The sequence below is a fragment of the Coregonus clupeaformis genome, unplaced genomic scaffold (assembly GCF_020615455.1).
Source record: "Coregonus clupeaformis isolate EN_2021a unplaced genomic scaffold, ASM2061545v1 scaf0414, whole genome shotgun sequence".
Classification (NCBI taxonomy): domain Eukaryota; kingdom Metazoa; phylum Chordata; class Actinopteri; order Salmoniformes; family Salmonidae; genus Coregonus; species Coregonus clupeaformis.
This window is the reverse complement of record NW_025533869.1, coordinates 44,226-116,314: the sequence shown is the minus strand read 5'-3', so window position 1 is coordinate 116,314 and position 72,089 is coordinate 44,226. Positions and strand designations below refer to the sequence as shown.

Sequence of the window (72,089 nt, the reverse complement as noted above, 5' to 3'; positions counted from 1 at the left end):
ACTTTAAGAAGTTGTGAAAATGTTCAAATTGTTGAATCGTTGAAAACGTACTTTCCTGTGATAGTTTGTGTGTAGCCGAAATAGCTGTCAAACAAGTGCCCAACAAACACAATGTGTGGCTGTTAAGAATCTATAACAAGGAAATATAGTTATTACATGCTTATTACAAATCAATAAGATGTTATAAACCCATTTCAGCATCATAGATTCACATGCATCTAACAGGCCAGGCATTCTACATCACTAGATCATTACTGCTAACATCCAATAAGCTATTTTAAAGTGTAGCTTAGTTACCAGGAAGAGCCACAGCATCACTCAAAATAGAACTGGTAGCAGTGTGATCTCTACATGACGAAGACAATGACTCATCTGTTTAAATGTAGTTTTTTTTTTATTGAGTTCCAGGTCGTAGCTGCATAATTAACGGACACAACCTTTTTATTCACGTCATCTCTCCTCTGTAATGTGTTGTATTCTTTTAGTTGTGTTGATAGCAAGACCCACCCCCACACAGTGAACAAGTTCACAGATACTCTGCAGTCTTCTGTAAGCCCGAGATAAGGCCATATCTATGCTTTGGTCTTCTGGCCTGCTGGCTTTGTGCACACAGGACCTCCTACCTGCTCTCTGTGTCTCTGTGTCTCTATGTGGTTTTCAGAAGGATGTCTATGTGGTGTCACTGTTGTTCTCACTATCTATGTGGTCCTCTGTAGCTCAGCTGGTAGAGCACGGCGCTTGTAACGCCAAGGTAGTGGGTTCGATCCCCGGGACCACCCATACACAAAAAATGTATGCACGCACGACTGTATGTCGCTTTGGATAAAAGCGTCTGCTAAATGGCTTATTATTATTATTTATCTTTACTTGTTGTTCATGTTGCCCCTGACATCTTACAGCCACAGCAAAACAGTTATTTATTCAACTGACTGCAATGTACTGTATATGTAGTTATCTGAAATCAGTTACAAACCACAAATGACTGCTAATGAACCCTCTTTCAACCCTCTGAGTTAAGCATCTCATGTGTGATGCAACACCATCTAGTCTAAGTTGTGGTCCAGGGGGAGGGGCCATTTTGTGATGATGTGATGGGAGAACTTTCAGTACATTCTCAAACAGACATGCCTTGTGAAACACAAAGACTACTGCAGGATGCTCTGTGAGAAGGAGACCAATAGAGGAGGATCCTCCTTCTGCTAGATTGCTTCCTTTCAGAACCACACTAACCACAGAGTAAAACAGACTAGATAAAGTGTGTCACATTAGCTGGTTCGCTGTGGTGTCCAATCATGTATGCACTCTCAGGTGTTACACTTAGTGAATGTTTCTGTGAATGATATACAAGGAATAAGACTGACATAACATGTACTTGTTTCATTCTGTAGGTGTTTACCCCACCTATGTTCACCCTTGTACATATGTTCTATGGAAAACAGTCCTCCTATGTCATCTGGAGTACTGTAGCTAACTGTTCAATGCTGGTCCAAATAGTATTTGTTAATTTAGGTACACATGGTTAAGCATGACTGGTCCATCAATTGCAACTAAAGTAAGTGTGTGAGGAAACAAGAAATAGCTCAATAGAAATAGAAAATACTATTTCACACAGGTCTGTCCAGAGAGAATGAATGTGAGAAAATCACAAACCACAATTTCTTGCAAGACCAATCAATAGCAGCTCCTGTCTGAGTCATGGTACAATACAAGACCAATGGTTGTTTGAATGAGGCATCAACAAAAATGATGCGGTCCAGTTGAACCAATCACCTTTTACCCCATTGTTAAAGTGTAGTCTACAGTTGCGATTTTAGCATGTCAATCTTGGCGGGGTCAAACTGATGCATGGCTGCAAAGCCACAACACAACACTAAACAATACATGAATTGGACTATAATGGTGACAAACAGTGCCCACTAACTGTTAGGGCCTACATAAAGCTGTCCAGACAGCAGAGTCCCAACAGCAGTCCCAACATCTTACCAATGTTACACCTGGCTATCAGCGGAGACTTGTCTGGCAGCGAAACAGTTCATTCAGCCTCATTTACTGTCTTTTAAAAAAACATAGCTGATATGGCTGACTTGCTTAAACAAGTGTGGTTTCTACTGACAATTGAGATGTACAAACTATGGCATGAGGGGACGACGAGCGGATAAGAGGCAATCCGTAATTTCGATGAAGACATTAATGGGCGACCTTGGATGTATAACTATTATTTCAGCACTTTTGAAATGTACAGCGACAGAATTCAGAACATGGGCCAAGTCAGAACCGAAGGATAAATAAAGGGGGCATATAAGCAGACAATGAAAGCTCATACAATATTAAAATATTACATTTCTCTAAAACAGGCTATAGGCTACATGTGCACCACCAAGTCAGAACAGTAGGCTAAGTTATGAGGGGGAAAGGGACCAAATTATTAATGTGAGGCACATGGGCTACTAACAGCTTACTACACAACATAAACATAGTATTACTTTCTTAGCTACTGTAAACATATCTCACTGGCATATTACATAATTTATGCAGCTGCATACAATACATTTTTGGACTCACCTTGCTGTGCTCATTCGAACAGGAAGATTGCGCGGCGGTCCTTGTTGCTGGCAAATGTTGTCATCTAACTTTGTCATCAAAGTCTGGCATTCCCTGGATTTATGGTGCTTTCAATACAACTGGGAACTCAGAAAACATAAAGGTCGAATAATGACGCCAGTGATCTTCAGGTCAGAGCTCTAGAAAGAGGCCCAAGTTCCCGACTTGGAATTCCGAGTTGGATGGTCGTTCAAAACGTATTTTCCCAGTCGGAGCTAGTTTTTTTCCAAGATTTCCCAGTTCCGAGTATCCAGTTGTTTTGAAAGCGGCATAAATCATGCTGGATTAACAGCATGGCCAATGTTGAATGTTTATCCTTTTAAGGTTGGAAAAGAGACCCTTAAACCCAGACTTGGACCACACATACACAACATTGTTGAATTTGCGATTTCCAACTTGTTGTGTAATGTTTATATCCAATGGCCAATGAGCACTGATACGTTTGATCTATAATTTCTCCTCATAATTTCTCTTCATATGAAAAGGATTTGCCAGTAGATTGTCGACTTGATGATTCATGATGATGACTGCTAGCTTGCTGGCTAAGATTTTGAAAGTATGATGTTGACATGATCAGTCCAATCAAAGCTACTGTAGATATAACGTGATTTGATGTAATTTTATCAAAAACACGGCCAAGGCAACAAAGGAGTGGCTCAAGAAGAAGCACATTAAGGTCCTGGAGTGGCCTAGCCAGTCTCCAGACCTTAATCCCATAGAAAATCTGTGGAGGGAGCTGAAGGTTCGAGTTGCCAAACGTCAGCCTTGAAACCTTAATGACTTGGAGAAGATCTGCAAAGAGGAGTGGGACAAAATCCCTCCTGAGATGTGTGCAAACCTGGTGGCCAACTACAAGAAACTTCTGACCTCTGTGATTGCCAACAAGGGTTTTGCCACCAAGTACTAAGTCATGTTTTGCAGAGGGGTCAAATACTTATTTCCCTCATTAAAATGCAAATCAATTTATAACATCTTTGACATGCGTTTTTCTGGATTTTTTTGTTGTTATTCTGTCTCTCACTGTTCAAATAAACCTACCATTAAAATTATAGACTGATCATGTCTTTGTCAGTGGGCAAACGTACAAAATCAGCAGGGGATCAAATACTTTTTTCCCTCACTGTAAGGGACATGTACAGTGCAGTGGCACTACTGATGTTAATTAGAGGATATTGGCTGACATAAAAAAGGGCAAGAAAATAGCTATGCTGTGTTTAAAAATGGCATTGGTAACCAAAAAAGGTCTTAAATTATTAGGCCATTCCATTGCCAAAACTAATATTTCTATTTCATGTTGGAGGCCAAAGATGAAAACCAAGAGCCAATAATGCAGGTTGTGTGCTGTGGGGGAGAAACTTACTACACTATGAACTATTTTAACCTCAGGGCTAGGCTGGGTTGGGTTCAGTATCAGAGGCACTAGAGAGGGGAATTTGATCCTTCACTGTTGGTCCAAACATCAAAAGAGAAATGATCTTAATAAGTTTAATTTCCCAAACAAATAAGCAGTGTATCAAGCCAATATTTAATAAGCTTGATCTAATAACTCTGACTTGATTGTCTTCTTTAAAAGTCTGTTCATGCTGCTCAAACTACTGTAAACAGACTTGCTAGACTGTAGCTTTTATTCCTGTTCAGACAGCCAATAGAGTCTCTCAGTTCAGTGTGCCCTCCTACGCTGTATAAAGGCTACATGTAAAGTTTCATCATAAAAGAGGTGCCCTGTTGTCAGACCCTCACACTATGACTATACAGTGCAGAAAGGATTGACATTACAATGATGATTAGACATTGGACAATGTTTTTGTTTTACGCCAACTTCGGTAAGTAAGAATTTTAAATATGGATGCTTTTTCAAATCATTTCATGCCATAGTGTTTTGAATCCATTTAAATTAATTGTAGTATGAATATGAAATGTATAATGAGATGTACTGTCTCTTTAATGGGTAGAAATGATTTTTGATCCGTTTTATGTTGATCTTTTTACAGTTTGTGCATTGGCTATGGACATTGTTCAACCAGACCCTGGGATTTGTACTGGGATTGGAGGTAGTGTGTCTCTCCCTTGCTTTTGTCCATCTGATATGGTGACCTATGTTGCTTGGTTCAAGCAGATTTTGGATTTTCATTTTGCACCATAAACTTTAGAATCTGCCGATAAAAAAATATAGCAGGAAAATACAATTTACACACCATGATCTTACTCTGTAACTCTCTTCAGCAGCCTGTGTCGGAGTCTGTCCAGCCAAGAGACTCTGTGATTGAACTGTACATACAGACTGAGACCGTTTCAGGAGAACATAGCATTCGAAAAGTATTCAGACCCCTTGACTTTTTGTTAAAATTTTGTTACGTTACAGCCTTTTTCTAAAGTTGATTAAATTGTTTTTTTCACACATCAATCTACACACAATACCCCATAATGACAAAGAAAAAACAGGTTTCTAGAAATAAAAATCGGAAATATCACGTTTAAGTATTCAGACCCTTTACTCAGTACTTTCTTGAAGCACCTTTGGCAGCGATTACAGCCTCGAGTCTTCTTGGGTATGATGTTAGATCAACTTTAAGTCCGGGCTATGTCTGGGCCACTCAAGGACCTTAAGAGACTTGTCCCGAAGCCACTCCTGCATTGTCTTGGCTGTGTGCTTAGGGTCGTTGTCCTGTTGGAAGGCAAGCCTTCACCCCAGTCTGAGGTGCTGAGCGCTCTGGAGAAGATTTTAATCAAGGATCTCTCTGTACTTTGCTCCGTTCATCTTTCCCTCGATTCTGACTATTCTTTTAGTCCAAGTCGCTGAAAAACATCCCCACAGCATGATGCTGCCACCACCATGCTTCACCGTAGGGATGGTATTGGCCAGGTGATGAGCGGTGCCTGGTTTCCTCCAGATGTGATGCTTGGCATTCAGGCCAAAGAGTTCAATCTTGGTTTTATCAGACCAGAGAATCTTGTTTCTCATGGTCTGAGAGTCCTTTAGGTGCCTTTTTGCAAACTCCAAACGGGCTGTCATGTGCCTTTTACTGAGGAGTGGCTTCTGTCTGTCCACTCTACCATAAAGGCCTGATTGGTGGAGTGCTGCAGAGATGGTTGTCCTTCTGGAAGGTTCTCCAATCTCCACAGAGGAACTCTGGAGCTCTGTCAGAGTGACCATCGGTTTCTTGGTCACCTCCCTGACCAAGGCCCTTCTTCCCCGGTTGCTCAGTTTGGCCGAGCGGCCAGCTCAAGGAAGTGTATTGTTGCTTCCAAACTTCTTCAATTTAAGAATGATGGAGGCCACTGTGTTCTTGGGGACCTTCAATGCTGCAGACATTTTTTGGTAGCCTTCCCCAGATCTGTGCCTTGACACAATCCTGTCTCGGAGCTCTATGGAAATGTCCTTCTACCTCATGGCTTGGTTTTTGCTCTGACATGCACGGTCAACTGTGGGACCTTATAGACAGGTGTGTTCCTTTGCAAATTCAGTCCAATCAATTGAATTTACCACAGGTGGACTCAAATCAAGTTGTAGAAACATCTCAAGGATGATCAATGGAAACAGGATGATCCAGAGCTCAATTTCGAGTCTCATAGCAAGTCTCATGCAAAAAAATCTAAAAACCTGTTTTCGCTTTGTCATTATGGGGTATTGTGTGAAGATCAATGAGGGAAAAAAATAATTGAATCTATTTTAGAATAAGGCTGTAACGTAACAAAATGTGGAAAAAGGGAAGGGGTCTGAATACTTTCCTAATGCACTGTAGAGCTTCGTCACTTTATATAACTTTGAAGCGAACAACTCCAGTCTATGTGTAAAAGTGTTTGAGAATAAATAATACAAAATCATTTAAAAGTGTATTTGTTTTTTAAGTTTCAGACCTGTTGGGTGATCAGATTAAGCTTATTTTTGTCATCATTCTATCTTGCCTGACAACTGCTGTGATTCTGAGTGTGGTTGTCAACGTTTTCCTCTTTGTGAGAATGAAGAGGTCACGATGTGAACACTGTGCAGGTAGAGTAAAAGTCTTCATGCTAATAGTAATAGTAATAATAGTTATAGATCATAAAGAAGGGTGAAGGCTAGCTCTCCTTTTACCACTTCCCTCTCTGGACATTGTTTTCATTTCACAAGCCTAATTCATTTTGAAACAGAAAATATGACATACATAGTATGTTTCCAGTGTTTTGAATCTTTTATCTTTTATCTATTAGTGGGGACCCCTTCTCAGCAGAGCCAGTATGGGAAGCTTCATGCCAACACATCTGACCAACAGGTTAGCAGAATTGCTGTATCAAGAGTGAGACTGGATAAGCGTATTAAAGCAAAAGACTACAGCATTAGATTTGACCTGGAGTTTGAATTAAGTGAGTCTGAGTTTCATCCTCATAGCTCCACAGTGACGATGATGGCCTGAACTACTCTGCCCTGAAGTTCACTGACAAGAACAGTACCAAGCCCAGGAGACAGAGGAGAGAACAGAGAGAGGAAGAAACCATCTACTCTGATGTGTCATATACACAGGATGTGGCAGTCCTTCAATCAGTATCACAGGCGGTCAGTGACACCTTAATTATGGAGAACGGGCTCATAGCAATGGCTAGAACGGAATAAATTGAATGTTATTGAACACATCAAAAACATGGATACCATTCCATTCACTCCATTCCAGCCATTTTTATGAGCCGTCCTCCCCTAAGCAGCCTCCTGTGATCAGCATCATTCTAAGTTAAGCCCAACCCCTCCTCTGAACTCCACTTTGAGCTTGACTGTGTCCTTTTGACCTGGCTATTTTGTACAATTCTCATTTACTGTAGGATGCCATTGCGGGGGCCTAGCTTTGCCTAATATACACTACCGGTCGAGTTTTAGAACACCTACTCATTCAAGGGTTTTTCTTTATTTTTAATATTTTCTACATTGTAGAATAATAGTTAAGACATCAGTACTATGAAATAACACATGGAATCATGTAGTAACCAAAAAAGTGTTAAAAAAATCAAAATATGTTTTATAATTGAGATTATTCAAATAGCCACCCTTTGCCTTGATGACAGCTTTGCACACTCTTGGCATTCTCTCAACCAGCTTCATGAGGTAGTTACCTGGAATGCATTTCAATTAACAGGTGTGCCTTCTTAAAAGTTAATTTGTGGAATTTCTTTCCTTCTTAATGTGTTTGAGCCCATCAGTTGTGTTGTGACAAGGTAGGGGGGTATACAGAAGATAGCCCTATTTGGTAAAATACCATGTCCACATTATGTCAAGAACAGCTCAAATAAGCAAAGAGAAATGACAGTCCATAATTACTTTAAGTCATGAAGGTCAGTCAATATGGAACATTTCAAGAACTTTGAAAGTTTCTTCAAGTGCAGTCGCAAAAACCATCAAGCACTATGATGAAACTGGCTCTCATGAGGACCACCACAGGAATGGAAGATCCAGAGTCACCTCTGCTACAGAGGATAAGTTCATTAGAGTTACCAGCCTCAGAAATTGCAGCCCAAATAAATGCTTCACAGAATTCAAGTAACAGACACATCTCAACATCAACTGTTCAGAATAAACTGTGTGAATCAGGCCTTCATGGTCAAATTGCTGCAAAGAAACCACTACTAAAGGACACCAATAATAAGAAGAGAATTGCTTTGGCCAAGAAACACAAGTAATGGACATTAGACCGATGGAAATTTGTCCTTTGGTATGGAGTCCAAATTTGAGATTTTTTGGTTCCAATCTCCTCATGTGTATTTCCCACCGTAAAGCATGGAGGAGGAGGTGTTATGGTGTGGGGGTGCTTTGCTGGTGACACTGTCTGTGATTTATTTAGAATTCAAGGCACACTTAACCAGCATGGCTACCACAGCATTCTGCAGCAATACGCCATCCCATCTGGTTTAGGCTCAGTGGGACTATCATTTGTTTTTCAACAGGACAATGACCCAACACACCTCCAGGCTGTGTAAGGGCTATTTGACCAAGAAGGAGAGTGATTGAGTGCTGCATCAGATGACCTGGCCTCCACAATCCCCCCACCTCTACCAAATTGAGATGGTTTGGGATGAGTCGGACCACAGAGTGAAGGAAAAGCAGCCAACAACTGCTCAGCATTTGTGGGAACTCCTTCAAGACTGTTTGAAAATCATTCCAGGAGAAGCTGGTTGAGAGAATGCCAAGAGTGTGCAAAGCTGTCACCAAGGCAAAGGGTGGCTATTTGAAGAATCTCAAATATAAAATATATTTTGATTTGTTTAACACTTCTTTGGTTACTACATGATTCCATATGTGTTATTTCATAGTTTTGATGTCTTCACTATTACTCTACAATGTAGAAAAGAGTAAAAAATAAAGAAAAACCCTTGAATGAGTAGGTGTTCTAAAACTTTTGACCGGTAGTCTACATGTACAATAACTCAGGTGCAGAGCATAATTTTCCCCAAAGTGTGAAAGCTGATACTAGGATGGTTTCAGAAGTCTCAAATCCTCACCAATATTATGATTTTGCAAATGTCTGAACTCTTCCTTTTGATGATAATAGTTGTAACATGGAACTCTGTAACCTGCCCTTATGCTTGTGTAATATTTCAATAAACATGTTTTTAATTCCTACATATTAATGGCTTGCCCAATTCTTACCACTTATTTGCACCAGGTATCAAATGATCACATCTTTATTTTGTCAAAAAGGTGCGAACCTCACCAGTGTTCACTTCCTCCTGAGAGCTTGAACTGCCTCCTACAGACATGAAGTGAGAAATACAATGTAAACCCCCTGTGTATGTCAAAGAGGACATATGTACCACTAGTCTCAGCCACCGACCCAAATGATGAAAAAATACGAACCAGTAACTCTGACTTTATAGTATTTTAAGGCATGTGTGCCAGTAGTCTGCCACCAACCCAAATGTAAAGAAATACAACCAATAGCTTTAACTTATATTATTTTAAGCAGGGGTTGGAACAGATTTTTTTTCTCCAAAGGAACGGTTTATATTGTTCCCCTCTGTTCCTCTTTAAACATCTGCAATCATAACGTTTTTACATTTAGCTCCACATGAATTAATTACTTCCGTGTGGATAGAGCAGCTTGCTATGGAGCGGGCAAAGTATTTACATGCATTGGACAGACAAGTGTAGGGCGCGAGATGCGACTGGAATTTTGCGGATGGGGAGAGAAAGAGAGAGGATGGAGGAGGAGGCTTGGCTTGAAGCGCTGGGCATCTTGTTGTTATGACATGCATTATCTGAATTAGGCCCACAGAATTATACCTATGGAAGACCGGCTTCTATGAAGGAACTTTTAATGTCTTTGAACTTCAGAGAGTTGGCTTAACATTGGACCAAAACTAGAAAGAAATACAAAACAATAGCGCTAACATTTTAGTATTTTAAGACAGAAAGCAAACCTTTTTGATAGCATAAGGATTTTAGAGAGAAAATCATGAATGATTAATCAATGAATGCACATCTGCATTTAAGGTGAGACATTTTCTCAATCTCACTTTCTCTTCAAACAACCAATGGAGCCAACCTAAAAGTTGTGCCTCCTGTGTTACATGTAGATACAAATTTCCGCTGATGCTGTCACTTCACTTTGTCTCTTGACCCTCATCTCAGTTGTTCTGTTACACCAGACGAGACCAGAGAGAAGAAGCTGAAGGATGTTCAGGTTGTTTCTAGACCTGGAAGTTCATCTCATCATATGATCTATGTTATGGCACTTTAATCGTTTAAAATACTAATGGGTAATCTAAGGAATGCCATCTTTTTCAAACACAAGAAACAACATTGTTGGGAACCAAAATGCACTGCAACCAGGATTTATCAAGGATTGACATCGGTCATCCAAGTCCTCTTCTGTACGCTCGTCTTGGAGACAATGTGACTCTGCAATGATTCTATCCAGACAGAAGTTCTTGTACAGTACCAGTCAAAAGTTTGGACACATCTACTCATTAAAGGGTTATTCTTTATTTTTTACTGTTTTCTACATTGTAGAATAATAGTGAAGACATCAAAACTATGAAATAGCACATATGGAATCATGTAGTAACCAAAAAAGTGTTAAAAAAATCAAAATATATTTTAGATTTTTGATTCTTCAAAGTAGCCACCCTTTGTATTGATGACAGCTTTGCACATTCCTGGAATTTTCTCAATTGGGTTGAGGTCAGGTGATTGTGGAGGCCAGAACATCTGATGCAGCACGCCATCACTCTCCTTCTTGGTCAAATAACCCTTACACAGCCTGGAGATGTGTTGGGTAGTTGTCCTGTTGAAAAAAAAATGATAGTCCCACAAAGCGCACACCAGATGGGATGGAGTATTGCTGCAGAATGCTGTAGTAGCCATGCTGGTTAAGTGTGCCTTGAATTCTAAATAGATCACAGACAGTGTCACCCGCAAAGCACCCCCACACAATCACACCTCCTCCTCCATGCTTCACGGTGGGAACCACACATGCGGAGATCATCCGTTCACCTACTCTGCGTCTCAAAAAGACATTGCGGTTGGAACTAGAAATCTCATATTTGGACTAATCAAACCAAAATACATATTTCCACCGGTCTAATGTCCATTGCTCGTGTTTCTTGGCCCAAGCAAGTCTCTTCTTCTTATTGTAGTCCTTTAGTAGTGATTTCTTTGCAGTAATTCGACCATGAAGGCCTGATTCACGCAGTGTCCTCTGAACAGTTGATGTTCAGATGTGTCTGTTACTTGAATACTGTGAAGCAATTTCTGCAATTTCTGAGGCTGGTAACTCTAATGAACTTATCCTCTGCAGCAGAGGTAACTCTGGGTCTTCCTTTGCTGTGGCGGTCCTAATGAGAGCCAGTTTGATCATAGCACTTGAATGGTTTTTGCGACTGCAAAGGCTGGGTTTCTGTACAGCACTTCGAGATATTAGCTGATGTAAGAAGGGCTATATAAAATAAAATTGATTGATTGATTGACTTGAATAAACTTTAAAAGTTCTTGAAATGTTCCAGATTGATTGACTTTCATGTCTTAAAGTAATGATGGACTGTCATTTCTCTTTGCTTATTGGAGCTGTTCTTGCCATAATATGTACTTGGTCTTTTACCAAATAGGGCTATCCTCTGTATACCCCCTTACCTTGTCACAACACAACTGATTGGCTCAAACGCATTAAGAAGGAAATAAATTCCACAAATTAACTTTTAAGAAGGCACACCTGTTAATTGAAATGCATTCCAGGTGACTACCTCATGAAGCTGGTTGAGAGAATGCCAAGTGTGTGCAAAGCTCTCATCAAGGCAAAGGGTGGCTACTTTGAAGAATGTCACATTTGTTTAACACTTTTTTGGTTACTACATGATTCCATATGTGTTATTTCATAGTTTTGATGTCTTCACTATAATTCTACAATGTAGAAAATAATAAAAATAAAGAAAAACCCTGTTCAAACTTTTGACTGGTACTGTATCTCATGGTACAAACAAACTGCAGGACAGAAGCCTCAACTTTGGCAACAATTTACAAATATGCTAGTAGTGCACCATTTCAAAATGAGTTCAAGGATAACCCTTGGTTCACAGTACAAAGTGGGAAAGGAGTGTACTATTTAAGCATCTCAAACACCCATCTTTCTGACTCAGCCACATATTACTGTGGGGGAATCCATGTAAATGTGATGGAATTTGCAATCGTAATATTTCTCATTCTGAAAGGTAGGCTACAGTTTGTATTCAGTACTGTAAAATGTAGCTCAAAGTTTGTTGTAATTTATTTACAATCTAAAGTTACGGTAGTTCATACCTGCATTTACTTTTTTTGCCATCAGGATCCATCAAGTTTATTGTACAGCAGTCTGTGTCTTAGTCAATCCAGCCAGGAGACTCTGTGACTCTGAACTGTGCAGGAGAGCACAGTGTCTATTGTTTCAGACATTGCTCAGGAGAATCCCATCCAGGAATCATTTACACCCAAGGAGACAGGAGTGATCAGTGTGAGAAGAGCCCTGAGGCTGGGTCTCCTATACAGAGCTGTGGCTACAACCTCCCCAAGAGGAACCTCAGCCTCTCTGATGCTGGGACTTACTACTGTGCTGTGGCCTCATGTGGGGAGACACTATTTGGGAATGGGACCAAGCTGGACATTGACCGTAAGTGATATTTCACATTGCTGTGAATAAATTGTATCCCTGGTTGAACAAAATGTCCTGAATTTCCTCTATCACTGTCTGTATTTCTACAGATGGTTGTAAGGAGGACCATGTTCTCTTGGTGTACTGTCTGGGTGTAGTGTTGGCTCTTTGTGTCATCCTCATCATTGTCCTTGGTTGTGTTTTGTATAAGATGACCAAGAAAACTTCTCTGCTGTGTAGAGGTAAGTGTTATCATTGCCACAATATATGGTTAAACTGTTGGTGCAGTATACAGTACATGTTTTAGTCATGAAACCAGGTTAATTCATTGTATGATGATGATAATGATGATGATTCTACCATGTGTTTGTCTACAGGAAGGCACCCTCAGTCAACTACTTCATCAGTCCCCAGTTCTCATAACCAGGTAGACAGACCTAACACTGGTCCAACTGTTGTTGATTCAATATATTTTTTATTCATTCAAAATATGAAAATATAAATGTACCTAAAGATGTGGTTTCACTATAAATATCTTTGTCTAATACCAAATATTTGGATGTTATATTTGTTATTCCTCTCAGGATCAAGATGCTGACACACTCCATTACGCCGCTTTGAACGTCATCCACAAGAAAGTAAAGGCTGGGAGACAGAGGAGTGCCATGGAGAGAGACACTGTGTACTCGGTGAGTCGCCAAAACATGGACTGAAACTTCAACTTTTACTCTTTAATAACTTGCATCGATTTTGTGTTTTCTACACTCTATATACAGTGGGGAAAAAAAGTATTTAGTCAGCCACCAATTGTGCACGTTCTCCCACTTAAAAAGATGAGAGAGGCCTGTAATTTTCATCATAGGTACACGTCAACTATGACAGACAAAATGAGAAAAAAATATCCAGAAAATCACATTGTAGGATTTTTAATGGATTTATTTGCAAATTATGGTGCAAAATAAGTATTTGGTCAATAACCAAAGTTTCTCAATACTTTGTTATATACCCTTTGTTGGCAATGACACAGGTTAAATGTTTTCTGTAAGTCTTCACAAGGTTTTCACACACTGTTGCTGGTATTTTGGCCCATTCCTCCATGCAGATCTCCTCTAGAGCAGTGATGTTTTGGGGCTGTCGCTGGGCAACACAGACTTTCAACTCCCTCCAAAGATTTTCTATGGGGTTGAGATCTGGAGACTGGCTAGGCCACTCCAGGACCTTGAAATGCTTCTTACGAAGCCACTCCTTCGTTGCCCGGGCGGTGTGTTTGGGATCATTGTCATGCTGAAAGACCCAGCCACGTTTCATCTTCAATGCCCTTGCTGATGGAAGGAGGTTTTCACTCAAAATCTCACGATGCATGGCCCCATTCATTCTTTCCTTTACACGGATCAGTCGTCCTGGTCCCTTTGCAGAAAAAACAGCCCCAAAGCATGATGTTTCCACCCCCATGCTTCACAGTAGGTATGGTGTTCTTTGGATGCAACTCAGCATTCTTTGTCCTCCAAACACGACGAGTTGAGTTTTTACCAAAAAGTTATATTTTGGTTTCATCTGACCATATGACATTCTCCCAATCCTCTTCTGGATCATCCAAATGCACTCTAGCAAACTTCAGACGGGCCTGGACATGTACTGGCTTAAGCAGGGGGACACGTCTGGCACTGCAGGATTTGAGTCCCTGGCGGCGTAGTGTGTTACTGATGGTAGGCTTTGTTACTTTGGTCCCAGCTCAGTGCAGGACATTCACTAGGTCCCCCCGTGTGGTTCTGGGATTTTTGCTCACCGTCCTTGTGATCATTTTGACCCCACGGGTGAGATCTTGCGTGGAGCCCCCAGATCGAGGGAGATTATCAGTGTTCTTGTATGTCTTCCATTTCCTAATAATTGCTCCCTACAGTTGATTTCTTCAAACCAAGCTGCTTACCTATTGCAGATTCAGTCTTCCCAGCCTGGTGCAGGTCTACAATTTTGTTTCTGGTGTCCTTTGACAGCTCTTTGGTCTTGGCCATAGTGGAGTTTGGAGTGTGACTGTTTGAGGTTGTGGACAGGTGTCTTTTATACTGATAACAAGTTCAAACAGGTGCCATTAATACAGGTAACGAGTGGAGGACAGAGGAGCCTCTTAAAGAAGAAGTTACAGGTCTGTGAGAGCCAGAAATCTTGCTTGTTTGTAGGTGACCAAATACTTATTTTCCACCATAATTTGCAAATAAATTCATTAAAAATCCTACAATGTGATTTTCTGGATTTTTTTTTCTCAATTTGTCTGTCATAGTTGACGTGTACCTATGATGAAAATTACAGGCCTCTCTCATCTTTTTAAGTGGGAGAACTTGCACAATTGGTGGTTGACTAAATACTTGTTTTCCCCACTGTATAACTATGGCTTTTTCATTGTGTGTTACAATTACTTGTATTCTGTAAAACTCCTTAACATTATTACTGTTTTGCATTTTTAATCAAATAAAACATTCAAATGCTTTCATAAAGAGGTATTGTTTGATTTGATATTTTTCTCATTCCTTAAATTTCACCCACAGTTTCAGTATGCAACAACCATATTAGACTTATGCTCAATGTAACAAAGCTATTTTTGGTTGCATAATGCACTGTAAATATGCATCTATTGACTGGTGTTTTAGTTAAGTGATAATGCCCGAGAAGCCGGTGCTTGGAGGATATATTGCGAGGCAAACAGTGCCAATATATCCTCCGAACACCAGCTTCGTGGAAATTATCACTTTTATACAACGGGTTACCGTCATTTTCAAATAAGGATTGACATATTTTCATTAAAAACATTATTTTTATGAATTTATTCATACTATTTCATCATTCCACAAGATATAGTCCCGACACAAATCTAGGGTTGCTACCCAAGCCGGCTGGTCGTTCGTTCTATCGGTTTGGTTGCCAGAGACGCGACCCAGTCATTCAGTCTTTTTGTCTGTATCTATCTACCCAGTCGTTTGTTCTAAATGTTCCATTGCCATACTGGCTGGCAATGTCTTATCCCATGCTTGCTAGCTAGCCAACTACGGCTAATTTACAGTCATGTCAAACAGTGCAGCCAGATTAACAGCAAAGTAGCAGCATTTGCATTTGTTAAGCTGTTTTATAGTGACATTTATTTGGATATATCCATAACAATGAGCTAATGAGGCGCGAATGTGCTCACTCGTAAGGACACTGTTGTTCAGAGGAGCTAGCCAACAACACATCTAACGCAATCACTTCAAATTGAAGCTGGAAAGACTGCAAACTAGCTGCACTTCGATGTGTTTTACCTTTTTTCAATGAACATTTCTGTGTATGTATCCATAAAAATTATGCCAATTGATTCATGATTTCGACTGGATGAGAAACGCTGCCTGTCTGTCTCGTCCCAACTCCTGACACTTTCATTAGTATGGGACAGCTTTAGATCGAATTTGAATATTGAAACAATGTTGTAAATGTTGGAGAGACAGACAGCAAGGTTTATACAAATCTCAGCTGTTGAAAACTTAATGTTAGTCTAAAAGAAATGTGAGATAATGTCCAGATGCTTTTTATAGTGGAGATCAAGTTCATAAAGTGCTTGGCTGGGCTGATGAGACAGTGTATTGCACAGTCAGATGGAACATATTAAATAGGCATTTTAACGTCATAGAGTTAGCCGGTGGTAACTCCAGTTCTATGAGTGGAGCGGAGCCCCATAGGGGAGCTCTGCTCCTAGTGGTTTACCCTCTGCCCTAAGGCAGCAGCAGCCTGAGACAAAATTATGCACACACCTACAGCCAATAGGATTACAGGTGTCCCTATAAGAGGGGATGCCTCCCCTCAATCAGCCTCCCGAGGTATTTTTCTTCAGCGAGACTAGAGAGGGTCGGCAGGGCCTTAAGTCCTATGGGGCTCTGCTCCACTCATAGAACTGGAGTTACACTCCGGTAACTAATCGTTCTATATCGTGGAGCTCCGCCCCATAGGGGAGCTCTGCTCCTAGTGGTTTAAGGCGGAGCGTAGCGCTCCAAAATGTACTCCCTGCCGAGCCTAACACTTCCCATCGAAACGAGAAAGTCAGGCCTAGCAATGGCTGCAACCGAGTCCCGCAGTACTGCAACTAAAAACCCCTATGGGCGTCACAATATACCGCGTCATCGGTTAAAAGACCCGCCCCACCTAGTCCAATGGCAATGCCAATGACTAGTGGGCAGATCACCAGAATAGAAGCCATACTAATCTGTACTAGCAGATAGATGTGCCTCAATATCCTGTGAAAACACTACCGACCACTAATGGAATGACACCAAGTGGAATGACACCAAGTGGAATGACACCAAGTGTCACTCTACATTGTAAACGCGGTAGACCGCCTCACTCACTCAATGGAATCCCAGAGATTAGTGGGCAGGAACAAAAACATGAGTCATACTAACTGAACAAGCAGATAGATGACCTCACATTCTGTTAATCAACGCATGCCTCTACTGTACTGACCCTGTCAGTCAGGATTCATGCCACAAAATATGTTTTCTTATCCAAAGCGGACCTGATGGAAACCCTGTCCATAGTCCTGCTTTTCCCTCTCTTCCTAGCTCAAGATCTCCCTTCAGCTATGCTGAGTACAGACCGAGCCAAAGAGTTAGAAAACACATCTGTCAAAAACACGTCTTCCTAACCAAAGCGGACCTGATGGAAACCTGTGTCCACAGTCCTGCTTCTCCTCTCTTTCTTGCTCAAGATCTCCCTTCAGCCACGCTGAGTACAGATCCAGCCAGAGAATTAGAAGACATATCTAAGAGATAGAAACTGATAAATGGAGACGGCGTCGACCAGGATGCTGCTCTACAGATATCCTCTACTCCTGTTCCTCTGAAAAGGGCAGTAGAAGCCACTACTCCAAGAGTGGAGTGAGCTCTGATACCCTGAGGCAATTGCCGCCCTGCTGCCTCATACGCTGTCTCAATGCCTTCACAAAGCCAGTGAGACAACCTCTGTTTTGAAAGTGGTCTACCTAGTGCAGCCGCACCGTGACACACAAACAACTGAGGCGATGACCTAATCGCTGCTGTGCGCTCGACGTAACACGCCAAAGCGCGTACCGGGCACAGGCGATGGAGCTTTTCCTCACTCCTCTCTCTATGAGGAGGAGGAGAAAAAGCCCACTGCTCCACGGTCTGTGACCTATATGAACTCTTAATAACCTTCGGCACAAATGCCGGGTTAGGACGTAACACTGCTCTGCTCAGGTCACCATTGATGGCCAAGCAGTCACGTCTCGTCGAAAGAGCACACAAATCACTGACCCGCTTAGCTGTAGTCAAAGCGAGCAACAGTGCTGTCTTTATAGACAGCATCTTGAGGGGTATTTGATTCAATGGCTCGAACGGCGACTTACATAGCGCTTCGAGTACCAAAGCCAAATCCCACTGAGGAAGCGTGACTCTAGGTGTTGGCCTAAGTCGCCGCGTTCCTAATAGGAAGCGTTTCACTAGAGGGTGGCTAAAGACATTGTCTCTGCCAAAACCCTCATGACAAACTGAAATCGCTGCTACAAACACTCTAATCGTGGCAGGCGATTTTTGCTTATCAAACATGAGCTGTAGAAAAGAGAGAATACTCTCCACCTGACAGCTCATGGGGTCTACACCTTGTGTGACACACCATCGTGAAAACACGTTCCATCTACTGGCATACATCTTAGAAGTGGAACTGGCACGTGAACCCTGTATGGTCCTGATCACTGCATCAGATAACCCACGGCGCTCTAGCCTGTCCCTCTCAGCAGCCAGGCCTTCAGTGGTTGGCCGATTATGGGCAATTTCCCTATCGTGCCAGCCGCCTGAGACAACGCGTCCCGTCGATGTGGAATTGGCCAAGGTGGCGCAATCAACATCTGACTCATCTCCGCAAACCAAGGAGCCCCCGGGCGATCGGGCGCTATCAGTATCACTGACAGACCCCTGACCTCACCCTGGCTAGCAGTGGGAGAATGCAGGACAGCGGAGGGAATGCATACAGGAGAACTCTCGGCCACGGTTGGTGCGCAAAGGCGTCCCTTCCCAGTGGCGGTTCGTCCTGTTCCTTCAGAGGGAACCACAGAGGACATTGCGCGTTCACGCGTGACGCGAATATGTCCATCTCGGCTCTCCCGAATTGTTCCCAAATCTGGAGAACAATGTCTGGATGCAGACACCACTCGTCGTCTCGAGGACCCCCTCTTGACATGAGGTCTGCTCCTACGTTCAAGTAGCCCGGAATGTGTGCTGCTCTCAATGAGCGAAGGTGCTCGTGAGCCCACAGCCACAATTCCTCTGCCGCCCGATGGAGAGCAGGAGACCTGACTCCTCCCTGGCGATTTATGTGGCCTACTGTGGTCCGGTTGTCTGACCAGACCAGCACATCGCAACCCCGAAGGGTAGACGCGAAGTGGGTCAGAACCAGTCGAACCGTTTCCAACTCCAGGAGGTTGATGTGACGACCTGATTGAGGCCACACACCTCCTATTGCTTGTGTCTGACATGTCCTTCCCCATCCCGTCAGGGACGCATCCGTGAATACTGGGATGTGAGAGGACACCTTTCCTATCGGGACTCCGTGCGTGAGAACGCGCGAGTTTCTCCAATAGTTTAGGTCTGCACTGAGCGAGAGGGGAACCACCACCAACCGATGACGTTGACGCAATGGGTCTAGTCTTAGTTGGGCGAACCATCGCTGCATCCTGCGCATATGCAGGAGTCCCAGCGGAACCACAGAGTGGGCTGACGACATGAGACCCAAAAGTGACATGATCGACAGGCGCCGTCACCGTGTGATTCGGACGACACTTCCTTAGGCCTAGCAACAAGGCTACCCTTCGGGGTCCGAAATCGAGCCCTCATCCTCACAGTGTCTAGCTGTATCCCCAGGTAGACAATCTGATGAGTGGGCCAGGGGCGCGCTCTTTTCCAATTCACAGCAAACCCCAGACTTGTGAGATGCATCACTGTCTGTGTTGTGTGAGTGATCGCCAGCTCTGCTGACGGGGCGAGAACCAGTAGGTCGTCCAGGTAGGCTAGTAGCCGTATTCCCTGACGACGCAACGGTTCCAATGCCGCCTCCACACACTTGGAAAATGTGCGAGGTGCCAGGGCGTACCCAAATGGCATCCTCGTGTATTCGTACGCCACCCCTTGAAAGGCGAACCGCAGAAACTTCCTGTGACGCGGCTGAACCGGCACATGAAAGTACGCGTCCTTTAGGTCTATGCTCGTACAAAGTCCCCTCTCTGGACACATTCCAGCAGACGTTTTTGTCGTTAGCATTCGGAAGGGCCGTTTGGTTATGCTCTCGTTGAGAATGCGTAAATCCAAAATCGGCCTCACTCCCCCCGTCTTTTTGGGCACTAGGAAATAAGGCGAATATAGCCCTTTGTTCCTTTGCTCCCGGGGAACTACTGTCACCGCCTCCTTCGCCAAAAGTTCCGTAATCTCTGTCATCAGAGCGGCCACTTTGTCTGGCGTTTTTCATCACCGTCTCCACCACTCCCTGAACGGGGGTGGGGTCCGGTGGAATTGGAGAGCATAACCCTTCTGCAACGTCTGTTCTAGCCAGCGTGAGAGGGTGCAGCTTCTTCGCCACTGCCAGCAATGCAGAGAAAGTGGCTGGGCGCGAAGCTGTGTGCATCCAGTAGGAAGGACCTGTATTCCTCTATGGCCCTTACCGCCACTGTTCCCCAACATTGAAGTGGTGGAACAGCCCAAGGTGGGCCTCCCGTGAAAGGGAGAGGAACTATCAATGCGTTCTGAGAAAGAAAGAGGAGTAGGGACGTCGGTTAAACCCGTAACCGTCGTATTCCTGCCCTCCTTGAACGCATCGCGGGTCTGAATTGCGCTGACCGAGGCCACAGCCTGCGGCAGGGCACCATCCCCAGCAAGCGATTGCGTCATCTTAGGTGACTGCAATTCGCTATCCGAGCCCTTCACTACAGTACTCCTAGAAGTCTGTAGTATGAAGTCTCTATGAGGTAAAACAAGGCGGCGCCTTGATACCTTCTTAACTTTCACCTTCTGTGTGTGTTCAACTCTGCACCCCTGGTGGGTTGATTCACGCTCAGTGTGGTGAGTACTGGCTCGTTCTGTCAGGGGAGCTGATACTTTGGTTATACCCATAACGATAGTAATCCTGCCCTCCGTGAACGTAGCATGGGTCTGAATCGCATTAACCGAGACCTTGGTCTGCGATAATGCGCCGTCCCCAGATAGCTGCTGTGTTACAATGCCTGGGGGCGCCGATACTCTGGGCACCTTGGTGACCGCGGTAATCGGGCCCTCCGGGAACGCAGCATGGGTCTGGCTCGTACTAGTGGAGACCTTAGTCTGTGCTAGTGCGCCATCTCAAATAGCGGCTGCGTCCTCATGTCAGAATCCGACCGGGACTGCTGCCTTCTATGTAAAGCACTTCTTATACGTGAAGTGTGATGTTACGACCTGATTGAGGTCTTCTGGATACCTACTCTTAGTGCCTGTTCAGCAACGCACCCTCGGTGGGCTGAACGGCTCTTAGAGTGGTAAGGAAGAGAGGGTGAGATTTGAACGCTCTCGGACGTATTATGGAAAAGAGGCTCTTTTTTGACAAAGTCAGGTGGAGCCAACTCTTTATTAAACACATCAACAAAGGCATTTACATCAACACCCATCCCTTCAACCGAAGGGTGGGGGGGAACAGTGGGCACGTTCGACACCATCGATGCGTCCTCCATCCTCTCCCCCGCGTCCCGTCACGTACACCTCCTCTTGCCTCCCTTGGAGGGCCAGGTCGGCGTCCTCGTCACCTCCCTCGCCGGCTGTAGTGGGGCTACCGTAGCTGCTGGGAGGGCCGGGCCGTTCCTTGCTGCTCGTGGCCGCCGGATGACGCCGATTATGCCGCCTCGTCGTAGACCCCGGTCTACTTAGAGGGGCGGAGGTAGATGGCCTTTGGGGAGGAGGGGGGCCGAGTCGTCCTGCCAACGGCAGGTGCTTGGCCAACTGCTTCTTCTCCTCCTCTAACTTAGAAAAACGCTCCGTCGCCTCTTTGACTGCGACCCCAAAGAGGCCGTCGTCAGAGAGGGGGGCGTTCAAGAGAGACGTCCTGTCTGCCTCTTTCATGGATGTCAATGACAACCAGAGGTGTCGTTCCCCGACCACCGAAGTGGCCATGGACCTCCCCGCGCAGACTGCAGACGCCTGTGTCAGGTGGAGTATGGTGCCAGAATTTCTGGACGCCTCCTCCACTTCCTCCGGTGCCAGCTCTGTCTTACCCGTGGTTAAACGGGACAGAGAGGCTGCCAAGAGGGCAATGTTGTTAGCTGCTGCTACAGCTTGGGCTCCCAACCCAAAGGACTTCTCTAACAGCGACGCTGTGAGTCGGTCCTTCTGGGATGGCAACGTGGCCTTCTTGGAAGAGGGCCAAGGGCTCGAACCCGGTACGAGATACGCCGCCATGGCGCTCTCTAACCTGGGGATTCCCTGACCCTGAAACCTTCCTTCCACTCTCGTGAATGGGAGATACGCTTTTACAGGCGAACGCGCCGCTAAAGGTGCCTCCCACGAGCCCTCAACGTACCTAGCCAAAGAAGGCATGGCAGGAGCCACTGGCTCTGCCGCCTTCCTTGGCCTGGAATAAGGACCGCCCTCCATCATATCAACCTCCGGTGCGGAGGGAAGAGGGGGCAGCCTTATTACCAGCCGTTGAGCAGCTCTCTCAATGAGACCCGGAAAATCCAATCTCAGAGAGGCTGCAGCGAAAGAGAGAGCTTCTGATCTCTCAGAGCTCGTATCCCCTTCGCTATAGGGACTGCAAGCCCTCTCGCTCTCCAAAGGAAAGGGGGGCTTGAAAGTATGAGGGACGGGGTCCGACTGTTCCATTGGAATGCCAGACCCCTCCTCAAAGTCCCTATCTTCCCCCGAGTCTGCGCCGTCGGACGACACCTCTGAAGCAGAGGCTAGTATCGACAGCACATCCTCAAGGGGGATGGCCTCCCTGAAAAATGACCAACGCTGCTTCCTCTCCTTTAAAGAAAGGAGGGCGCAGGAGGCGCAATTCGGGGGACTGCAGACGCCTTCCTTGGCATGCTGGGATCCCAAACACACGAAACATAGGTCGTGGTGGTCACCGGCCGCCATGGAAGTGCATCTGCACTGAGCTCTGAAAAGAGCTTTTGGGGGTGGAAAATCTCCCGGTGTGCTCATTTAGACGACGTTGATGACTGGAATATCAACTGCGTTTTTTCGTCCTGAGTCTTCGTGCTTCGTCTCTTCTTGGCTCTCCAGTCTAGTCATCCAGTCGCTGAAGAAAAAGGGAGGCTGATTGAGGGGAGGCATCCCCTCTTATAGGGACACCTGTACTCCTATTGGCTGTAGGTGTGTGCATAATTTTGTCTCAGGCTGCTGCTGCCTTAGGGCAGAGGGTAAACCACTAGGAGCAGAGCTCCCCTATGGGGCGGAGCTCCACGATATAGAACTTGTGGAATATACACTGGCTGGAATGCGGCTTTAGCCAATCAGCATTCAGGATTAGACCCACCCGTTGCCTAATTTGTCTCAAATTCTTTTTAGTTGTATCCTGAAAAGATCTCTGATGTTCTGAATGCCCTAAATATATTTACCGTAACACTCAGCTACACTCATATCTAACCCCCAGCAATGACCGTCAGTCTTCACACACCTCAGCGCATCAAAATCACAAACAACCATGTCACTAAGCACACCTTTGCAGTAAAATTAGAGATCTTAAGTGAATATACTTTTTTCAGTATTTATATTGTTGAGATACTGGTTTCAGATATGACAATGTACACATTGTGACTGAGCAGTTTCCCCAAACAATTGACTAAATGTGAACGTATAAATCCACCTTGCAGGACTGCAATTAATGTATCTTTCAATAGGGAGCAGCAGTGTATATAGAAGTCCCTGTGACTGCTTCACCAGTAGAGTCGCAGCAACTTTTAGAAGTTGTGAAAATGTTCCAATTGTTCACTAATTTGACGAAGAATCGCTGAAAACGTTATTTCCTGTGATAGTTCATGTGTGTAGTCAAAATATATGTCAACAAAGGCCCAACAAAGACAATATGAGGCTGTTAAGAATCTATAACAAGGTAATACATTTATTCCATGTATATTACACATCTGTATCATGTTATAAATCAATTTCAGAATCATAGCGTCACATGCATCAAACAGGCTAGGTAGTCATCATCACTGGATCATTACTACTAACATCAACTGTGAGAAGGAGACCAATAGAGGAGGATCCTCCTTCTGCTAGATTGCTTCCTTTTAGAACCACACTAACCACGAAGTAAAACAGACTAGATGAAGTGTGTCACATTAGCTGGTTGGCTGGGGTGTCCAATCAGGTACGCACTCTCAGCTGTTACACTTAGTGAATGTTTCTGTGATTGATATACAAGGAATGTAAGACTGACATAAAATGTACTTGTTTCATTGTGTAGGTGTTTACCCAACTCATGTTGGTCCTCTGTAGCTCAATTGGTAGAGCATTGCGCTTGTAATGCCAGGGTAGTGGGTTCGATCCCCGGGACCACCCATACGCAAAAAATGTATGCACACATGACTGTAAGTCGCTTTGGATAAAAGCGTCTGCTAAATGGCATATTATGTTCACCCTTGTACATACACTATATATATATATATATATATATATATATATATATATATTAAACAGTATATGGACACCCTTTTCAATCAGTGGGTTCTGCTATTTCAGCCACACCCATTGCTGACAGCCATGCAATCTCCATAGACAAAAACTGGCAGTAGAATGCCCTTACTGAAGAGCTCAGTGACGTTCAACGCGGCACCGTCATAGGATGGCAACTTTCAGTTCGTAAAATTTCTGCCCTGCTAGAGCTGCCACAGTCAACTGTAAGTGCTGTTATTGGGATGTGGAAACGTCTAGGAGCAACAATGGCTCAGCCACAAAGTCGTAGGCCACACAAGCTCACAAAACGGGACCACCGAGTTTAAATGCGTATTGCACTTTAAAATCGTCTGTCCTCGGTTGCAACACTCACTACCGAGCTCCAAACTGCCTCTGGAAGCAACGTCAGCACAATAACTGTTCGTCAGGAGCTTCATAAAATGGGTTTCCATGGCCGAGCAGCCGCACACAAGCCTAAGATCAACATGCGCAATGCCAAGCGTCGGCTCTGGTGATTTGAATTGTGCCGCCATTGGACTCTGGGGCAGTGGAAACACGTAATCACGCTTTTTAGTGGTTCATGCAAGGCCCCTTAGTTCCAGTGAAGAGAAATCTAAACGCTACAGCATACAATGAAATTCTAGATGATTCTGTGCTTCCAACTTTGTGGCAATAGTTTGAGGAATGCCCTTTCCTGTTTTAGCATGATAATGACCCTGTGCACAAAGCGAGGTCCATACAGAAATAGTTTGTCGAGATAGGTGTGGAAGAACTTGACTGGCCTGCACAGAGCTCTGACCTCAACCCCATCGAACACCTTTGGGATGAATTGGAACGCCAGGCCTAATCGCCCAACATCAGTGCCCGACCTCACTAATGTTCTTGTGGCTGAATGGAAGCAAGTCCCTGCAGCAATTTTCCAACATCTAGTGGAAAGCCTTCCCAGAAGAGTGGAGACTGTTATAGCAGCAAATGGGGGACCAACTCCATATTAATGCCCATGATTTTGGAATGAGATGTTCGACGAGCATGTGTCCACATGCTTTTGGTCATGTAGTGTAATTATAGATTTGCAGTATCGACTACTGCCCATAGCAATATAATGGAGTTATACGGTATACACTGAGTATACCAGACATTAGCAACACCTTCCTAATATTGAGTTGAGACTCAATTTTTCAGGGCATGGACTCTACAAGGTGTCGAAAGCATTCCACAGAGATGCTGGCCCAGGATGACTCCAATGCTTTTCACAGTTGTGCATAGTTGGCTGGATGTCCTTTGCGTGGTTGACCATTGTCACGGTATACTTGTGGATGTGGTGGTGAAGTCAGGCGCAGGACACAGCGGATAAGTCAAAACGACTTTACTAAGACTCAATGACAAAATACAAAATAAATGGCCTCGAACACACAGGAGGTGAAAGCCTACGCGCAACGCGTAAAGATCACTAATGCACAACATATACCGAAAAAAGACAAACGACAGGCGGACACTAACACACAACTACAAAACATAACACAGTGAAACTTATAGGTGACATAATCAGGACAGAATACGAAACAGGTGCACTAAACTAGACATGACCAAACAAACATCGAAACATCAAACGGTGGCAGCTAGTAGCCTGCCCGAACAAGGAGGAGGTGCAGCCTCGGCGGTATTCGTGACAGTACCCCCCCCTTGATGCGCGGCTCCAGCCGTGCGCCGACCCCGGCCTCGGGGACGGCCAGGAGGACGCGGAGCAGGGCGCGTGGGATGGTTACGGTGGAACTCCGTCAGGAGGGAGGGATCTAAGATGTCCCTCCTAGGCACCCAGCACCGTTCCTCCGGACCGTACCCCTCCCACTCCACGAGATATTGTAGACCCCCCATCCGACGTCTCGAATCCACGATGGACCGGACTGAGTACGCCGGAGCCCCCTTGATGTCCAGTGGGGGAGGAGGAGTCTCTCTTATCTCACTGTCCTGGAGTGGACCAGCTACCACCGGCCTGAGGAGAGACACATGGAACGAGGGGTTAATGTGATAATCATTAGGCAGTTGTAACTTGTAGCATACCTCGTTCAATCTCCTCAGAACTTTAAATGGCCCCACAAACCGCCGACCCAGCTTCCGGCAGGGCAGGCAAAGGGGCAGGTTTCGAGTCGAGAGCCAGACTCGATCTCCAGGTGCGTATACTGGACCCTCACTGCGGTGGAGATCGGCGCTCGCCTTCTGTCTACGGATAGCCCGCTGCAGATGGACGTGTGCAGCGTTCCACGTCTCCTCCGAGCGCCGAAACCACTCATCCACCGCAGGAGCCTCGATCTGGCTCTGATGCCATGGTGCCAGAACCGGCTGATACCCTAACACACACTGGAAAGGGGTCAGGTTAGTAGAGGAGTGGCGAAGAGAGTTCTGGGCAATCTCTGCCCAAGGGATATAACCCGACCACTCCTCCTGCCGGTCCTGGCAATACGATCTCAGAAACCTACCCACATCCTGGTTCACTCTCTCCACCTGCCCATTACTCTCAGGGTGAAAACATGAGGTAAGGCTAACCGAGATCCCCAAACGTTCCATAAACGCCCTCCAGACTCTAGAGGTGAATTGGGGACCTCGATCAGACACTATATCCTCGGGAACGCCGTAGTGCCGGAAGACGTGGGTAAACAAAGCCTCAGCGGTCTGTAGGGCAGTAGGGAGACCCGGCATTGGGATGAGACGACAGGCCTTAGAGAACCGATCCACAACGACCAGAATGGTGGTATTCCCCTGGGAGGGAGGTAGGTCAGTGACAAAGTCTACCAAGAGGTGAGACCACGGCCGTTGTGGAACGGGCAGGGGTGTAACTTCCCCCTGGGCAGGTGTCTAGGCGCCTTACACTGGGCGCACACTGAGCAGGAGGAGACATAAACCCTCACGTCCCTAGCCAATGTTGGCCACCAGTACTTAACACTAAGGCAGTGCACTGTCCGGCCAATACCTGGATGTCCAGAGGAGGGTGACATGTGAGCCCAATATATGAGACGATCACGGATCTCGAGCGGCACGTACGTCCGCCCCACTGGTCCCTCCGGAGGTGTAGGGTCGGTGCGTAACGCCCGCTCGATTTCCGTATCGATCTCCCACACCACTGGTGCCACCAGACAAGACTCCGGCAGTATGGGAGTGGGCTCAATGGACCTCTCCTCTGTGTCATACCGCCGGGACAGGGCGTCTGCCTTACCGTTCTGGGACCCTGGGATGTACGTAAGCTTAAAGACAAACCGGGTCAGAAACATGTTCCACCTAGCCTGACGAGGGTTCAGTCTCCTAGCTGCCCGGATGTACTCCAGGTTACGATGGTCAGTCAGAATGAGAAAAGGGTGTTGAGCCCCCTCAAGCCAATGCCTCCACACCTTTAGGGCCTGAACTACGGCTAGCAGCTCCCTGTCCCCTACGTCATAATTTCGTTCTGCCGGGCTGAGCTTTTTAGAATAAAAAGCGCAGGGCCGGAGTTTAGGAGGCGTGCCTGAGCGTTGAGACAATACTGTCCCAATACCGGCCTCTGACGCGTCCACCTCCACTTGGAACGCTAAAGCGGGGTCCGGATGGAATGGATGGCCCCAACTCTGGACGTCCGCGGGTGGCCAGCAGGGTATCCAGACGGATTGACATGTCCACCAGCTGGTCGAAGGTGAGATTGGTGTCCCTGCAGGCCAACTCTCGTCCAACGTCCTCACGCAGGCTACACCGATAGTGGTCGATGAGGGCCCTCTCATTCCACCCCGCATCCGCCGCTAGAATCCGGAAGTCCAGGGAAAACTCCTGTGCGCTCCTCTTCCCCTGTCGAAGGTGGAACAGACGCTCTCCCGCCGCTTTACCCTCAGGGGGATGATCGAAAACAGCCCTGAAGCGGCGGGAGAACTCCGCGTAGCTGATGGTGGCGGCGTCTATTCCCCTCCATTCGGCATTGGCCCACTCCAACGCCTTGCCGGAGAGACAGGAGATGAGGGCGGAAACGCTCTCGTATCCCGAGGGCGCCGGGTGTATGGTTGCCAGGTAGAGCTCCACTTGAAGGAGGAACCCCTGACCCCCGGCTGCGGTGCCATCATATGCCCTCGGGAGCGAGAGCCGAATGCCACTGGACTCCGGAGCTGGTATGGTGGGGCTGGCCGATGGTGGTGGTAAGGTCGGAGGAGGTGTGGGCAAACCTCCTCTCTCCCATTGGCGCAGGGTGTCCATGACCTCCTGCATGGCGGTTCCGAGTTGCTGGATCCTGGCGTCCTGGTAGCTGACCCGATCCTCCAGCGACTCGGTTCCCGCCGTTGCTCCTGCTGACTCCATAGTAAAAAGGTGTGTTATTCTGTCACGGTATACTTGTGGATGTGGTGGTGAAGTCAGGCGCAGGACACAGCGGATAAGTCAAAACGACTTTACTAAGACTCAATGACAAAATACAAAATAAATGGCCTCGAACACACAGGAGGCGAAAGCCTACGCGCAACGCGTAAAGATCACTAATGAACAACATATACCGAAAAAAGACAAACGACAGGCGGACAATAACACACAACTACAAAACATAACACAGTGAAACTTAAAGTTGACATAATCAGGACAGAATACGAAACAGGTGCACTAAACTAGACATGACCAAACAAACATCGAAACATCAAACGGTGGCAGCTAGTACTCCGGGGACGACGAACGCCGAAGCCTGGCCGAACAAGGAGGAGGAGCAGCCTCGGCGGTATTCGTGACAACCATTCTTGATACACACACAAAACTGTTGAGTGTGAAAAACCCAGCAGCATTGCAGTTCTTGACACAAACCGGTGCACCTGGCACCTACTACCATACCCTGTTCAAAGGCACTTAAATATTTTGTCTTGCGCATTCACCCTCTGAATCATGTCTCAATTGTCTCAAGGATTAAGAATCCTTCTTTAACCTGTCTCCTCCCCTTCATCTACCCTGATTGAAGTGGATTTAACAAGTGACATCAATAAGGGATAACAGCTTTCACCTGGTCAGCCTATGTCATTTAAAGAGCAATTGTATTATTTCATATTGTGACGGTGATCCATAGTTGAGAATCCTGGTCCTTCTCTCCATCATAAGAACTGGAGTTCTCCTCTGCTGCCTGATCATCCTAATCATCATCTACACCACCAGGAAATAGATCAAGCTAAAGCCAATGTCAATAGACTAGAGATGAGTTTTGGAGTAAAGTAGGAGATACTGTATCATCGCTATGCATTACAAATTATGATTTATAGAGATTGCTTAGTTGCTCGTATTGCATTAGAAAAATATTAGCCTGCGACTTCTAATTCAATTACCAATATACCCATTGTAGAAGTGTTCTGTACATACAGTATGTCTGCATGAATGTTTGTCCAGAGGGCTTCTGCAGAGACAACCTACTGTTACCCAGCTAAGCCCACCCACGCATCATGCACTCAGTGAGCTGTTCACAGATACCTGAACACTTTGGTCTGCTGTGAGCTCAAGATGAAGCCATCTCTACGCTGTGGACAGGCCTGCTGGCCTCCTACACACTCTGTGGTTTTCAGCAGGATGTCTATGTGGTGTCAGTCAGTTACTTTCTTTCTTCCTTGCTCACACCAATGACAATTAGAAACAAAGCTCCATGTAGACTAACACAGTATCTTATCACTTACAAGATCATAGGTTTTATCAGTTCTTGAACTGTAATCATTAGTTTACAGTGTAGAGTAGAATGTGTATCCAGGATACAGCCATGAGCCCTACCCACCCAGGTAAACACCTGACCCCTACTAAACTATCAGGTGTTACACTTCATGTTTCTGTGAATGATAGTGAAAGTAAGACTGACATCAGGAGAACTGTAACTGCTGCATGTGGTGGAACCAAAGATATCTAATGCACACAACTGATGTTGATATCAAGAGCATACAGGTACAGTGGGGAAAAAAGTATTTAGTCAGCCACCAATTGTGCAAGTTCTCCCACTTAAAAAGATGAGAGAGGCCTGTAATTTTCATCATAGGTACATGTCAACTATGACAGACAAAATGAGATTTTTTTTCCCAGAAAATCACATTGTAGGATTTTTAATGAATTTATTTGCAAATTATGGTGGAAAATAAGTATTTGGTCAATAACAAAAGTTTCTCAATACTTTGTTATATACCCTTTGTTGGCAATGACACAGGTCAAACGTTTTCTGTAAGTCTTCACAAGGTTTTCACACACTGTTGCTGGTATTTTGGCCCATTCCTCCATGCAGATCTCCTCTAGAGCAGTGATGTTTTGGGGCTGTCGCTGGGCAACACAGACTTTCAACTCCCTCCAAAGATTTTCTATGGGGTTGAGATCTGGAGACTGGCTAGGCCACTCCAGGACCTTGAAATGCTTTTTACGAAGCCACTCCTTCGTTGCCCGGGCGGTTTGTTTGGGATCATTGTCATGCTGCTGATGGAAGGAGGTTTTCACTCAAAATCTCACGATACATGGCCCCATTCATTCTTTCCTTTACACGGATCAGTCGTCCTGGTCCCTTTGCAGAAAAACAGCCCCAAAGCATGATGTTTCCACCCCCATGCTTCACAGTAGGTATGGTGTTCTTTGGATGCAACTCAGCGTTCTTTGTCCTCCAAACACGACGAGTTGAGTTTTTACCAAAAAGTTATATTTTGGTTTCATCTGACCATATGACATTCTCCCAATCCTCTTCTGCATCATCCAAATGCACTCTAGCAAACTTCAGACGGGCCTGGACATGTACTGGCTTAAGCAGGGGACACGTCTGGCACTGCAGGATTTGAGTCCCTGGCGGCGTAGTGTGTTACTGTTGGTAGGCTTTGTTACTTTGGTCCCAGCTCTCTGCAGGTCATTCACTAGGTCCCCCCGTGTGGTTCTGGGATTTTTGCTCACCGTTCTTGTGATCATTTTGACCCCACGGGGTGAGATCTTGCGTGGAGCCCCAGATCGAGGGAGATTATCAGTGGTCTTGTATGTCTTCCATTTCCTAATAATTGCTCCCACAGTTGATTTCTTCAAACCAAGCTGCTTACCTATTGCAGATTCAGTCTTCCCAGCCTGGTGCAGGTCTATAATTTTGTTTCTGGTGTCCTTTGACAGCTCTTTGGTCTTGGCCATAGTGGAGTTTGGAGTGTGACTGTTTGAGGTTGTGGACAGGTGTCTTTTATACTGAAAACAAGTTCAAATAGGTGCCATTAATACAGGTAACGAGTGGAGGACAGAGGAGCCTCTTAAAGAAGAAGTTACAGGTCTGTGAGAGCCAGAAATCTTGCTTGTTTGTAGGTGACCAAATACTTATTTTCCACCATAATTTGCAAATAAATTCATAAAAAATCCTACAATGTGATTTACTGGAAAAAATTTCCTCAATTTGTCTGTCATAGTTGACGTGTACCTATGATGAAAATTACAGGCCTCTCTCATCTTTTTAAGTGGGAGAACTTGCACAATTGGTGGCTGACTAAATACTTTTTTCCCCCACTGTACATACAATGGATTCTGAAAGTGTTCAGACAGCTTTTTCCACATTTTGTTAAGTTACAGCCTTTACTAAATAGATTTTATTTCTCATCAATCAACACGCAATACCCCATAATGACAGAGTAAAAATAGGTTTTTAGACATTTTTGCAAATGTATCAATAATAAAAAACCAAAATATAACATTTACATAAGTATTCAGACCCTTTACTCAGTACTCTGTTGAAGCACCTTTGGCAGCCATTACAGCCTCGAGTCTTCTTGGTCATGACGCTACAAGCTTTGCACACCTGTATTTGGGGAGTTTCTCCCATTCTTCTCTGCAGATCCTCTCAAGCTCTGTCAGGTTGGATGGGGAGCGTCGCTGCACAGCTATTTTCAGGTCTCTCCAGAGATGTTCAATCAGGTTCAAATCGGGCTCTGGCTGGGCCACTCAAGGACATTCATAGACTTGTCCCGAAGCAACTCCTGCGTTGTCTTGGCTGTGTGCTTTGGGTTGTTGTCCTGCTGGAAGGTGAACCTTTGCCCCAGTCTGAGGTCATGAGCGCTCTGGAGTAGGTTTTCATCAAGGATCTCTCTGTACTTTGCTCCGTTCGTCTTTCCCTCGAGCCTGACTAGTCTCCCAGTCCCTGCCACTGAAAAACATCCCCACAGCATGATGCTGCCACCACAATGCTTCACCGTAGGTATGGTGCCAGGTTTCCTCCAAACGTGATGATTGGCATTCAGGCCAAAGAGATTAATCTTGGTTTCAACTGAACAGAGAATCTTGTTTCTCATGGTCTGAGTCCTTCAGGTGCCTTTTACAAAGGAGTGGCTTCCTTCTGGCCACTCTACCATAAAGGCCTGATAGGTGGAGTGCTGCAGAGATGGTTGCCCTTCTGGAAGGTTCTCCCATCTCCACAGAGGAACTCTGAAGCTCTGTCAGAGTGACCATTGGGTTCTTGGTCACTCCCTGACCAAGGCCTTTCTACCCTGATTGCTCAGTTTGGCCGGGTTGGAAGAGTCTTGGTGGTTGCAAACTTCTTCAATTTAAGAACGATGGAGGCCACTGTGTTCTTGGGGACCTTCAATGCTGCAGAAATTCTTTGGTACTCTTCCCCAGATCTGTGCATCAACAAAATCTTGTCTCAGAGCTCTACGGACAATTCCTTCGACCTCATGGCTTGGTTTTTGCTCTGACATGCACTGTCAATTGTGGGACCTTATATAGACAGGTGTGTGCCTTTCCAAATCAGGTCCAATCAATTGAATTTACCTGAGATTGACTCCAATCAAGTTGTAGAAAAATCTCAAGGAAGATCTATGTAAACAGGATGCACCTGAGCTCAATTTCGAGTCTCATAGCAAAGGGTCTGAATACTTACAGTATATAAATTAGGTATTTCTCTTTTTTATTTGTAATAAATTTGCAAAAAAATCTAAAAACCTGTTTTCGCTTTGTCATTATGGGGTATTGTGTAAATTCAATAGATTTGTTTATTTTTTATTTTTATTCATTTTAGAATAAGGCTGTAATGTAACAAAATGTGGGAAAAGTCAAGGGGTCTGAATACTATCCAAATGCACTGCATAATGTATGCTTAACTTGTATTTAGAACAAACTACATGAAAAATGTGTTTTAAAGAAATAAACCTTGATGGTAAATTGGGTGGTAAAGAATTACATTTACATTTTACATTTTAGTCATTTAGCAGACGCTCTTATCCGGAGCAACTTACAGGAGCAATTAGGGTTAAGTGCCTTGCTCAAGGGCACATTTGCGTCATTTAGCAGACGCTCTTATCCAGAGCGACTTACAAATTGGTGCATTCACCCTATAGCCAGTGGGATAACCACTTTACAATATTTTTATTTTTATTTTATTTTGTAATTTTTTTTTTTTTGGGGGTAGAAGGATTACTTTATCCTATCCCAGGTATTCCTTAAAGAGGTGGGGTTTCAAATGTCTCCGGAAGGTGGTGAGTGACTCCTCTGTCCTGGCGTCGTGAGGGAGCTTGTTCCACCATTGGGGTGCCAGAGCAGCGAACAGTTTTGACTGGGCTGAGCGGGAGCTATGCTTCCGCAGAGGAAGGGAGCCAGCAGGCCAGAGGTGGATGAACGCAATGCCCTCGTTTGGGTGTAGGGACTGATCAGAGCCTGAAGGTACGGAGGTGCCGTTCCCCTCACTGCTCCATAGGCAAGCACCATGGTCTTGTAACGGATGCGAGCTTCAACTGGAAGCCAGTGGAGTGTGCGGAGGAGGGGGGTGACGTGAGAGAACTTGGGAAGGTTGAACACCAGACGGGCTGCGGCATTCTGGATGAGTTGTAGGGGTTTAATGGCACAGGCAGGGAGCCCAGCCAACAGCGAGTTGCAGTAATCCAGACGGGGAGATGACAAGTGCCTGGATTAGGACCTGTGCCGCTTCCTGTGTAAGGCAGGGTCAGTACTCTCAATGTCGTAGAGCATGAACCTGCAGGATCGGGTCACCGCCTTGATGTTAGCGGAGAACGACAGGGTGTTGTCCAGGGTCACGCCAAGGCTCTTCGCACTCTGGGAGGAGGACACAACGGAGTTGTCAACCGTGATGGCGAGATCTTGGAACGGGCAGTCCTTCCCCGGGAGGAAGAGCAGCTCCGTCTTGCCAGGGTTCAGCTTGAGGTGGTGATCCGTCATCCATACTGATATGTCTGCCAGACATGCAGAGATGCGATTCGCCACCTGGTTATCAGAAGGGGGAAAGGAGAAGATTAGTTGTGTATCGTCAGCGTAGCAATGATAGGAGAGGTCATGTGAGGATATGACAGAGCCAAGTGACTTGGTGTATAGGGAGAATAGGAGAGGGCCTAGAACTGAGCCCTGGGGGACACCAGTGGTGAGAGCACGTGGTGCGGAGACAGCTTCTCGCCACGCCACTTGGTAGGAGCGACCGGTCAGGTAGGGCGCAATCTAGGGAGTGAGCCGCGCCGGAGATGCCCAGCTCGGAGAGGGTGGAGAGGAGGATCTGATGGTTCACCATATCAAAGGCAGCAGACAGGTCTAGAAGGACAAGAGCAGAGGAGAGAGAGTTAGCTTTTAGCAGTGCGGAGAGCCTCCGTGACACAGAGAAGAGCAGTCTCAGTTGAATGACCAGTCCTGAAACCTGACTGGTTTGGATCAAGAAGGTCATTCTGAGAGAGATAGCAAGAGAGTTGGCTAAAGACGGCACGCTCAATAGTTTTGGAAAGAAAAGAAAGAAGGGATACTGGTCTGTAGTTGTTGACATCAGTGGGATCGAGTGTTGGTTTTTTGAGAAGGGGTGCAACTCTCGCTCTCTTGAAGACGGAAGGGACATAGCCAGCGGTCAAGGATGAGTTGATCAGCGAGGTGAGGTAGGGGAGAAGGTCACCGGAGATGGTCTGGAGAAGAGAGGAGGGGATGGGGTCAAGTCGCAGGATTTTATCTGGAGAGAGAGGGGAGAAAGAAGTCAAAGCATAGGGTAGGGCAGTGTGAGTAGGACCAGCAGTGTCATTAGACTTAACAAACGAGGATCGGATGTCGTCAACCTTCTTTTCAAAGTGGTTGACAAAGTCATCCACAGAGAGAGAGGAGGGGGGGGAGGATTCAGCAGGGAGGAGAATGTGGCAAAGAGCTTCCTGGGGTTAGAGGCAGATGCTTGGAATTTAGAGTGGTAGAAAGTGGCCTTAGCAGCAGAAACAGATGAAGAAAATGTAGAGAGGAGGGAGTGAAAAGATGCCAGGTCGGCAGGGGAGTTTAGTTTTCTTCCATTTCCGCTCCGCTGCCCGGAGCTCTGTTCTGTGAGCTCGCAATGAGTCATCAAGCCACGGGGCTGGAGGGGAGGACCGAGCCGGCCGGGAGGATAGGGGACACAGAGAGTCAAAGGATGCAGAAAGGGAGGAGAGGAGGGTTGAGGAGGCCGAATCAGGAGATTGGAGGGAGAAGGATTGAGCAGAGGGAAGAGATGATAGGATGGAAGAGGAGAGAGTAGTGGGAGAGAGAGAGCGAAGGTTGCGGCGGCGCATTACCATCTGTGTAGGGGCAGAGTGAGTAGTGTTGGAGGAGAGCGAGAGATAAAAGGACACAAAGTAGTGGTCGGAGACATGGAGGGGAGTTGCAGTGAGATTAGTAGAAGAGCAGCATCTAGTAAAGATGAGGTCAAGCGTATTGCCTGCCTTGTGAGTAGGGGGGGACGGTGAGAGGGTGAGGTCAAAAGAAGAGAGGAGTGGAAAGAAGGAGGCAGAGAGAAATGAGTCAAATGTAGACGTAGGGAGGTTGAAATCCCCCAGAACTGTGAGGGGTGAGCCATCCTCAGGAAAGGAGCTCATCAAGGCGTCAAGCTCATTGATGAACTCTCCAAGGGAACCTGGAGGGCGATAGATGACAAGGATATTAAGCTTAAATGGGCTAGTGACTGTGACAGCATGGAATTCAAATGAGGAGATAGACAGATGGGTTAGGGGAAAAATTGAGAATGTCCACTTGGGAGAGATGAGGATTCCTGTGCCACCACCCCTCTGACCAGATGCTCTCGGGGTATGCGAGAACACATGGTCAGACGAATAGAGAGCAGTAGGAGTAGCAGTGTTTTCAGTGGTAATCCATGTTTCCGTCAGCGCCAGGAAGTCGAGGGAATGGAGGTTAGCATAGGCTGGGATGAAGTCAGCTTTGTTGGCAGCAGAACGGCAGTTCCAGAGGCTGCCTGAGACCTGGAACTCCAGGTGTGGGGTGCGTGCAGGGACCACCAGGTTAGAGAGGCAGCAGCCACGCGGTGTGAGGCGTCTGTGTAGCCTGTGCGGAGAGGAGAGAACAGGGATAGGCAGAGGCATAGTCGACAGGCTGTAGCAAATGGCCACAATAATGCAGAGGAGATCGGAATGAAATGAACCAGACATCAGGGAAAGGAGAGAGTAGGGCCTCCCTCACCAAAACTTCCACCTCAGAAACAATAATTGTTTCACTGAACCACCCGAACAAAAAACTCTCCCAACTTCCACCTCAGAAATCAGAATTGTTGCGAACTACAGCGGTTCAATGTTACAAGGAATAGACTCAACCTACTTTATTCAGCTAGCCAAATATGACACCATAGCTAACCAGCATGCCAGCATCCAACAGCACACAGTTTATGGCTACTGTGTTGACCCTGTTTGGAAAACGGCTGGCTAGCTAGCTTCGTGCTACCTACAATAACTACCCACAATAACTACCCACAACAGCCCACGATGCCTGACTATGACGCCATAGCTAACTAGCATGCTAGCATCCAATAACACACAGTTTAGCACCAATACTTGGTTACAACAAACCACCAAAAGTGTGTTAACACACTAAACAGATAATTCGTGTCCGTGTCTAGTTCCCTTCACAACGCAGCAAAAATTAAACGTTGGCTAGCTAGCACAAGTACATTGTAACAAGTTGCTACAGTACAGTTTAGCTGGTCGTGTTGGCTGGCTAGCAATGGCTACTGTGTTGACCCTGTTCGAAAAACGGCTAGCTAGCTAGCTTCGTGCTACACCCGGGACTGCCGAATACAGTGTTAACATACAATAACTTCTCACAACAGCCCACGATGCCTAACTATGACGCTATAGCCAACTAGCATGCTAGCATCCAATAACACACAGTTTAGCACCAATACTTGGTAACAACAAACTACCAATAGTGTGTTAACACACTAAACAGATAATTCGTGTCCGTGTCTAGTTCCTATCATAACGCAGCAATAATTAAACATTGGCTAGCTAGCACAAATATATTGTATTTAGGTGCTACAGTACAGTTAGCTAGTCGTGTTGGCTAGCTAGCAATGGCTACTGTGTTGACTTTGTTTGAAAAACGGCTAGCTAGCTAGTTAGCTTCGTGCTACTCCCGGCACAGCCGAATACAATGCTAACCTACAAAAACTACCCACAACAGCCCGCGATGCCTACCTACAATACCCTAACTACGATCTGAATACATAGTTAAGCCTTATTGGACAAAGCCCAAGCTATGTATAAAGCCAAACTTACCCGACGCCAGCTGATATTTGTCTTCTGCAATCAGTAGATGTAATTAAGTACAGTAGCTACTAACTACCTAACGTTGATGCCTCAGATGAGGTTAGAAAACGGCTGAAATGGTAGGTAGCTAGCTGGGTTAATTAGAGGTACTCTTAAGCGTGAAATAACATTGGAAACAGCTATCCACCGTTGCTAAACGTTACCAGTAGCTACCCGCTAGCTAGCTAGCCTCGTGCTTCGCCGGGCTACGCCGTAAACAATACTTACCTACAATAGTTACCTACAGAAACCTACAATAACTACCTAAATAACACCTAAATAACACCTAAATAAACAACCTACAATACCTAACTACAACTACCTACCTACAATCAAATACATGGTTTAAGCTTTACTCAACGCCATAAAAGAAGCCAAGCTTACCTCCTGCTAGAGAAAACACAACCTCTCCCGGCAGCAACAATGACTCGAGAATGATTGCCAAGAATGAAAAAAAGGATGTTGGATTATATTCTAATTGTTCTTACACAGACTATCTATCCAGATAAGAGTTTGAACAGAGTATTAGACAGCTTTCTTCCATCCAGTGGTTGCATATTATTAGCATTGGTCCACGTTCAGCATTGATTATATCCTGTAAGTGATTCTCAGTTTACTTATGAAGACCATGGTGGGCTGGATAAGGCATCAACAAAAATGACGCGTCCAGTTCAACCAATCACCAAATTGCCCACTGTATATATATATATATATTTTTTTTACTTGGGTAGACTTCTTCCACTCAAGACACAGTTAGTAACTTCAAAAAAGATCATCACACTCTGCCTGATATTTCCACTTCTCAGGGAGATGGGTAGGTCTAACCTTTATGTGCTTATAGGGGATACAGCCTAAATTTGAAGACACCCAGGATCTTTATTGATGCAATTCATATTTGTCTTTGTGTGTATTCTAGCTGTGGTACAAAAATCAGCCATGCGTCTTGTGTCAGCCAACATAGGAGACACAGTGACTTTGCAAAGCTTCCATGAAGGCAACTTGGCACTGCACTTATTGTGGTCCAAGCAAACCTTGGCTGACAATCTTCAGCTCATGACAACTAGTATGACAATAATGCTACATTCCACAAATAAATAAAACACCTAAGGATCTCAGACATGCAGCTCTCAGATTCAGCAATATATTATTGTGGGAGTTCATATTCCAACAAGGTGGATTTGGAGAAGGAGCCATTCTCATTGTTAAATGTACAAAATCTGAATTTAGAGAGAAAATAACTAGAAACTAGTGTTCTGTAACTATAATCATGATCATTTTTGCACTTTACATTTTGGATATACAATATCTTAATTAAATGTGAGCTATTCCCACAATCATACATTACTGTAGCTTAAGTTTTCAACAAATGTTGAGTGAGGACACAAAATAGGAAACACATTTACTGACATGAAAACCTTTTTGTCAAGTTTATCATCCAGAAACACAACCGTTGTACAGCAGTCTGTGTCTGAGTCAGTCCAGACAGGAGCCTCTGTAACTCTGAACTGTACAATACACACTGAGACCTGTGCATGAGAACACATTGTCTATTGTTTCAGACAAGGTTCAGGAGAATCCCATCCAGGAATAATTTACACCCATGGTGACAGGCGTGATCAGTGTGAGAAGAGCCCTGAGGCTGGGTCTCCTACACAGAGCTGTGTCTACAACCTCCCCAAGAGGAACCTCAGCCTCTCTGATGCTGGGACTTACTAATGTGCTGTGGCCTCATGTGGGGAGATACTGTTTGGAAACGGGACCAAGCTGGAGATCAAGGGTAGGTGATACATCTTACATTTCTGTTTATATCTATTGTTTAATCTATTGTGTCCAACTGTACAAGTTATTTAGATCACATAAGAAAACGTCCAATCATTTTCCCAGACAATGTTGCAGACCCTCTTCTCTTGGTGTACTTCCTGAGTGCTGCATTGGGTCTCTCATTTATCCTGATCATTGTCCTTGGTAGCATCATGGACATCACAAACAAGAGAAAGTGTCTGCAGTTTAGAGGTTAGTGAAGTCCATACCAAATAAATGAATGATATACGTATGTAGCAGGTTAAGTCCTTCAGAGAAGTTGCTCTCCTTTTATATCACCAGATGTATCTGTAGTGGAAGAAGGAGTTGTATCTTTATCTTTTCTGTCTTTCTTTTCAGGACCCGTCTCTCAGACAAGATGTCCAGCAGTCTCTTCTTCAGATGCAGGGGTAAACAGAATTTCTTATGTTGTATTACCATAAAAGGGAAGTATGAAAGGGGTTACAATAAAAACATATAGTAATACTTCCCCCATTTTATAATTGTTCATCACAGGCCCAAGATGCAGACAGTCTCCATTATGTATCTCTGAATCTGAGCAACAAGAAGAACAGGTCTAGAAGACAGAGAACCAACATGGTGGAGGAGATGGTGTACTCTGGGATCAGACAGTAGAACAGGATGAATGACACAGCCTTAATTGTTAATTTTATTGGCTGTAACTGTAATGAATTAGGTGTATTGCTTCTCTTCCAAACTCATTGACAATGACTTACTTGTGATATGATAAATAAAGCATTTAACAATAATCAAGACAAAGGAAGTTGAATGTATTTATTTAGGCCATACTCAGGCATCTTTATGTTGTAGTGATGAACAGCTTTTTCTCTTCTCATGCAACTAACACCCCCTCACAAACATAGCAACGTATTTAAAGGTTCTCTGATGTCATTTCTTAATTCGGAAGAAAATAAGACATGGCAGTACGCCTTTTACTTAGTAAACAAGAAGAGGATTCAAGTGTTTTAATTGTTTCGTCAGTTGTCTTTTAGTGGGGACCCCGTCTCAGCAAAGCCAGTATGGGAATCCTCATGCCAACACGTCAGACCAACAGGTTAGCAGAATTGCTGTATCAAGAGTGAGACTAGATAAGAGTATTAAAGCTAAATATCACAGAATTTGATCTGACCCAGAGTCTGAATTGAGTGAGTCTGTGTTTCATCCCCATACTGTAGCTCCACGGTGATGATGCTGCCCTAAACTACACTACCCTGAAGTTCACTGACAAGAAGAGTACCAAGCCTAGGAGACAGAGGAGAGAACAGTGAGAACAGAGAGAGGAAAAAACCATCTACTCTGGTGTGAGTCATCAAGACATGATGTGACATGTGAGGGTCATCCAATCAGCATCATTCTAAGTTAAGCCCCACCCCTCCTCTGAACTCCACTTTGATGTTGATTGTGCCCGTGTGAACTGGCGATTATATACTATACATTTCTCATTTGCAGTACGATGCCTTTGCAGGGGCCTAGCTTTGCCTAATATAAATGTAAAATAACAGCAGGTGTGAAAGCTGATGCTAGGATGGTTTCAGAAGTCTCAAATCCTCACTAATAGTGGATGAGGTTGACTGACTGCATATATTTGTTTTTGTAGAAGTGTACAACATTTATATAATGATTTTGCAAATGTCTGAACTCTTCCTTTTGATGATAATAGTTGTAACATGGAACTCTGTAAGCTGCCTTTACACTTGTGTGATAGTTCATTAAACATGTTTTTATTTTGAAGTTTAATGACCCAATTCTTACCACTTATCTGCACAAGGTATTAAAGGATCATATATTTTGTCAAAAAGATTCCAACCTCACCAGAGTTCACTTCCTCCTGAAAGCTTGAACTGCCTTCTACAGACATGAAGTGAGAAATACAATGTAAACCCCCTGTGTATGTCAAAGAGGACATATGTACCAGTAGTCTCAGCCACCCACCCAAATGATGAAAAAATACAAACCAGTAACTCTGACTTTACATCATTTGAAGGGCTGCTCTAACTATGGTATGCCACAGGACTCACGTTAGATTGTATTTTTTATCAGATGTTTTATGCCTGTTCAGACAGCCAATAGAATCCCTTAGTTCAGAGTTTCCTCCTACTTCATAATGATTACACGATGAGTGTCATCATATAAAAGGTGCCCCGTTGTCAGACCCACACAATATACAGTGCAGAAAGGATATTAAAATGATGATTATATATTGGACAATCTTTTTGTTTTACTCCAATTTTGGTAAGTAAGAAATATTCATGTGGATCCTTGTACTTTTTATGTCAGTCTTTTTGAATCCAATTGAATGACTATGTAGTCTGAATAATGATAATAATGTATCATTCTGTACTATACCTTTGTCTTTTATTTATTTAGTTTGTTTGCTTCACAGGTTGTGCACTTAACAAGAATGTAATCCAACCAGACCCTGTGATGGTTACACACCTTGGACAAAGTGTATCTCTCATTTGCTTTTGTCGATCTAATTTTATCGGTATCTCTTGGTTCAAGCAAACTGTTGGACAGAAGCCTCTTCTCATGGCATCATCATATTACCGCCCTCCAACGGCTTTTTATTACAACAATTTTACCAAGGACTTTAATGAGACTAAACATTTGAGTGTGAAGAGAGGAGTTGACAGCTGTAACCTGACCATCTCCAAGACAGAGTCAGGGGACTCAGCTACATACTACTGTGGTGTTATGTTAGCGAGTGATGTCACATTTGGAGAAGGAACTATTTTAATTGTCAAAGGTAACTTAAGTCAGTACCTAAGTGTGTTCATATAATGCTAAATTTATGAATCTAGCAGGAAAATAGAATGTACACACCATGATCTTACTCACTCTCTTTAGATTCAGGGTCCAACAGCATGTCTGTGATCCAGCAGTCTGTGTCTGAGTCAGTCCAGCCAGGAGACTCTGTGACTCTGAACTGTACAATACACACTGAGACCTGTGCAGGAGAACACAGAGTCTATTGGTTCAGACATGGCTCAGGAGAATCCCGTCCAGGAATCATTTACACCCATGGAGACAGGAGTGATCAGTGTGAGAAGAACCCTGAGGCTGGGTCTCCTACACAGAGCTGTGTCTACAACCTCCCCAAGAGGAACCTCAGCCTCTCTGATGCTGGGACTTACTACTGTGCTGTGGCCTCATGTGGGGAGATACTGTTTGGCAACGGGACCAAGCTGAACATTGACCGTTAGTGATATTTCTGACATTTCTGAAAATGTCTAACATTCTTTCACAGTGCTGTGAATAAATTGTATGCCTGGTTGAACAAAATGTCCTGAATTTCCTCTATCACTGTCTGTATTTCTACAGATGGTTGTAAGGAGGACCATGTTCTCTTGGTGTACTGTCTGGGTGTAGTGTTGGCTCTTTGTGTCATCCTCATCATTGTCCTTGGTTGTGTTTTGTATAAGATGACCAAGAAAACCTCTCTGCTGTGTAGAGGTAAGTGTTATCATTGCCACAATATATGCTTAAACTGTTGGTGCAGTATACATTACATGTTTTAGTCATGAAACTGGGTTAATTCAATGTATGATGATGATGATGATGATGATTCCACCATGTGTTTGTCTAATAGGAACGCAAACTCAGTCAAGTGGTCCGGCAGTCCCCAGTTCTCATAATCAGGTATGCAGACCATAAAGATATACACTGTAAACAGGTCCTTCTATCAAAATACCAGGTAATTTCCTGATGTCTTTGGAATTTGTTTTGCTATTCCTCTTAGGATCAAGAAGATGATGACACACTCACGTCGGTCCATTACGCTGCTCTGAATGTCATCCACAAGAAGCCAAAGACCCAGAGACAGAGGAGCGCCATGGAGAGAGACACTGTGTATTCTGGGGTGAGGTGCCAAAACATGGACTGAAACGTCAATTTTTGCTCTCTAATAACTTGCATTGATTTTGTGTTTTCTATACTATATGTACAACTATGGCTTTTTCATTGTGTGTTACAATTACTTGTATTCTGTCAATCTCCTGTTAAAAAAAAACTGTTGTGCATTTTAGATCCAATAAAACATTCATCTGCTTTCATATAGAGGCATTCATATTTTTCTCTGTTCTTAAATTTCACCCACAGATTCAGTTTGCAACAATCATATTAGGCTTGTGCTCAATGTAACAAAACTCTTTTTGTTTGCATAACGCACTGTAAATGTACATCTATTGACTAGTGTTTTAGTTTGTCTCAAACTCTTTTTTAGCTGGATCCTGAAAACATCTCTGTGGTGTTCTGAATGCCCTAAATCCCCAGCAATGACCTTCAGTCCTCACAACGCGCTCTCTACACACACCTCAGTGCATCTAAACCACAAACAACCATGTCACTAAGAGCACAACTCACTCTCTTCATGAGGAAAGCCTTGAAGGAAAAATAAACATCCTAGCGAATATACTTTGAACAGAATTTATATTGTTGAGACTGATTTCAGATATGACTACACATTGTGACTGAGCAGTTTTCACAAACTATTGACAAAATGTGAAGGTATAAGTCCACCTTGCAGGACTGCAATTCATTTATCTTTCAATAGGAGCAGCAGTGTATATGGAAGTCCCTCTGACTGCTTTACAATTAGAGTTGCAGCAATTTTAAGAAGTTGTGAAAATGTTCAAATTGTTGAATCGTTGAAAACGTACTTTCCTGTGATAGTTTGTGTGTAGCCGAAATAGCTGTCAAACAAGTGCCCAACAAACACAATGTGTGGCTGTTAAGAATCTATAACAAGGTAATATAGTTATTACATGCTTATTACAAATCAATAAGATATTATAAACCCATTTCAGCATCGTAGATTCACATGCATCTAACAGGCCAGGCATTCTACATCACTAGATCATTACTGCTAACATCCAATAAGCTATTATAAAGTGTAGCTTAGTTACCAGGAAGAGCCACAGCATCACTCAAAATAGAACTGGTAGCAGAGTGATCTCTACATGACGAAGACAATGACTCATCTGTTTAAATGTAGTTTTTTTTCCAGCCAAGAGACTCTGTGATTGAACTGTACATACAGACTGAGACCGTTTCAGGAGAACATAGCATTCTAAAAGTATTCAGACCCCTTGACTTTTTGTTAAAATTTTGTTACGTTACAGCCTTTTTCTAAAGTCGATTAAATTGTTTTTTTCACACATAAATCTACACACAATACCCCATAATGACAAAGAAAAAACAGGTTTCTAGAAAGAAAAAAACTGAAACATCACGTTTAAGTATTCAGACCCTTTACTCAGTACTTTCTTGAAGCACCTTTGGCAGCGATTACAGCCTTGAGTCTTCTTGGGTATGATGTTAGATCAGCTTTAAGTCCGGGCTATGGCTGGGCCACTCAAGGACCTTAAGAGACTTGTCCCGAAGCCACTCCTGCATTGTCTTGGCTGTGTGCTTAGGGTCGTTGTCCTGTTGGAAGGCAAGCCTTCACCCCAGTCTGAGGTGCTGAGCGCTCTGGAGCATCTCTCTGTACTTTGCTCCGTTCATCTTTCCCTCGATTCTGACTATTCTTCCAGTCCAAGTCGCTGAAAAACATCCCCACAGCATGATGCTGCCACCACCATGCTTCACCGTAGGGATGGTATTGGCCAGGTGATGAGCGGTGCCTGGTTTCCTCCAGACGTGATGCTTGGCATTCAGGCCAAAGAGTTCAATCTTGGTTTTATCAGAACAGAGAATCTTGTTTCTCATGGTCTGAGAGTCCTTTAGGTGCCTTTTTGCAAACTCCAAACGGGCTGTCATGTGCCTTTTACTGAGGAGTGGCTTCTGTCTGTCCACTATACCATAAAGGCCTGATTGGTGGAGTGCTGCAGAGATGGCTGTCCTTCTGGAAGGTTCTCCAAACTCCACAGAGGAACTCTGGAGCTCTGTCAGAGTGACCATCGGTTTCTTGGTCACCTCCCTGATCAAGGCCCTTCTTCCCCGGTTGCTCAGTTTGGCCGAGCGGCCAGCTCAAGGAAGAGTATTGTTGCTTCCAAACTTCTTTCATTTAAGAATGATGGAGGCCACTGTGTTCTTGGGGACCTTCAATGCTGCAGACATTTTTTGGTAGCCTTCCCCAGATCTGTGCCTTGACACAATCCTGTCTCGGAGCTCTATGGAAATGTCCTTCTGCCTCATGGCTTGGTTTTTGCTCTTACATGACAGGTGTGTTCCTTTGCAAATTCAGTCCAATCAATTGAATTTACCACAGGTGGACTCAAATCAAGTTGTAGAAACATCTCAAGGATGATCAATGGAAACAGGATGCTCCAGAGCTCAATTTCGAGTCTCATAGCAAGTAAGGTATTTCTGCAAAAATTTCTAAAAGCCTGTTTTCGCTTTGTCATTATGGGGTATTGTGTGAAGATCAATGAGAGAAAAAAATAATTGAATCTATTTTAGAATAAGGCTGTAACGTAACATAATGTGGAAAAAGGGAAGGGGTCTGAATACTTTCCTAATGCACTGTAGAGCTTCGTCACTTTATATAACTTTGAAGCGAACAACTCCAGTCTATGTGTAAAAGTGTTTGAGAATAAAAAATACAAAATCATTTAAAAGTATATTTGTTTTTTAAGTTTCAGACCTGTTGGGTGATCAGATTAAGCTTATTTTTGTCATCATTCTATCTTGCCTGACAACTGCTGTGATTCTGAGTGTGGTTGTCAACGTTATCCTCTTTGTTAGAATGAAGAGGTCACGATGTGAACACTGTGCAGGTACAGTAAAAGTCTTCATACTAATAGTAATAGTAAGAAAGGTTATAGATCATAAAGAAGGGTGAAGGCTAGCTCTCCTTTTACCACTTCCCTCTCTGGACATTGTTTTCATTTCACAAGCCTACTGTAGTGAATAAACAGTTTATGACTTTGCTGTTGTTTGCAAATGGTGTGTTAGAGGAAGTTGACTCAGCTTGTGGAAGCATCTGGAAAGCATTACTATAGGGGCCCCCTAAAACAGAGGAAGTCTGTTATGTGGCGTCCTGGGATTGGTTTATGGGGAAACCACCCATATCATGTTACAGATTATAAATACCATGGTTGAAACAAAGGACGGAGAGGAACAACATATTAGAGATTGGGTCAGTTGTTCTCCAGATGTCTGCAGGAGACTGTAAATTGGCGCTGAAATCTTTGGTATAATAAACTATTATAATCAAGGACAGTGTCAGCGGATTTCTTGTCCTCACAGCATAATTAGCATGGTTATTTAAATACCACACTACTTAATTTTGAAACAGAAAATATGACATACATAGTATGTTTCAAGTGTTTTGAATGTTTTATATTTTATCTATTAGCGGGGACCCCTTCTCAGCAGAGCCAGTATGGGAAGCCTCATGTCAACACGTCAGACCAACAGGTTAGCAGAATTGCTGTATCAAGAGTGAGACTGGAAAAGCGTATTAAAGCAAAAGATTACAGCATTAGATTTGACCTAGAGTCTGAATTGAGTGAGTCTGTGTTTCATCCTCATAGCTCCACAGTGACGATGATGGCCTGAACTACTCTGCCCTGAAGTTCACTGACAAGAACAGTACCAATCCCAGGAGACAGAGGAGAGAACAGAGAGAACAGAGAGAGGAAGAAACAATCTACTCTGATGTGTCACATAGACAGGATGTGGCAGTCCTCCAATCAGTATCACAGGCGGTCAGTGGCACCTTAGTTAGGGAGAACGGGCTCATAGCAATGGCTAGAACGGAATAAATTGAATGTTATTGAACACATCAAAAACATGGATACCATTCCATTCACTCCATTCCAGCCATTTTTATGAGCCGTCCTCCCCTAAGCAGCCTCCTGTGATCAGCATCATTCTAAGTTAAGCCCAACCCCTCCTCTGAACTCCACTTTGAGCTTGACTGTGTCCTTTTGACCTGGCTATTTTGTACAATTCTCATTTACTGTAGGATGCCATTGCGGGGGCCTAGCTTTGCCTAATATACACTACCTGTCGAAAGTTTTAGAACACCTAATCATTCAAGGGTTTTTCTTTATTTTTAATATTTTCTACATTGTAGAATAATAGTTAAGACATCAGTACTATGAAATAACACATATGGAATCATGTAGTAACCAAAAAAGTGTTACAAAAATCAAAATATGTTTTATAATTGAGATTATTCAAATAGCCACCCTTTGCCTTGATGACAGCTTTGCACACTCTTGGCATTCTCTCAACCAGCTTCATGAGGTAGTCACCTGGAATGCGTTTCAATTAACAGGTGTGCCTTCTTAAAAGTTAATTTGTGGAATTTCTTTCCTTCTTAATGTGTTTGAGCCCATCAGTTGTGTTGTGACAAGGTAGGGGGGGTATACAGAAGATAGCCCTATTTGGTAAAAGACCATGTCCACATTATGTCAAGAACAGCTCAAATAAGCAAAGAGAAACGACAGTCCATAATTACTTTAAGTCATGAAGGTCAGTCAATACGGAACATTTCAAGAACTTTGAAAGTTTCTTCAAGTGCAGTCGCAAAAACCATCAAGCGCTATGATGAAACTGGCTCTCACGAGGACCACCACAGGAATGGAAGACCCAGAGTCACCTCTGCTACAGAGGATAAGTTCATTAGAGTTACCAGCCTCAGAAATTGCAGCCCAAATAAATGCTTCACAAAGTTCAAGTAACAGACAAATCTCAACATCAACTGTTCAGAATAAACTGTGTGAATCAGGCCTTCATGGTCGAATAGCTGCAAAGAAACCACTACTAAAGGACACCAATAATAAGAAGAGACTTGCTTGGGCCAAGAAACATGAGCAATGGACATTAGACCGATGGAAATTTGTCCTTTGGTATGGAGTCCAAATTTGAGATTTTTTGGTTCCAACCGCTGTGTCTTTGTGAGACGCGGTGTGGGTGAACGGATGATCTCCTCATGTGTATTTCCCACCGTAAAGCATGGAGGAGGAGGTGTTATGGTGTGGGGGTGCTTTGCTGGTGACACTGTCTGTGATTTATTTAGAATTCAAGGCACACTTAAACCAGCATGGCTACCACAGTATTCTGCAGCAATACGCCATCCCATCTGGTTTGGGCTCAGTGGGACTATCATTTGTTTTTCAACAGGACATTGACCCAACACACCTCCAGGCTGTGTAAGGGCTATTTGACCAAGAAGGTGATTGATTGAGTGCTGCATCAGATGACCTGGCTTCCACAATCCCCCGACCTCTACCAAATTGAGATGGTTAGGGATGAGTCGGACCGCAGAGTGAAGGAAAAGCAGCCAACAACTGCTCAGCATTTGTGGGAACTCCTTCAGGACTTTGAAAATCATTCCAGGAGAAGCTGGTTGAGAGAATGCCAAGAGTGTGCAAAGCTGTCACCAAGGCAAAGGGTGGCTATTTGAAGAATCTAAAATATAAAATATATTTTGATTTGTTTAACACTTGTTTGGTTACTACATGATTCCAAATGTGTAATTTCATAGTTTTGATGTCTTCACTATTACTCTACAATGTAGAAAATAGTAAAAATAAAGAAAAACCCTTGAATGAGTAGGTGTTCTAAAACTTTTCACCGGTAGTCTACATGTACAATAACTCAGGTGCAGAGCATAATTTTCCCCAAAGTGTGAAAGCTGATACTAGGATGGTTTCAGAAGTCTCAAATCGTCACCAATAGTGGCTGAGGTTCACTGACTGGATATATTTGTTTTTGTAGAAGTGTACAACAAAATGTATATTATGATTTTGCAAATGTCTGAACTCGTCCTATTGATGATAATATTTGTAACATGGAACTCTGTAACCTGCCCTTATGCTTGTGTTATATTTCAATAAACATGTTTTTAATTCCTACATATTAATGGCTTGCCCAATTCTTACCACTTATTTGCACCAGGTATCAAATGATCACATCTTTATTTTGTCAAAAAGGTGCGAACCTCACCAGAGTTCACTTCCTCCTGAAAGCTTGAACTGCTTCTACAGACATGAAGTGAGAAATACAATGTAAAGCCCCTGTGTATGTCAAAGAGGACATATGTACCACTAGTCTCAGCCACCGACCCAAATGATGAAAAAATACAAACCAGTAACTCTGACTTTACATCATTTGAAGGGCTGCTCTAACTATGGTATGCCACAGGACACATATTAGATTGTATAATAATAATAATAATATGCCATTTAGCAGACGCTTTTATCCAAAGTGACTTACAGTCATGCGTGCATACATTTTTGTGTATGGGTGGTCCCGGGGATCGAACCCACTACCTTGGCGTTACAAGCGCCGTGCTCTACCATCTGAGCTACAGAGGTAGTTTTTATCAGTTGCTTCATGCCTGTTCAGACAGCCAATAAAATCACTTTGTTCAGAGTTTCCGCCTACTTCATAATGATTACCCGATGTCATCATATAAAAGATGCCCCGATGTCAGACCCACACACTATACAGTGCAGAAAGGACATTAAAATGATGATTATATATTGGACAATCTTTTTGTTTTACTCCAATTTGGGTAAGTAAGAAATATTCATGTGGATCCTTTTACTTTTTATGTCATAGTCTTTTTTAATCCATTTTAATGACTATGTAGTCTGAATAATGATAATAATGTATCATTCTGTACTATACCTTTGTCTTTGATTTAGTTAGTTTGTTTGCTTCCCAGGATGTGCACTTAACAAGGATGTAATCCAACCAGACCCTGTGATGGTTACACACCTTGGACAAAGTGTATCTCTCACTTGCTTTTGTCGATCTCAATTTATCGGTATCTCTTGGTTCAAGCAAACTGTTGGACAGAAGCCTCTTCTCATGGCATCATCATATTACCGCCCTCCAACGGCTTTTTATTACAACAATTTTACCAAGGACTTTAATGAGACTAAACATCTGAGTGTGAAGAGAGGAGTTGACAGCTGTAACCTGACCATCTCCAAGACAGAGTCAGGGGACTCAGCTACATACTACTGTGGTGTTATGTTAGCGAGTGATGTCACATTTGGAGAAGGAACATTTTTAATTGTCAAAGGTAACTTAAGTTACTTTTTAACATGTTGGTACTGAAGTGTGTTCATATAATGGTAAATTAATGAATTTGGAGGAAACTAGAATGTACACACCTTGATCTTACTCCGTCTCTCTCTTCAGATTCAGGGTCCAACAGCATGTCTGTTCTCCAGCAGTCTGTGCCTGAGTCAGTCCAGCCAGGAGACTCTGTGACTCTGAACTGTACAATACACACTGAGACCTGTGCAGGAGAACACAGTGTCTATTGGTTCAGACATGGCTCAGGAGAATCCCCTCCAGGAATAATTTACAACAATGGAGACAGGAGTGATCAGTGTGAGAAGAGCCCTGAGGCTGGGTCTCCTACACAGAGCTGTGTCTACAACCTCCCCAAGAGGAACCTCAGCCTCTCTGATGCTGGGACTTACTACTGTGCTGTGGCCTCATGTGGGGAGATACTGTTTGGAAACGGGACCAAGCTGGACATCGAAGGTAAACTGTGCTAAAACAAAATACAGCACTAATGTTCTCTCAAATGTTAAGAAATATCATATGTAAATCTACCACTTTCAATTGATAGTAGATTTAAAATATAACTTTTATAGCTAACTTTTATGCCAAAAGCACTGAGCTACAAATAATAATAGAAAATAATCTAAGTTTCAGACCTGTTGGGTGATCAGAGAAATCATATTTTCCTCATCATTCTATCTTGCCTGACAACTGCTGTGATTCTGAGTGTGGTTGTCAACGTTATCCTCTGTGTGAGAATGAAGAGGTCACGATGTGAACACTGTGCAGGTACTGTAAAAGTCTTCATGCTAATAGTAATAGTAATAATAGTTATAGATCATAAAGAAAGGTGAAGGCTAGCTCTCCTTTTACCACTTTCCTCTCTGGACATTGTTTTCATTTCACAAGCCTACTTAATTTTGAAGCAGAAAATATGACATTCACAGCAGTATGCCTTTTTATTAGTAAACAAGAAAAGGTTTCAAGTATATTGAATGTTTTATCATTGATCTTTTAGTGAGGACCCCTTCTCAGCAGAGCCAGTATTGGAAGCCTCATGCCAACACGTCAGACCAACAGGTTAGCAGAATTGCTGTATCAAGAGTGAGACTGGATAAGAGTATTAAAGCTAAATATTACAGCATTATATTTGACCCAGAGTCTGAATTGAGTGAGTCTGTGTTTCATCCTCATAGCTCCACGGTGACGATGATGGCCTGAACTACACTGCCGTGAAGTTCACTGACAAGAAGAGTACCAAGACCAGGAGACAGAGGAGAGAACAGAGAGAGGAAGAAACCATCTACTCTGGTGTGAGTCATCAAGACAGGATGTGACAGTTCTCCAATCAGCATCATTTTAAGTTTAGCCCTACTGACCTCCACTTTGAGCTTGACTGTGTCCTTGTGACTTGGCTATTTTGTACATTCCTCATTTGCTGTAAAATGTAATGGTCGGGCCTAGCTGAAGAGATTGTCACTGCATTGGCCTATTCTCTTAATATCAATGTAGAATCATTCAGACGCAGAGCATAATTGTCCAGCAAGTGTGAAAGCTGATACTAGGATGGTTTCAGAAGTCTCAAATCCTCAGCAATAGTGGCTGAGGTTGACTGACTGGATACATTTGCTTTTGTAAATAGAAGTGTAGCACAAAATACTGTATTTACAATGATTTAGCAAATGTCTGCACTCTTCCTTCTCATGATAATAGTTGTAACATGGAACTATGTAACCTGCCTTTATTCTTGTGTGATATTTCAATAAACATGTTTTTATTTCCTACATTTAATGACTTGCCCAATTCTTACCACTTATTTGCACCATGTAATACTATATTAGAAATTCTTCCACTTTGATATTAGTTTTTTGAGTAGATTGTTGACAAAAAAGATCACAATTAAATCCATTTGAATCCCACTTTGTAACACAATAAAATGTGAAGAAATCCATTGTTGGTGTAGACTTTCTATAGGTACTGTATGTGCCACTAGTCACATCAACTGACGCAAACGATTAATCAATACAAACCAGTAACTCTGACTTTACACCCTTTGAAGATAAATAGCACACCTTTTTGGTAGAATAAGCATTTTATGCATAATTGATTCATAGATGAATACAGACTGAATCTGTATGTAAGTTGGGAATCTATTGGTTCAGACATGGCTCAGGAGAATCCCATCCAGGAATTATTTACACTCGTGGAGACAGGAGTGATCAGTGTGAGAAGAGCCCTGAGGCTGGGTCTCCTACACAGATTTGTGTCTACAACCTCCCCAAGAGGAACCTCAGCCTCTCTGATGCTGGGACTTACTACTGTGCTGTGGCCTCATGTGGGGAGATACTGTTTGGGAACGGGACCAAGCTGGACATTGTCTGTAAGTTATATTTTTGACATTTCTGAAAATGTCTAACATACTTTCACATTGTTGTGAATAAATTATATGCCTGGTTGAAAAAAATGTCCTGAATTTCCTCTATCACTCTCTGTATTTCTACAGATGGTTGTAAGGAGGACCATGTTCTCTTGGTGTACTGTCTGGGTGTAGTGTTGGCTCTTTGTGTCATCCTCATCATTGTCCTTGGTTCTGTTTTGTATAAGATGACCAAGAAAACCTCTCTGCTGTGTTGAGGTAAGTGGTATCATTGTGAACAATATACACTGCATTCGGAAAATATTCAGACCCCTTGACTTTTTCCACATATTGTTTTACTTTACAGCCTGTTTTAGTCATGAAACTGGGTTAATTCATTGTATGATGATGATGATGATGATGATGATTCCACCATGTGTTTGTCTACAGGAACACACCCTCAGTCAAGTACTTCATCAGTCCCCAGTTCTCATAACCAGGTAGACAGACCTAACACTGGTCCAACTGTTGTTGATTCAATGTATTTTATCTTCATTCAAAATATGAAAATAGGCATTTACTTAAAGGTGTTGTTTCACTATAAATATATTTGTCTAATACAAAATGTTTCGGTTTTATATTTGTTATTCCTCTCGGAATCAAGATGCTGACACACTCCAATACGCTGCTCTGAACGTCATCCACAAGAAAGTAAAGGCTGGGAGACAGAGGAGTGCCATGGAGAGTGACACTGTGTACTCTGGGGTGAGACTCCAAAACATGGACTGAAACGTCAACTTTTGCTCTTTAATAACTTGCATTGCTTTTGTGTTTTCTATACTGTATGTATAACTATGGCTTTTTCATTGTGTGGTACAATTACTTGTACTCTGTCAACCTCCTTTTAACATTGATACTGTTGTGAATTTTAGATCAAATAAAACATTCAACTGCTTTCATATAGAGGCATTTTTTTATTTGATATTTTCCTCTGTTGTTAAATTTCACCTGAAGATTCAGTATGCAACAACCATATTAAGCTTATAATCAATGTAACAAAGCTTTTTTTGGGTCGCATAATGCAATGTAAATACAAATCTACTGACTGGTGTTTTAGTTTGTCTCAAACTCTTTTGTAGGTGTATCCTGACAACATCTCTGTAGTGTTATGAATGCCCTAAAAATATTAAACTAATCTCTAACCCCCAGCAATGACCTTCAGTCCGCACCACACACTACCTACACACACCTGAGTGCATCAAAACCACAAACAACCATGTCACTAAGAGCACAACTCACTCTCTAAATGAGAAAAACTTGAAGTAAAAATAAACATCCTAGTTTAATATACAGTCGTGGTCAAAAGTTTTGAGAATAACACAAGTATTGGTCTTCACAAAATTTGCTGCTTCTGTGTTTTTAGATATTGTTGTCAGATGTTACTATGGTATACTGAAGTATAATTACAAGCATTCCATAAGTGTCAAAAGCTTTTATTGACAATTACATTACGTTTATGCAAAGAGTAAATATTTCCAGTGTTGACCCTTCTTTTTCAAGACCTCTGCAATCCACCCTGGCATGCTGTCAATTAACTTCTGTGGGCCACATCCTGACTGATGGCAGCCCATTCTTGCATAATCAATGTTTGGAGTTTGTCAGAATTTGTGGGTTTTTTGTTTGTCCACCCGCCTCTTGAGGATCGACCACAAGATCTCAATGGGATTAAGGTCTGGGGAGTTTCCTAGCCATGGACCCAACATTTAGATCTTTTGTTCCCCGAGCCACTTAGTTATCACTTTTGCCTTATGGCAAGGTGCTCCATCATGCTGGAAAAGGCATTGTTCGTCACCAAACTGTTCTTGGATGGTTGGAAGAAGTTGCTCTCGGAGGATGAGTTGGTATCATTCTTTATTCATGGCTGTGTTCTTAGGCAAAATAGTGAGTGAGCCCAAACCCTTGGCTGAGAAGCAACCCCACACATGAATTGTCTCAGGATGCTTTACTGTTGGCATGACACAGGACTGATGGTAGCGCTCACCTTGTCTTCTCCGAATAAGCTTTTTTCTGGATGCCCCAAACAATCGGAAAGGGGATTCATCAGAGAAAATGATTTTGCCCCAGTCCTCAGCAGTCCAATCCCTGTACCTTTTGCAGAATATCAGTCTGTCCCTGATCTTTTTCCTGGAGAGAAGTCGCTTCCTCGCTGCCCTTCTTGACACCAGGCCATCCTCCAAAAGTATTTGCCTCACTGTGCGTGCAGATGCACTCATTCCTGCCTGCTGCCATTCCTGAGCAAGCTCTGCACTGGTGGTGCCCCGATCCCGCAGCTGAATAAACTTTAGGAGACGGTCCTGGCGCTTGCTGGACTTACTTGGGTGCCCTGAAGCCTTCTTCACAACAATTGAACCTCTCTCCTTGAAGTTCTTGATGATCTGATAAATGGTTGATTTAGGTGCAAGCTTACTAGTAGCAATATCCTTGCCTGTGAAGCCCTTTTTTGTGCAAAGCAATGATGACGGCACGTGTTTCCTTGCAGGTAACCATGGTTAACAGAGGAAGAACAATGATTTCAAGCGCCACCCTCCTTTTAAAGCTTCCAGTCTGTTATTCTAACTCAATCAGCATGACAGAGTGATCTCCAGACTTGTCCATGTCAACACTCTCACCTGTGTTAACGAGAGAAACAAAGGCCCAACAAAAACACTGTGTGGCTGTTAAGAATTTATAACAAGGTAATATATACATTTATTACATGCATATTAAACATCAGTATCATGTTATAAATCCATTTCAGAATCATTGCGTCACATCAATCAAACAGGCTAGGTAGTCATCATCACTGGATCATTACTACTAACATCAACTAAGTTATTATAAGTGTAGCTTAGTTACCAGGATGAGCCACACAATCACTCAAAATAAAACTTGAAGAAGGGTTATCTCTATGACGAAGACAACGACTCGTGTGTTTCAATGTAGTGTTTTAAAATTGAGTTCCAGGGAGTAGTTGAAAAAGTATGGGAGACAACCTATTTATTCATATCATCTCTCCTCTGTAATGTGTTGACCTCTTCTAGTGGTGTTGATAGCATGTCACTCACACCCAACCCCACACAGTGAACAAGTTGACAGGTACTCTGCAGTCTTCTGTAAGCCCAAGATGATGTCGTATCTACGCTTTGGTCAGGTGGGCCTGCTGGCTTTGTGCACACAGGACCCTCCTACCTGCTCTCTGTGTCTCTGTGTCTCTATGTGGTTTTCAGCAGGATGTCTATGTGGTGTCACTGTTGTTCTCACTATCTTTACTTGTTGTTCATGTTGCCCCTGACAGCTTACAGCCACAGCAAAACAGTTATTAATTAAACTGACTCAAATATATATTTAGTTATCTGAAATCAGTTACAAACCACAAATGACTGCTAATGAACCCTATTTGAACCCTCTGAGTTAAGCATCTCATTTGTGATACAGCACCATCTATTCTAACTTGTGGTCCAGGGGGAGGGGCCATTTTGTGATGATGTCATGGGAGAACTTTCAGTACATTCTCAAACAGACATGACTTGTGAAACACAAAGACTACTGTAGGATGCTCTGTGAGAAGGAGACCAATTGAGGAGGATCCTCCTTCTGACAGATTGCTTTCATTTAGAAACGCACTAACCAGAGAGTAAAACAGACTAGATAGGTATAGTGTGTCACTTCAGACATGCACTCTCAGGTGATATACTTAGTGAATGTTTCTGTGAATTATATTCAAGGAATGGAAGACTGACATGTACTTGTTTCATTGTGTAGGTGTTTACCCCACTGATGTTCACCCTTGTACATACACTATATATACAAAGGTATGTGGACACCCCTTCAAATTAGTGGATTCGGCTATTTCAGCAATACCCGTTGCTGACAGGTGTATAATATCGAGCACACAGCCATGCAATCTCCATAGACAAAAATTGGCAGTAGAATTGCCTTTATGTAGAGCTCAGTATCTTTCAACGTGGCACCTTTCTAACAAATCAGTCCGTAAAATTTCTGCACTGCTAGAGCTGCCCCGGTCAACTGTAAGTGCTGTTATTGTGAAGTGGAAAAATCTAGGAGCAACAACGGCTTAGCCGAGAAGTGGTAGGCCACACAAGCTCACAGAACGGGACCACCGAGTGCTGAAGCGCACAGCGCGTAAAAATCTTCTGTCCTCGGTTGCAACACTCCCTAAATAGTTCCAAACTGCCTCTTGAAGCAATGTCAGCACCCGAAGTCAGCACAATAACTGTTTGGTTTCCATGGCCGAGCAGCCGCACACAAGCCTAAGATCACCATGCGCAATGCCAAGTGTCGGCTGGAGTGGTGCAAAGCTCACCGCCATTGGACTCTAGAGCAGTGTTCTCTGGAGTGATTAATCACACTTCACTATACAGCAGTCAGACAGATGAATCTGGGTTTGGCGGATGCCAGAAAAACACTACCTGCCCCAATTCATAGTGCCAACTGTAATGTTTGGTGGAGGAGGAAATATGGTCTTGGGCTGTTATTCATGGTTCAGGCTAGGCCCCTTAGTTCCAGTGAAGAGAAATCTTACAAACACATCACACAATGACATTCTAGATGATTCTGTGCTTCCAACTTTGTGGCAACAGTTTGGGGAAGGCCCTTTCCTTTTCAGCATGGCAATGCCCCTGTGTACAACTTCCTAATATTGAGTTGCACTCCCCCTTTTGCCCTCAAACAGCCTCAATTCGTCTGTGTATGGACTCTACAAGGTGTTGAAAGCTTTCCACAGGGATGCTGTTGACTCAATGCTTCCCACAGTTGTGACAAGTTGGCTGGATGTCCTTTGGGTGGTGGACCATTCTTGATACACACAGGAAACTGTTGAACATGAAAAACCCAGCAGCGTTGCAATTCTTGACACAAACCGGTGGGCCTGGCACCTACTACCATACAACATTCAAAGGCACTTCAATCTATTGTCTTGCCCATTCATCCTCTGAATCACACAATCCATGTCTCAATTGTGTCAACGCTTAAGAATCCTTCTTTAACGTGTCTCCTCACCTTCATCTACCCTGATTGAAGTGGATTTGACAAGTTTTATCAATAACGGATCATAGCTTTCACCTGATCAGTCTACGTCATGGAAAGATACATTTTATTATTTCAGATTGTGACGTTGATCCACAGATGAGAATCCTGGACCTTCTCCCCATCATCAGAACTGGAGTTCTCCTCTGCTGCCTGATCATCTTCATCATCATCTACCTCATCAGGAAATAGATCAAGCTAAGGCCAGTGTCAATAGACTAGAGATGGGTTATTGAGTAAAGTAGGAGATACTGTATCATTGCTATACATTGCAAATGATGATTTATTGAGATTGCTTAGTTGCTCGTATTGCATTAGAAAAATATTAGCCTGCGACTTCAATTCAATTGAGCATCATCATCCCTGCTTATGCTGTATGTGTTAATTGATTGAACTGCTCTCCTGAAATCCCTGTGTACAGAATGTGCCTTCTTTTGCATTAATAAATATCTATTTAAACAACTGATAGGGACTAAAATAGACTTATTCCTTCTCGTGTGTTCTGTACATACAGTATCCCTGTATGAATGTTTGTCCAGAGGGCTTCTGCAGAGACTACCTACTGTTACCATGCTAAACCCACCCACGCATCATGCAGTGAGCTGTTCACAGGTACCTTAACACTTTGGTCTGCTGTGAGCTCAAGACAAGGCCATCTCTTTGCTTTGGATAGGCCTGGTTGGCCTTTCACTCACTATGTGGTTTCAGCAGGATGTCTACCTGGTGTCAGTGTGTTTTTCTCTCATGCTTACATTGTTGATCACGACCATAACAATTAGAAACACAGTCCGCTGACATACTGCATGCTATATAGCCTCTATCTTATCATATGGGCCAGTTTCCCAGACACAGTTTAAGCCGAGTCCTGTACTAAAAAGCATGTTCATGTTCATTCTTGAACTACGATAATTGATTTACAGAGTTTAAAGTAGAAGTTGTATCAATGTATACTAGGCTACAGCTAAGAGCCCTACCCACCCAGGTACACCCCTGACCCCTACTAAACTATCAGGTGTTACACTTCAGTTAGAGCATGATTCTGTGAATGATAGTTAATGAGACTGACATAAAATAGACTTGTTTTATCCTGTAAGTTATTCCCCCATATACACTCACGATGCTCCACCCCTGTTCACCCTGGTACATATCAAGTTCTGTTCTATGTATAATAGTCCTCCTATAGGTCATTAGGAGAGCCGTAACTGTTGCATGGGGTGGGGCCAAGTCTAAGGCACACAACTAAGTTTGATCCCAAGGGCATGTACAGCTACATACTGTATATGTAATGTATGCTTGATAATGTACTGCATGCTTATCAGACAACAGTGGTGGAAAAAGTACCCAATTGTCATACTTGAGTAAAAGTGAAAGTCACCCAGTAAAATACTACTTGAGTAAGAATGTCTTTATGAATGTTTGTCCAGAGGGCTTCTGCAGAGACTACCTACTGTTACCATGCTAAACCCACCCACACATCATGCACTCAGTGAGCTGTTCACAGTTACCTGATCACTTTGGTCTGCTGTGAGCTCAAGATGAAGCCATCTCTACGCTGTGGACAGGCCTGCTGGCCTCCTACACACTCTGTGGTTTTCTGCAGGATGTCTATGTGGTGTCAGTCAGTTACTTTCTTTCTTCCTTGCTCACGCCAATGACAATTAGAAACACAGCTCCATCTAGACTAACACAGTATCTTATCACTTACAAGATCATAGGTTTTATCAGTTCTTGAACTTTAATCATTAGTTTACAGTGTAGAGTAGAAGGTGTATCCAGGCTACAGACAAGAGCCTTACCCACCCAGGTAAACCCCTGACCCATACTAAACTATCAGGTGTTACACTTCATGTTTCTGTGAATGATAGTGAAAGTAAGACTGACATAAAATTGTCTTGCTTTATCATCAGGAGAACTGTAACTGCTGCATGTGGTGGAACCAAAGATGTCTAAGGCACACAACTGATGTTGATACCAAGAGTATACAAGTACATGCAGTGGATTCGGAAAGTGTTCAGACAGCTTTTTCCACATTTTGTTAAGTTACAGCCTTATTCAAAAATTTATTAAATTGATTTTATTTCTCATCAAACAACACACAATACCCCATAATGACAGAGCAAAAACAGGTTTTTAGAATTTTTTGCAAATGTAATAAAAATGTAAACCCAAAATATAAAATGTACATAAGTAATCAGACCGTTTACTCAGTACTTTGTTGAAGCACCTTTTGCAGCGATTACAGCCTTGAGTCTTCTTGGGTATGACACTAAAAACTTTGCACACCTGTATTTGGGGAGTTTCTCCCATTCTTCTCTGCAGATCCTCTCAAGCTCAGTCATGTTGGATGGGGAGCTTCGCTGCACAGCTATTTTCAGGTCTCTCCAGAGATGTTCAATCGGGTTCAAGTCCGGGCTCTGGCTGGGCCACTCAAGGACATTCATAGACTTGTACAGAAGCAACTCCTGCATTGTCTTGGCTGTGTGCTTAGGGTTGTTGTCCTGTTGGAAGGTGAACCTTCACCCCAGTCTGAGGTCATGAGCGCCCTGGAGTAGGTTTTCATCAAGGATCTCTCTGTACTTTGCTCCGTTCGTCTTGCCCTCGAGCCTGACTAGTCTCCCAGTCCCTGCCGCCGAAAAACATCCCCACAGCATGATGCTGCCACCACAATGCTTCACCAAAGGGATGGTGCCAGGTTTCCTCCAGGCGTGACGCTTGGCATTCAGGCCAAAGAGTTCAATCTTGGTTTCATAAGACCAGAGTATCTTGTTTCTCATGGTCTGAGTCCTTCAGGTGCCTTTTGTGAAACTCCAAGCAGGCTGTTATGTACCTTTTACTGAGGAGTGGCTTTCCTCTGGCCACTCTACAATAAAGGCCTGATTGTTGGAGTGCTGCAGAGATGGTTGTCCTTCTGGACGGTTCTCCCATCTCGGTCACCTCCATGGCCAAGGCCCTTCTCCCCCAATTGTTCAGTTTGGCTGGGTGGCCAGCTCTAGGAAGAGTCTTGGTGGTTCCAAACTTCTTCCATTTAAGAATGATGCAGGCCACTGTGTTCTTGGACAATTCCTTCAACCTCATGGCTTGGTTATTGCTCTGACATGCACTGTCAACTCTGGGACCTTATATAGACAGGTGTGCCTTTCCAAATCATGGCCAATCAATTGAATTTACCTCAGGGGGACTCTGATCAATGGATACAGGATGCACCTGAGCTCAATTTGAGTCTCATAGCAAAGGGTCTAAATACCTAAATAAATTAGGTATTTCTCTTTTTTATTTGTAATACATTTGCAAAAAAAATCTAAAAACCTTTTTTTTAACGCTTTTGTCATTATGTTGTATTTTGTGCAGATTGATTAGATTTTTTATTTATGTAATCAATTTTAGAATAATGCTGTAATGTAACAAAATGTTAAAAAGTCAAAGGGTCTGAATACTTTCCTAATGCACTGTATAATGTATGCTAATTTTTTGTTGTTGTAAAAACTACATGAAAAACGTATTTAAAAATATAAATTAACCTGTGATGGTAAATGGGGTGGTAAAGTATGATTTCCAAGAAGGAAAAAAAGGTTGTTGGATAATATTTTGATTGGTCTTACACAGACTATCTATCCAGATAAGAGTTTTAACAGAGTATTAGACAGCTTTCATCCAGCCAGTTGTTGCAAATTCCTAGCATTGGTCCACTTTTAGCATTGATTATATACAGTAAGTGATTCTCAGTTTATGGTGGGCTGGATAAGGCATCAACAAAAATGACGTGTCCAGTTCAACCAATCACCAAATAGCCCACTGTTGATTTCTTTTTTTTTACTTGGGTAGACTTCTTCCACTCAAGACACAGTTACTAACTTCAAAGATGATCATCACACTCTGCCTGATATTTCCACTTCTCAGGGAGACGGGTAGGTCCAACTTATATATTTCTGTGCTTATAGGGGGTACACCATTAATTTGAAGTCAACCAGGAACTTTATTGATGTAATTCATATCTGTCTTTGTGTGTATTCTAGCTGGGGTACAATCCTCAGCCATGCACCTTGTTTCAGCCAACATAGGAGACACAGTGACGCTGCACTGCTTCCATGAAGGCAACTTGGCACTGCACTTCTTGTGGTTCAAGCAAACATTGGCTGACAATCCTCAGCTCATGACAACTTTCTACAATTATGACAATAATGCCACATTCCACAATGACTTTGAAGGCAACCCTCACTACTTAGTGCAAAGTGGCAAAGGAATAAAAACACCTAAGGATCTCAGACATGTAGCTCTCAGATTCAGCAATATATTACTGTGGGAGTTCTTGTTCCAACAAGGTGGAATTTGGAGAAGGAGCCATTCTCATTGTTAAAGGTACAACATCTGAATTTAGAGAGAATATAACTAGAAACTAGTGTTCTGTAACTATAATCATGAGCATTGTTGCACTTTACATTTTGGATATACAATGTCTTAATTAAATGTAAGGTAATCACACAATAACATATTACTGTAGCTTAAGTTTTCAGCAAATGTTGAGTTAGGACACAAAATAGGAAACACATTTACTGACATGAAAAACTTTTTGTCAGGTTCAGGATCCAGAAACACCACCGTTGTACAGCAGTCTGTCTGAGTCAGTCCAGAAAGGAGACTCTGTGACTCTGAACTGCCTCTCTGATGCTGGGTCTTACTACTGTGCTGTGGCCTCATGTGGGGAGATACTGTTTGGAAACGGGACCAAGCTGGAGATCAAGGGTAGGTGACACAACTTACATTTCAGTTTTTATCTATTTTATAATCTATTGTGTCCAACTCTACGAGTTATTTAGATCACATAAGAAAACGTCCAATCATTTTCCCAGACAATGGCGCAGACCCTCTTCTCTTGGTGTACTGCCTGAGTGCAGCATTGGGTCTCTCATTTATCCTGATCATTGTCCTTGGTAGCATCACGAACATCACGATCAAGAGAAAGTATCTGCAGTGTAGGGGTAAGTGAAGTCCAAACCAAATAAATGAATGATATGCGTACAGTATGTAGCAGGTACAGTCCTTCAGAAAAGTTTATATTCTTTTATATCACCAGATGTATCTGTAGTGGAAGAAGTAGTTGTATCTTTATCTTTTCTGTCTTTCTTTTCAGGACCCGTCTCTCAGACAAGAGGTCCAGCAGTCTCTTCTTCAGATGCAAGGGTAAACAGAATTCCTGATGTTGTATTACCATAAAAGGGAAGTATGAAAGGGGTTACAATAAAAACATATTGTAATACTTCCCCCATTTTATAATTGTTCTTCACAGGCCCAAGATGCAGACAGTCTCCATTATGTATCTCTGAATCTGAGCAACAAGAAGAACAGGTCTAGAAGACAGAGAAGCAACATGGTGGAGGAGATGGTGTACTCTGGGATCAGACAGTAGAACTGGATGAATGACACAGCCTTAATTGTTAACTTTATTAGCTGTAACTGTAATGAATTAGGTGCATTGCTTCTCTTCCAAACTCATTGACAATGACTTACTTGTGATATGATGAATAACGCATTTAACTATAATCAAGACAAAGGAAGTTGAATGTATTTATTTAGGCCATACCCAAGCATCTTTATGTTGCAGTGACAAACAGCTTTTTCTCTTGTCATGCCAGCAACACCCCCTCTCACTCACAGCAACCTATTTACAGGGACTCTGATTTCATTTCTTAATTCAGAAGAAAATAATACATGGTAGTATGCCTTTTAATAAGTAAACAAGAGGAGGTTTCAAGTGTTTTAAATGTTTTGTCATTTTTCTTTTAGCGGGGACCCCTTCTCAGCAGAACCAGTATGGGAATCCTCATGCCAACACCTCAGACCAACAGGTTAACATAATTGCTGTATCAAGAGTGAGACTGGATAATAGTATTAAAGCTAAATATTACAGCATTAGATTTGACCCAGATTCTGAATTGAGTGAGTCTGTGTTTCATCCCCATAGTGTAACTCCACGGTGATGATGCTGCCCTAAACTATACCGCCCTGAAGTTCCCTGACAAGAAGAGTACCAATCCCAGGAGACAGAGGAGAGAGAGAGAACAGAGAGAGGAAGAAACAATCTACTCTGGTGTGAGTAATCAAGACAGGACTTGACATGTATGGGTCATCCAATCAGAATCAGCCCCACCCCTCCTCTGAACTCCACTTTGATGTTGATTGTGACCGTGAGAACTGGCGATTATATACTGTACATTTCTCATTTGCTGTAGGATGCCTTTGCAGGGGCCTATTGGATGAGGTTGACTGAGTGCATACATTTGTTTTTTTTATAAACAACATTTATATAATGATTTTGCAAATGTCTGAACTCTTCCTTTTGATGATAATAGCTGTAACATGAAACACTGTAACCTGCCTGTATGCTTGTTTGAAATTTCAAATAAACAAGTTTTTATTTTGAAGTTTAATGGCCCAATTCTTACCATTTATTTGCACCAGGTATCAAAGGATCACATCTTTATGTTGTCAAAAAGGTGCCAACCTCTCCAGAGTTCATTTCCTCCTGAAAGCTTGAACTGCCTTCTACAGACATGAAGTGAGAAATACAATGTAAACCCCCTGTGTATGTCAAAGAGGACATATGTACCACTAGTCTCAGCCACCGACCCAAAAAATACAAACCAGTAACTCTGACTTTACATCATTGAAGGGCTGCTCTAACTATGGTATGCCACAGGACACATGTTAGATTGTAGTTTTTATCAGATGGTTTATGCCTAATCAGAGAGCCAATGAAATCACTTTGTTCAGAGTTTCCGCCTACTTCATAATGATTACCCGATGAGTGTCATCATATAAAAGGTTCCCCGTTGTCAGACCCACACACTATACAGTGCAGAAAGGACATTAAAACGATGATTATATATTGGACAATCTTTTTGTTTTACACCAATTTTGGTAAGTAAGAAATATTCATGTGGATCCTTGTACTTTTTATGTCAGTCTTTTTGAATCCAATTGAATGACCATGTAGTCTGAATAATGATGATAATGTATCATTCTGTACTATACCTTTGTCTTTGATTTATTTAGTTTGTTTGCTTCACAGGTTGTGCACTTAACAAAAATGTAATCCAACCAGACCCTGTGATGGTTACACACCTTGGACAAAGTGTATCTCTCACTTGCTTTTGTCAATCTGATTTGATCAAAGTCTCTTGGTTCAAGCAAACTGTTGGACAGAAACCTCTTCTCATGACAGTATCAATTTATCCCGAAAAAAAAACAACATATTTCAACAAGGACTTTACGGAGAATAAACGTTTGAGTGTGAAGAGAGAAGTTGACAGCTGTAACCTGACAATCTCAAAGATAGAGTCAGGGGACTCAGCTACATACTACTGTGGTAGTATGTTAGCGAGTGATGTCACATTTGGAGAAGGAACAGTTATATTTGTGAAAGGTAACATCAGTTCCTTTTAAAAATGTTAAATACTGAAGTGTGTTCCTATAATGGTAAATTAATGAATTTGGAGGAAAATAGAATGTACACACCATGATCTTACTCACTCTCTTCAGATTCAGAGTCCAACAGCATGTCTGTGATCCAGCAGCCTGTGTCTGAGTCAGTCCAGCCAGGAGACTCTGTGACTCTGAACTGTACAATACACACTGAGACCTGTGCAGGAGAACACAGTGTCTATTGGTTCAGACATGGCTCAGGAGAATCCCATCCAGGAATAATTTACACCTATGGAGACAGGAGTGATCAGTGTGAGAGGAGCCCTGAGGCTGGGTCTCCTACACAGAGCTGTGTCTACAACCTCCCCAAGAGGAACCTCAGCCTCTCTGATGCTGGGACTTACTACTGTGCTGTGGCCTCATGTGGGGAGATACTATTTGGGAAAGGGACCAAGCTGGACATTGAAAGTAAGTGATATTTCTGACATTTCTGAAAATGTCTAACACTCTTTCACATTGCTGAGAATAAATTGTATGCCTGGTTGAACAAAATGTCCTGAATTTCCTCTATCACTGTCTGTATTTCTACAGATGGTTGTAAGGAGGACCATGTTCTCTTGGTGTACTGTCTGGGTGTAGCGTTGGCTCTTTGTGTCATCCTCATCATTGTCCTTGGTTCTGTTTTGTATAAGATGACCAAGAAAACCTCTCTGCTGTGTAGAGGTAAGCGTTATCATTGTGAACAACATACAGTGCATTCGGGAAAATATTCAGACCCCTTGACTTTTTCCACATATTGTTTTACTTTACAGCCTGTTTTAGTCATGAAATTGGGTTAATTCATTGTATGATGATGATGATGATGATTCCACCATGTGTTTGTCTACAGGAAGGCACCCTCAGTCAAGTACTTCATCAGTCTCCAGTTCTCATAACCAGGTAGACAGACCTAACACTGGTCCAGCTGTTGCTGATTCAATGTATTTTATCTTCGTTCAAAATATTAAAATAGGCATTTACCTAAAGGTGTTGTTTCACTATAAATATATTTGTCTAATAGCAAACATTTGGATTTTATATTTGTTATTCCTCTCAGGATCAAGATGCTGACACACTCCATTACGCCGCTCTGAACGTCATCCACAAGAAAGTAAACGCCGGGAGACAGAGGAGCGCCATGGAGAGTGACACTGTGTACTCTGGGGTGAGATGCCAAAACATGGACTGAAACGTCAACTTTTGCTCTTTAATAACTTGCATTGATTTAGTGTTTTCTACCCTATATGTATAACCATGGCTTTTTCATTGTGTATTACAATTACTTGTATTCTGTCAAGCTCCTTCTAACATTGATACTGGAAATGCATTTTAGATCCAATAAAACATTCAACTGCTTTCATTCAGAGGCATTGTTTGGTTTGCATTCATATTGTTCTCTGTCCATAGATTTCACCCACAGAATCTGCATTTTACAACCATGTTAGGCTTATGCTCAATGTAACAAAGCTATTTTTGGTTGCATCTATTGACTGGTGTTTTAGTTTGTCTCAAACTGTTTTGTAGCTGTATCCCGGAAACATCTCTGTGGTGTTCTGAATGCCCTAAATAGATTTAACTCTCAGCTAAACTCATCTCTAACCCCCAGCAATAAACTTCAGTCCTCACCACGCACTCTCTACACACACCTCAGTGCATTTAAACCACAAAAAAAACATGTCACTAAGATTACAACTCACTCTCTTCATGAGGAAAGCCTTGAAGTAAAAATAAACATCCTAGCTGAATATACTTTGAACAGAATGTATATTGTTGAGACTGATTTCAGATATGACAATGTACACATTGTGACTGAGCAGTTTTCACAAACTATTGACAAAATGTGAATGTATAAGTCCCCCTTGCAGGACTGCAATTAATTTATCTTTCAATAGGGGGCAGCAGTGTATATGAAGTCCCTGTGTCTGCTTCAAATCAAATCAAATCAATGTCGCCAGAGGGGAGGCTGCCGTTTTAGGGGCTCCTAACCAATTCTGCTATTTCTTTATTTTTTTGGCATTGTTTATAACTTATTTTGAGCATAATGTTGCTGCTACCGTCTCTTATGACCGAAAAGTTATTCTGGATATCAGAACAGCGATTACTCACCTCGAACTGGACGTAGATTTTTTCTTTAATGAGTCTGACGCGAACAATATAATGTTGCTCCCAGACAAGGCCCAAATCCCAGTCATTTACATGAAGAAAATAAGGAAATACAGGGGGCGCAGATCAGGGTGCCTTGTGAGAATTTGTCTGCGAGTGGATAACCTCTACCATCCGTTCTATTGGCCAACGTGCAATCACTGGAGAATAAAGTGGATGAACTCCGTTCGAGACTATCCTACCAATGGGACATTAAAAACAGTAATATCTTATGTTTCACTGAGTCGTGGCTGATCGACGACATGGATAATATACAGTTGGCTGGGTTTTCCTTGCATCGGCAGGACAGAACAGCTATGTCCTGTAAAACGTGGGGTGGGGGTGTGTGTGTGTCTATTTGTCAATAACAGCTGGTGCGCGATGTTTAATATTAAGGTAGTCTCGAGGTATTGCTCGCCTTAGGTAGAGTACCTCATGATAAGCTGTAGACCACACTATCTACCAAGAGAGTTTTCATCTATACTGTTCGTAGCTGTCTATTTACCACCACAACCTGAGGCTGGCACTAACGCGCTGTATAAGGCCATAAGCAAACAAGACAATGCTCATCCAGAAGCGGCGCTCCTAGGACTTTAATGCAGGCACATTTCAATCTGTTTTACCTCATTTCTACCAGCATGTCACATGTGCAACCAGAGTAAAAAAAAACTCTTGACCACCTTTACTCCACAAACAGAGACACGTACAAAGCTCTCCCTCGCCCTCCTTGGGCAAATCTGACCGTATTTCTATCCTCCTGATTCCTGCTTACAAGCAAAAATCCCAGTGACGCGAGCCTACCAGATGGACTAAATGCCTTATATGCTCACTTCGAGGCAAGCAACACTGAAGCATGCATGAGAGCACCAGCTGTTCACATCTACACCATCATCCTGGAAACCCTAGACCCACTCCAATTCGCATAACGCCCCAACACATCCACAGATCAATTACACTCCACAGTGTTCTTTCACACCTGGACAAAAGGAACACCTATGTGAGAATGCTGTTCATTGACTACAGCTCAGTTTCAACACTATAGTGCCCACAAAGCTCATCACTAAGCTAAGGACCCTGGGACTAAACACCTCCCTCTGCAACTGGATGCTGGACTTCCTGACGGGCTGCCGCAGATGGTAAGGGTAGGCAACAACACATCTGCCACGCTGATCCTCAACACGGGGGCCCCTCAGGGGTGTGTGCTTAGTCCTCTCCTGTTCTCCATGTTCACCACGACTCGTGTCCAAGCACAACTCCAACACCATCATTAAGTTTGCTGACGACATAACGGTGGTAGGCCTGATCACCGACAATGATGAGGAGGAGGTCAGAGACCTGGCAGTGTGGTGCCAGGACAGCAACCTCTCCCTCAACTTGAGCAAGACAAAGGAGATGATCGTGGACTACAGGAAAAGGAGGGCCGAACATGCTCCCATTCAAATCGACAGGGCAGTAGTGAAGCGGGTCAAGAGTTTCAAGTTTCTTGGTGTCCATATCACCAACAAACTATTATGGTCCAAACATACCAAGAAAGTTGTGAAGAGGGCATGACAACGCCTTTTCCCCCTCAGGAGACTGATAAGATTAGGCATGGGTCCCCAGATCCTCATAAAGTTCTACAGCTGCACCATCGAGAGCATCCTGACCGGTTCCATCACCGCCTGGTATGGCAACTGCTCGGCATCCGACCGTAAGGCGCTACAGCGGGTAGTGCGTACGGCCCAGTACATTACTGGGGCCAAGCTTCCTGCCATCCAGGACCTATATACTAGGCGGTGTCAGAGGAAGGCCCAAATAATTGTCAAAGACTCCAGTCCCCCAAGTCATAGACTGTTCTCTCTGCTACCGCACGGCAAGCGGTGCCGGAGCGCCAAGTCTAGGTCCAAAAGGCTCCTTAACAGCTTCTACCCCCAAGCCGTAAGACTGCTGCAAAATTAATAGAATGGCCACCTGGACTATTTGTAATGACCCCCCCGCTGTTTATTATCTATGCATATATTCACTTTACCCCTACCTTCATGTACAAATGACCTTGACTAACCTGTACCCCTGCACATTGACTCGGTACCAGTACCCCCTGTATGTAGCCCCATTTATTTTATTTTTTTAACTTTAGTTTATTTACTAAATATTTTCTTAACTCTATTTTCTTAAAACTGCAATGTTGGTTAAGGGCTTGTAAGTAAGCATTTCACAGAAAAGTTTACACCTGTTGAATTCGGCGCCTGTGACTAATAACATTTGATTTGATTATGTGACTGCTTCACCAGTAGAGTCGCAGCAACTTTTAGAAGTTGTGAAAATGTTCAAATTGTTCACTAATTTGACGAAGAATCGTTGAAAACGTACTTTCCTGTGATCGTTAATGTGTGTAGTCATAATATCTGTCAACAAAAACCCATCAAAGACACTGTGTGGCTGTTAAGAATCTATAACAAGGTAATATATACCTTTATTACATGCATATTACACATCTGTATCATGTTATGAATCCATATCAGCATCATAGCGTCACATGCATCAAACAGGCTAGGTAGTCATCATCACTGGATCATTACTACTAACATCAACTAAGTTATTATAAAGCGTAGCTTAGTTACCAGGAGGAGCCACATAATCACTCATAATAAAACTGGTAGTAGAGTGATCTCTATATGACGAATACAATGACTCATGTTTGTGTGTAGTTTTGTATGGGAGACAACATTTTTATTCAAGTCATCTGTCCTCTGTAATGTGTTGTCCTCTTTTAGTTAGGATGTCACCCAAACCCACCCCACACAGTGAACAAATTCACAGGTACTCTGCAGTCTTCTGTAAGCCCAAGATGAGGTCATATCTGCGCTTTGGTCAGGTAGCCTGCTGGCTTTGTGCACACAGGACCCTCCTACCTGCTCTCTGTGTCTCTGTGTCTCTATGTGGTTTTCAGAAGGATGTCTATGTGGTGTCACTGTTGTTCTCACTATCTTTACTTGTTGTTCATGTTGCCCCTGACAGCTTACAGCCACAGCAAAACAGTTATTAATAAAACTGACTGCAATATATATTTTGTTATCTGAAATCAGTTACAAACCACAAGTTCCTGCTAACAAACCCTATTTGAACCCTCTGAGTTAAGCATCTCATGTGTGATGCAACACCATCTAGTCTAAGTTGTGGTCCAGGGGGAGGGGCCATTTTGTGATGATGTCATGGGAGAACTTTCAGTACATTCTCAAACAGACATGACTTGTGAAGCACAAAGACTACTGCAGGGTGCTCTGTGAGAAGGAGACCAATAGAGGAGGATCCTCCTTCTGACAGATTGCTTCCTTTTAGAACCACACTAACCACAGAGTAAAACAGACTAGATAAAGTGTGTCACATTAGCTGGTTGGCTGTGGTGTCCAATCAGGTATGGCTCTTTCAGGTGTTACACTTAGTGAATGTTTCTGTGAATGATGAACAATGAATGTAAGACTGACATAAAATGTACTTGTTTCATTGTGTAGGTGTTTACCCTACTCCTGTTCACCCTTGTACTTCCACTACACAAAAGCATGTGGACACCCCTATTTCAGCCACACCCATTGTGGACAGGTGTAAAATTGAGCACACACATGCAATTTCCATAGACAAACATTGGCAGTAGAATGGCATAACTGAAGACCTCTGTGACTTTCAACCTGGCACCGTCATAGGATGCCACATTTCTGCCCTGCCAGAGCTGCCCCGGTCAACTGTAAGTGCTGTTATTGTGAAGTGGAAACGTCAAAGAGCAACAACGGCTCAGTTGTTGTGGTAGGCCACACAAGCTCACAGAACGGGACCACTAAGTGCTGAAGCACATAGCGCGTAAAAATAATCTGTCCTCAGTTGCAACACTCACTACCGAGTTCCAAACTGCATCTGGAAGCAACGTCAGCACCCGCCGACAGAGTATCATGAAATGGGTTTCCTTGGCCGAGCAGCCTAAGCCTAAGATCACAGTGCGCAATGCCAAGCGTCGGCTGGAGTGGTGTAAAGCTCGCCGCCATTGGACTCTGGAGCAGTGGATACGTGTTCTCTGGAGTGATTAATCACGCTTCACTATCTGGCAGTCCGATGGACAAATTTGGGTTTGGCGGATGCCAGAAAAATGCTACCTGCCCCAATTCATAGTGCCAACTGTAATGTTTGGTGGAGGAGGAATAATGGTCTGTGGCAGTTTTTCATGGTTCGGGCTAGGCCATTTATTTCCAGTGAAGGGAAATCTTAAAGCTACATCATACAATGACATTCTAGATGATTCTGTGCTTCCAACTTTGTGGCAACAGTTTGGGGATGGCCCTTTCCTGTTCCAGCATGACAACGCCCATGTGCACAAAGTGAGGTCCATACAGAAATGGTTTGTCGAGATCAGTGTGGAAGACCTTGA

General features: G+C 43.3%; 1 protein-coding gene and 4 pseudogenes across 1 annotated transcript; all 5 read left to right on the top strand.

The window, feature by feature from the left end:
- Positions 1 to 8,979: 8,979 nt before the first annotated feature.
- On the top strand, positions 8,980 to 13,399 carry LOC121562887 (annotated as a pseudogene).
- A 25,394-nt stretch (positions 13,400 to 38,793) lies between these two features.
- Positions 38,794 to 40,293, top strand: LOC123484705 (annotated as a pseudogene).
- A 1,574-nt stretch (positions 40,294 to 41,867) lies between these two features.
- On the top strand, positions 41,868 to 43,584 carry LOC123481230. Its single transcript, XM_045215274.1, has 6 exons — positions 41,868 to 41,910; positions 42,062 to 42,424; positions 42,526 to 42,876; positions 43,000 to 43,131; positions 43,268 to 43,317; positions 43,418 to 43,584. Exons 1-6 carry the CDS (start codon positions 41,868 to 41,870, stop codon positions 43,559 to 43,561), a joined length of 1,083 nt encoding a protein of 360 aa, XP_045071209.1. The 3' UTR covers positions 43,562 to 43,584.
- A 7,026-nt stretch (positions 43,585 to 50,610) lies between these two features.
- LOC121554557 lies at positions 50,611 to 53,797 on the top strand (annotated as a pseudogene).
- An 8,155-nt stretch (positions 53,798 to 61,952) lies between these two features.
- LOC121566419 lies at positions 61,953 to 66,867 on the top strand (annotated as a pseudogene).
- The last annotated feature ends 5,222 nt before the right edge of the window (positions 66,868 to 72,089 follow it).

Excerpts from the sequence above, each read along its gene's own strand:
- LOC123481230 (XM_045215274.1), top strand. The coding sequence starts at position 41,868 with ATGATTATATATTGGACAATCTTTTTGTTTTACTCCAATTTTG. Across the intron at positions 42,425-42,525 it reads AACTATTTTAATTGTCAAAG|ATTCAGGGTCCAACAGCATG; the intron begins GTAACTTAAGTC and ends CACTCTCTTTAG. Across the intron at positions 43,132-43,267 it reads AACCTCTCTGCTGTGTAGAG|GAACGCAAACTCAGTCAAGT; the intron begins GTAAGTGTTATC and ends TTTGTCTAATAG.